The sequence below is a fragment of the Leptinotarsa decemlineata genome, unplaced genomic scaffold (assembly GCF_025532065.1).
Source record: "Leptinotarsa decemlineata unplaced genomic scaffold, Ldec_3_MD MMD2_tig00000035_RagTag_RagTag, whole genome shotgun sequence".
Lineage (NCBI taxonomy): Eukaryota > Metazoa > Arthropoda > Insecta > Coleoptera > Chrysomelidae > Leptinotarsa > Leptinotarsa decemlineata.
Genome location: NW_027412540.1, coordinates 22,297,372 through 22,369,460, shown reverse-complemented (window position 1 = coordinate 22,369,460; position 72,089 = coordinate 22,297,372).

The following is a 72,089-nucleotide window of genomic DNA, read 5'->3' as shown; positions in this document are numbered from 1 at the left end:
TATCTCGTCAGTAGGCTGCAGTTCTACATTATCTATTGAATACGCATAGTGAAGACTATTACTTTTCCTAGTAAATGTCATTGCTTTTCATTTGGATATATTCACTGGGAGTCTATTTTTGATACACCACCTATGAAAAATATTCAACTGGATCTGCAAATAATTGCAATCATTCAAAGAAGTTACGGACGTATATAATTTTAAATCATCGGCGAACATAAGCTTCTTGCAATCGAGAGATGTACACAGGTCATTTATGTACAGCAAGAACAACAGTGGGCCTAAATTAGATCCCTGTGGTACACCGCTGGTTGCCGTATACAGTTCCGGTTTGTAATCATTGTATTGAACAAACTGATATGAATTCACATTGATTGAAAAAAATATTTTCATTAGCACAATACAATCTAACACGAAATATATTCATGATGTTTGATGTTTCGACAAATATTTCAATTTCAAGAAAATATTCATATTACCTTCCTTAAAAATATAATTGAAATGAAGATCATACATACACAAATTTCGAAACCTCCTGATCATCTCATTGCGAACGTATTCGTTCAGCCTCTCTGCAGACGTCCTACAAATACCTACAACTCTCAAAAGTCAAAGCTCCTGTGAGCTAAGGACTACCGAGGACTTACGTTTCAACGTGTGACTCCTAATACGGGTTAGATGATAGGAAGTGCAAATCGATCGTCTGGCCTCGCGACTTGAACCACCGATTCACCCAGCGGTGGAGCAAACCACCCACGTCAACCCACCAGGGTACCATCCCACCAATATGACCGATGACATACCAAGATAACCAGTATTTTGCAATTACAATATTAGCTTCATGTAAGTCTGTTAATGAAAACAATCTCATTCGACAATTACTTTGAAGGTATTACTTATATTGGTGTTTTTAACAGAAATGGTTCATTATCAAATGGTTCTGGAAAGACACATCGTTTTCATTTCCACTCAGCAGCATATCTTTCTGAAGAATGAGTCTGCTATTTCTGTTGATGGCTTCATTAGATGAGGGGTCCCCTTGACGAAACAAAATGTTTCATCTGTGAGCTATCGACCTCAAAATCCCATTCTCTTACGTCACAGAAAACATATCCGTTGAATGCGTCTGTGTATATTTTTAGCCAGTACATTTTAAACTTTAGATCGTTAACCCGTTGTTTTCTAATTCAAATACCAGAAAAAATACCGAACCGATTCGTTATGGATTCCCTTTTAAAATTCCAATATGTTCCATTATTACTTTTTAATCCTTTCGAACGAAATCGATTCTGTTGAGTTGAACATCCACTCCACTTCAATATCATGGTAAGTGGAATGCAGGGAACGATAAATGTTTCAGTGAAATATGGGCGAAAAATATGTTTACTGAAGATACAAAGTTCCACAGTTAAAATTATCGTTATTCATAGTATCGACAGAGCTCATATGCTTTGTCATCATTGAATATATAGAAATGGAAGAAACCATTGAGACTTTTCGGTAGAACATATCTCAATTATAACAGTATACAGGGTAATTCAAATTCGACCCCCACTATTGGAATCTCCTAAACTACAGGAGATACGTCGAAGCTTGAATCGGGGCAAAGTTGCATTTTTGTGCCTGACAAAACATTATTTTGAAACTCGGAAAATTCTGAATATTTCCGGAAATATCCGGAAAAAACTGAAAATCGGAATTTTCCTTTTTATTTTTTCTAACGTTATTTGGCAGCATACCTCAAAACTAAAAACACATTTTCATTAATACTTTTTTCAGGTCCACGTTTTCATGTTCAGATTTACTATCCGACGTTTTGTCTTCTGGCAATCATCATCAACTTTTTTTGTATTATGTGCGGAAACCATCCAAAACAAAATGAAAGTGAATTTGATTAACTGACGACCCATGAATATAACCACGCCAACATAATATATAGTCCTGCAGATTCTAAAAGAGACTGCCATCAAGGAAGGAAGCCAAGAGGAAGATCAGTTTGATCTTCCTCTTGTAGATGATAACTTGGTATCAAAACACCTGTCGAGGAGTTGAAATATCGGCATGTTGTTGGTAAAAAACTCCTGTAATATTCACATCTTTAGGAAAAAACAGACATTCACCACCAGAACGTACGAGTCAGATCTAGACTCACGCCACCAGTCAGGTTCGATCGTCCTTCTCATATAACATTACAAGGCTCTATAATAAAATCCCAAATGATTTGAAAAATCTGTCAGTTCCTTTCTTCAATTTGAAATTGAAAAGATGTTTTCTGTCACTGTGAATTTTTGTTATTTGTAATCCGTAATTTGTTGTTATGCCATGTCGACTTCAGGGATATTTAAAGTTATCTTCAGTCTTCTTTAACATGTGAATTCGCTCGTTTCCTTGCAATAGGTTAGATTGTCACACCCAGTAAGTACTATTTTAGTTCAGTTGGTTGAGTGGAAGAAAGCACTTTCGAACCGGTTCTAACTCTGCCTTTTGATAGATCAGTTTCCTTGGTGCTATTGCTATTTTAGTTTGATTCTACCAATAAAATCGTTCATTATTATTTTTATATCAGTGAGGCTACTAGAATTATGTGAAATATTATCACTGATTTTAATTTAAACCATAATGTTTCATTCAGATTTGGGTGCTTAATATAACCAAAGGAATGCCTTTTCAAGGTCAGAAGTGAACATGTTTCAGATTCATCATTCACAGAAATCATGAACGATTTGTTGATTCATTCTTATAATTCATCATTGTTACATATTTCCTAAACTCCTTGTTAGTATTGTCGCAACTCAGTACTCACTTGGCTTGTTAACGATCGGATTTTATTGGCTGATAGGCCCCTAGAGATTTTGTATTGGTACTAGTTGATACAACATCAATAGTTATGTTATTGTGAATTTCTCGGAATTTGAAATTGATACATATGGTTTTATTCAAGTTTAAGGTGAGATTATCTCTATTACACCAATTTTCTGGTGTCTTCGCTGTAACCACTACTGAGGAGTCGTCTGCAAACATCGTGATAGATCCTGTTGATAAGAACTCAGGCATATCATTTATAAATTTAATATGATGAACAATAGTGGCCCCAGTACGGACCCCTGAGGCACCCCAATATCATTCGTCATATACTCAGAACAGTTTTCAACTTTAACATAGGATTCTTTATCAACTAGGTATGACTGCATAAGTTCAAGCATATTTCCTCTAATTCCATTTGCGCACAGTTTTTGTAAAATAAAATCTAATTGTAGACTATCGAAGGCGCATGAAAGATCGAAGAAGATACCGAATACATCTTTTCCTGGGTCAATACCTTTATAGATATGACCCATGAAATCGCACACGGCATCCTCCGCCGACCTTCCTGCACGAAACCCATATTAGACAGAAGAGAGAACTCTGTTCTTGTCCAAAAAATGAACTATTCTATAGTAAAATGTCCGCTCAAAAATTTTTGGAAGAGCATTTAAGATAGTGACTTGTCTATAGTTTTTTAAGTGGCTGCGATCTGATTTTTTGTATATGGGTACTATCTTTCCTATTTTTAGATACTGCGGAAAAGTACAAGTTTTCAAACTCAGATTAATAAGATGAGCTCAAAAGTTAAAGGAATGTATATACTTATGTTGTCATCATCAACACTTCTTTATTTTTTAAATTTGATGTCTTATCAACCTCTTCCGAAGTTGAAGATTTGTACGTTGGCATTACAACTTTGATCCGGTCACTGTACTGAAGTAAAATGCTTCATATGAATCTGTGCATAGTTTGCGTAGTTGGAGATTGTTTTATATTTCTATATTCTGTGATCGTATCAATTTTGGTGTCTATGAACTTGGAATATCAAAAGATGGAATTCTGAATAGTGTTTTTGTTTTAGAATATTGAAGTTGACGTTGGAACATCTTTCAATTCATGTTTTTGGTCAAATGAATTTGAATTATTTCATGATTATTTTCCATATTTGACAGTTTACGCGTAGAGATTCAAAATTCACATGTTCTATATTAAAACCAAAATAAACCAACATACGGCAATACCCACACATCGATCCGAAACTGGATTGACAAAAGCAGTCATTTTCTATTGTGAACTCTGCGGAAACACAATTCCAATTTATATTCACAGATACTTCCAGAGCAGACCGAGCAGTCGTTCAACCGCCGTTGCGTTCAAATTTATTTCCTCTTGAACCTGAATTATTGTAGCTTCTTCAAAATTGTTTAGGTGTTGACGAGCGCATCCAAGAATAGCATTCTGTTTACGGCAAATGCGTTCAAATTGAGTATAGAAAAGCTGGCGACAATTCACAGGATTCAAGTGGGACGCAATATGCTTTGAATACTTTGTAACTACTTTAACGGAGGCTCACGGTAAATCTAGAATGGGTTTCAAGGCACTTCGGTGGTGTCATTGTCCGTATATGTATCTGAAGAGGTTGCTATAAGCGTATCGATTTCAATATCATCATATTATGGTAGGTATGGAGAAACTCGTATCATTGCGGTCCCTGTCTTCGAAATCTTCAGCAGGTAATGCTTTCCCTAGAAGGTTTGAACGTGTTCTATATGTTAGGAATCACACGTTGAAAGGTGAGACCTTGTTAGTCCTTAGCTCGCACAAGTTTCTCAACTTCTGAGAGTTGTCTTTCGTATTGATGGCGACAGCTGATTAGTGGAAGAACAGATTTTAAAACAGATATCGTTTATTATTCACAATCTGCCAGAGGAGCCTTTGATTGGTTTTCGGAAGTTTGGTCATATAATCAATGTTTCATCAGAATATCGTAATTTTTTTAATAAAGCTCAGCTTTATTAAAAAAGCTTATTAAAAGCTGAGACATCAATCATTATATCCAATACAATATAACGGGAGAATCACTACCAATCAGGATTCAACTACCAGGATTTTGAGAACAATAAATCATCTTGTTCATCAAACCATAATGAAAAGAAAATATCTGATTCCATTCAAAACGAGCCACCTTGAATAACTTTTGGTACAATTATTTGCAGGAAAAATTAAGAAATACGTCAACCATAGTATACAGGGAGACACATTTTGACATATTCACATTTGATGTTACTTCACCTATCGCACCCCAGAACATGTCACCAATTATTTTCAATGTTGTTTCGCATTATCAGATGCTCCATGATGAGCAAATTTCAACAAAGTATAAAACATATGGTCTGAAGCTTATGGTTCGGAAGCTACAATCTATTTGAGTTGCAAACGAGCCATCCTGAATAACTTTTGGAACAATGATTTTCAGGAAAAATTAAAAAACAACTCAACAATAGTATACATGAGGACACATTTTTTGACATATTCATATTTGATCTAACTTTCCCTATCGCACCACCAGAGCACGTCATTTTTTTTCAATGGATCAATTGTTTTGCATAATCAGTTGTTCCATGCTGAACAGATGTCAACGAAGTAGAATACATTATGGTCTGAAGCTCATAGTTTGGAAGCTGAAAATTATTTGAGTTGAAACGATCCACCCTGAATGAAATTATATTCAATCTGTTACCTTGAATTCACAAGTGTTTTTGTGAAGTATACTTCAAAAAACTCAAATTTTGCCTAGTTGAGTTTGAATTCGATATTCTCTTCATTTTGTGTTTTGTCTCATTCTACAATAACGATTACCTACCTACAATTGGTGTTTCTCTTTTTGTAAAATTTTGAGAAGCAATGTTTTATACGCTTCGATAACGGCTAAAAATGGTGAGTTTGTACTATGAGAATGGAAATTGTGCTAGAGCTACTGCTCGTATGTTCAATGATAATCATCCAGGAAGAAATGTACGATACAAATACGTTTCTGAATTATTGAACAAGTTTGTGGAAACTGGATCTGTTAACAATTAAAAGCATAACCGTTCACGAGTTGTCAACGATGAAGCTATTTGTACTGCAGTCCTAGGGCACGTTGGACTAATGGAAAATTCGTAATCTCATACTAAGTTATCTCAAGAATCAGGAATCAGTTGTACAAATGTTTTGAGGATCCTTCATAAGTACAAATTCAATCCATATAAGATTAGACTATCCATAACGTATAAAAAAAACACTTCATTGTGAGATTTTCCCTAAACTCTAAAGACACACCCGAAAAAGCCTTCCTATGGCGAAACACGTATTGCGTTTTTGTGAAACTGTTCAGTAAAAATATCATAATGGAGTGTTACCTGAATATCTTGAACAAATTGGTTACTATTGATTCCTATTCTCGTCCTCCGCTGAAGGGGATTTTATTTAGTACGTCTGCCACTGACGTTGCTCCTAATTCGTATGTTTTCAATAATGATAAATTTGTCAAATGCTGTTGTTATCACACTATGCTTCTCTACTATACCATCAATATGAATGTCAGACTTCCATTGACTTGTTGCCAGTGCAACAAGTCTATGGAACAAGTGAAACATCGCTATCACTCACTGCTCATCTTCTCAATTCAGTACTACTTGTTTCGCAGTTAACCCCCAGAAGTTACTTTTTGGGGTTGAATAAGTAATATACCTACTCATTAGTTGATTACTTCATCAACGTTAACTTGTAACTGGGGCGACCTAAGTAACATGAAAACTTACAGAAGGTGATCTTTATTGTTTCAGGTTTTTATAACGCCATCTATTGGTTTTCTTTTAAACGTTCAACCGGTGCGAGTGGAAGCAAAGGCCAAGAAAACCTAGAGAGCGGGTGACTGGTATCTCCAGAGATCCATGCAATCGATTCCAAGAATGGAGATCAACTGGCACGGGATGGGGATTGGAATCGTTTATTGTTCAGTTTCATTTATTGTATCGTTTGTTCGTTTGTGTGGGTCCCTTTGATACTAATCCGTCCTCTTCAGGGACGGGTTAGTATCACATAGGTTTGATTTTTCATTATCTTAGTTGACAGGTCAGTTGATCTTCTTTTTTTTCTTGAGTTGTACATCCAGACTTCTTCTAACTCATCTTTCAATAAAGATGGTGGTCTTGGTTCCTTCTTCTCTCTTGGGTGTAGTGGTTTTGGCCTTCTTTTTCCTAGGATGGTGTGGTTTCATGTCGTCGTATGTCATGTCGTATCTGGGTACAAACCTGGTTATCGGTTGATGTGGAATCATAAGGATTGATGTAGAATCATATCCGGATTCACTAAGGGTGGTCTGTTATTGGCTAAGGGCTGGTGCTGAATTTTATCCGTGAACACTAGCGGGGTCAGTTGTTGTCTGGGGTTGATGTGGGCTCGCGTGGATGGCCAGCAGGAATTGTCCTGTTTTTCGACTATGGTTTCTAGGAGGTGAAATGCATCTCTATAGCGGTGGTGTTGTTACCGTTCATTGTATTTCCCTCGGGGGTTCCTGTAATCTTATGTAAATAGAAGCGATTCAATTATGGTGTTGTTGAGTTTTCTACCCGTGGGTTTATCAATAATTGACTACACTGAATAATCAAACTCAACTTTATTTCACTTGAAATACAACAAACACTTCAACCAAAAATTCTAATTATTATTTGAATGTCTATCGCCTCACTAGATCACTTCGCGTACCGCACTGTTACGTCCACTTCACTGTGTACTTGACTGACTGAATAGGTTTGCAGCCAGCGTTTGAATATCGCAATGGAAAATCGTAAAATTCCGCCGAAGTTCTATCGACATCGGTAGCATGTTTCTTGCTCCTTCTCGAGCGGCAGGTAACATTGGATATTCCCACGCTCTCAGCTACGTCACGTTCGTTTTATGATTACCAGTGGCGGCCAGCGTAATTTACTTTCGGGCATGATATAATTGCAGTATATAATTGGGCAATATAAAATTGGTTGAAGGGTTTTGGTACTTTTAAGAGATGAGCTTTTTTCCAGACTTTATCCACAGTTTTTCCAAGATCGCAGTTTCAATTAGAGGTACGCGTGTTAGTGAGTCCAGGTTTTGAAGCAGTGAGTTTTGTCCTATGAGAATGAGGTTCATGTTATCAGTCTGGAGTGGATTGTGCTGTTTAATTGTCTGAATGGGATGATTCAGGTTTTGATTGGGTTGAGTGTGATGCACTACTTGCTGCAACAGTGAGCGAAGTGGTTGATCATATTTGGCACGCTAGTAGACGCAGAATACATTCATGGGTGGTCGAAGAGCGGGAGGGCCACTCCTGAATAATGACGTGTGGGTTGTTCGATCGGTTCGAATGAAGGATTTGTCGATAATGGAAAAACTGTTGAAGAAGACCTTGAATATTACGTCAGGTTGCGATATTGATATTAGCATTTTTTATTTTTTTTATTCAAAATCACATCCAACGAGGAAATGTTCATTCACTCCTCATTTTATATTCTGAGTGAATACAAATTTTTAACTTGAAATCCTAATTTTTTCAGTATCGTGGTCAATTCTTAATTCTGTTTAAAAATACCTGTTCACCGAGATCTAATTGATCAATGCTTTATTTACACAATGTAGTCAATTTCGTCAGAAAAAGCAGACCTCCACCGCAGACAGCGTAGCATTGAACTTATTTATCATGAATTATTAAAAGTCTGCTGAATATGGAATCTATTTGAAGGAATATTCGTGTAGGGTGATCTTCCAACATGAAATTATAATGAGCACTTTAGTACAGATACTTTGAAATTCTGACGCTCGTCTCAGTTTTCATTGTTTTACGTAGAAAATGAAGTGTTCGGATGTCGAGTAAACCATACCCTGTAATTGTTATTCATTGCAGATACCAATCTAATCGAACTAATGACTATAGCAGTCGGAAATAAGGAAAAAACATTTCCAGAATAACCCTTCATTACCACTTGAGTGGTTGTTAGGCTGTCATTTCTAAAAGATGGAAAGGCCGTGACATGTAGCCTCAAAAATAATTTTTCATGATGTAGTATTCTGCTATTCCTGGCAGAGACGACAAGTAGAAAAAATTAAAAATTATAATCGGTCCAGTTATGAATGGTGTGACTAGGCTTAAGCGCAGCCAAGGTGTAAGCGCATTTGCGGCGCCGAGGCCAAAAGGAGAAAGAGAGCAAAGGAAGCAGGAGTGGCAGCAACTATAAGTACACCCTCCTCCTCCCCCAATCCACCTCCATAATCAAGGGCACTTCCTGCGGCGGGCGCCAAGAGCTCCGCCTTGAATAAAGGCAAGGAACCCTGCAGGAAAGCTCCCTCACTTGTGCACCTCTACGAAGGGAACCCCAAGAAGGTTGAAGAAGCTGCTGTAGTATCGACAGTAGTATCGCCGCACCATCCAAAACCTTCGTGGAGGTAACCGTGAGACACCTCGAGGTTGCCAAAGTGTGGGTTCGGCGAGTCTTGACCTACACCTGCCAATATACAGGAGTTGTCTCCTAGTGACCTGTCCACCTTCCTGGAAAAGACATGATGCACAACAACTCCTCGGGAAGATGTACAATGGGTCACATGTGGCTTGAGTCTTGTGGGTATACACTCCTCCTTCCTACTCGACAGCTACATATACCGATGGTGTGACTAACACGATTTTACGACTTTGCTTCATTATTTACATTAATTAAAAATTTCCATGTTTGTTGTCACAATATATTCCATTATATCTTCATGTGGACTTTTATGGTTACTGAAATGTTATTCTGCTTTCTATCTTGAATAATCTGAAAACACTCTATCAGAAAGTTTCCAATATTAGTTCAACTTCACATATATTACATTTTGATTTTGGTTGTGTTATAATCAGGCAGGAATGTATCAGTATCACAAGACCAAGTCTTGGACTAATTACCGTTTTTTGTAGTCATGAAAAATGGCAACTTCCCAAAACATTCTGGCATTCTGAAATATAGTAGATGTGATGTTTGGAAAAAATCTGGAACTTTCGATAGGATCCCGGAACAACTCAGATCATCGTGATGTGATGAAGGTGTGGTGGTATTATATCCCATATCCATTTCCTTGTCTAACATTCTCAAATATTGTGGAATGTTTGAGAATAGTCTAGACTAGAAAGTTCGGAAGAATCCAGAAACATTCCAGTTCATTGTGGAACGAAAAAAGAGTTGAATGATGAAGTAGTTATCTATCCCTCATACTTGAAGAAGGCACCCGTTGTTGTTACCTGAAACACATGCTTTGGAAGATATATGAGCTGGAAGTTTCGCCCTCTCGATAGTTTTGAAATCATCCAGAACATTACAGAACATTCAAAAACATTTTTAAACGTTCTTGAATGTTGTAAACATTTCGGGAACATTCCAGAAACTTCCATGTTTGATCTTGTACATTGTGGAATGTTCTGAAAGTTTGTGGAAATTTTTTCAAAGACAAAACAAGTACTTCGTGATTGTTCGAAAGTGATTGACAATGTTTCATGGTGAATTTTACTTGTTTGGACTAATATATCCAATATGATTGTTGAATGATCCAAAATCTATGAAAGAAGGAATAAAATTAGAATAAAAAGAGATTTCAAACCAAATTACTTTTCGACGTTTCGACTGTTCCACAATTGTTTTTGAGTGATGAGTAGGTGTACCTATTTATCATCAGATCTCTGTTTATTTTTAATTTCTTTTTACTCTTTGTGGTTTACTCTCATTTCATTCGTTTTATTGTATTTTCATTTCACGTTTCAATGACTGATTTATTTTATATGTCAGTAATTCATCTTATTTTTATTTGTTCTTTCATAAATTTCGAATCATATTAGACAATGGAAGTCCGATCTAGTGAAAGTCACTCTTCAAGGAGTCTTCAAGAAATAAAAATATGCATTGAAAACATTATGAAGGGAGAATAAAGATTGTGAAGTTCAGACCATTCATTTGAGGAAATTGTAGAACCTTCAGTCATAATATCCATCGGATCCATTTGATGATAACAAACCATAATTTCCAAAATAATATCTTCTCAAATGGATGAAGCTACTCATCATTATGTAAATATCTCTGATTGAAATGTTATAATAATAATTGTACATGAATGAATAAACATAGTTATTATATGTGTGATTGATGACTTGTTTAATTTATGGTAATTCATGATCACTCAAATGAAATGAATAAAAACACTTTAGTATTTAGACAGTGGTATTTAGACGTAGTATTTAGACAGTGGTATTCATTTCATTTAAGTCATAATTATTAGTTTTTATTGAATCTGTTTAAAAAAAATCTGTTTTTCCGTTAACCAGCTGTCGCACCCCTACGAACGACAACCCTCAGAAGTCGAAACTTGTGCGAGCTAAGGATTCGTTATGGTCTTACCTTTTAACGTGTGATTCCTAACACGGGTTGGACGGTAGCAAGTGAAGATCGATCGTTCAGACTAGGGCTTGAACCACCAACTAACACGGCAGTCAATTCGAGTGAGTGATCAAAGCACCCACGCCGAACCGCTTGGCTACCGACTGACCTAAACGCAAGCCACTGCAGGTATGAAACGACCCAAGAGCTCATAGAATCTTTTGGTTGTCAACCGTTTGGGTTACAAAAATAGGGTAGACTGGTGATCTGGTGGAATATTATAGATTCACCAACACTAGCTATGACAAATCATAACGAAATCATAAGATTGTGTTTGAGCACTGTGATAGCGTTTTGCATTCATGATAAGCAATTATTACTGTTCACTATCAGGAAACAGAATATTACCATCATTTCTAACAATAAAATGAGCTATGCTCATAAGATATACACATGCCATCGCAAATATGTAAAAGAAAAATAATATACTGTGTATTCAGAGGAATAAGGAAGCGTTTCTAATGAAAGTTGGCATTGGTTGCACTATCATTTCGACTTCTCATGGTTGACATCGTCATACTTCAGCAAATTCTTATAAACTTCAATGAATCATATATATAGTTTTTCTTTTGAATCACTCCGTTCATCGGTGAACATTGAATGAACATCCGTATTTCTTATTCAAAATTTTGAACTTATCGCATCGCTGATGGAGGCGAGAAATATTGCCGAAATGTTGGCATTGAAAGTTGTGAATTAATAGTAGTTTATTTTGGTTGAAATTGCTCATATGACTACCACTTATTTACACTTAAAATCTGGCAAAACACATCTCAAATGAAACCAGTAATTTTTGTCACCCAATTGTGATCAAAAATGATACATTTCTTTTACATTTCCTATATTTGGAGAAGTACATAGTAAATAGTGAATACTTTTCGTTTGAATGTTCTGTTTAACTTTGTATGAAATGTAATGTGATTCAAACTGTAATTTGGGAACATGAGTAGGTACAGATTGGCTCTAGGCCTTGAAATGTCCAATTTTAGAACTATTCACATCTGTCAATTTGTCTATATTCGAACAGAAATTTATACAAGACAGAATATAAAGTAATTTTAAAGGAATACATATAATGTTCAAAGAAAATTATCGTTATTTGGGATGGAGTAACAAAAAAATACAGATTTCATTAAAGAAAAAGATTATTCGATATAAAAATTCAATAATTTCAATAATAATATTGTGATATATAGCTTGAATCGGATAAAATATAAACCAATTTCGAAAACTATTGATTGAATTATAAATGATAGTTCTTCTGATTGTTACCAATTTTACCAAAACAGTTATTTCATTGCCTGAATGTAATTGTTAAAGGCAATATTTTTGTTTCAAAATTAATGAGTCCTTTTAATTTTTACGGGAGAAATGTCCCGTTTGCTTGACTTCCAAAATCTGAAGTCCATCGTAAGTTGAATTTTTCAATGTTTGCAAAGTTCTCAGAATGCAGTATTGTATAAATAACGACGCTCAGACAAAGTCAACTGGGTTCTATTTTATAGTCGCTATCATGCTTCTTCTGCGACCAAAAGTGGGGAACTTATCGACTTATGGCTTGATAAGGGCCGTCTTAAGTTAGACGTGGCGTAGCAAAGAAGTCTCATAAATTCCGTCTCACATGTCGATACATTTTAATTAAATAGAGCGGCCGATCGATGTAAAAAGAACCTTATTTTAGAAAGAGATTTATCAGTAATCAATTCATAATATGGGTTGATCTAGGTTAGGTATTATCTTATGATAATAAAATAGAGGGAGACCAGTCGGTTTCGGAAACTCGTTGGTTGAATCCTTATATGAATCAAATTTTCATGGAATCAAACTAGTCTGATTTCTGTATCATGTAGATATACATATATAGATACATACATACATACATACATATAAAAAATGTTCCCGCACAGTACGATCTGCTAGGAAATAACTACTTTCTCGGCTAATATCACGATAAGAACCTGGAAAGATATTCGATAGATATTTGTCCTAGTTTCCTCACAGAGAAAATTTTTGTAGTTACGTCATTTCAGCAATGGATTACATTTCAACAGCAGAGAGGGCAGGTCAAAAAATATTGAATTTGTTCGAGAATTAAGAACTTTTTCATAAAAATAAAGAATATTATTGGAAGCATGTGAAGAATTATTTTTTCAATACAAAATCATAGACTCCCATTCAAATTTCATTATCATAATTCAACCATATATAGAGTAACTGCAATTGAACTATTTTGAAATTAACCTCATCTGGAATTGAAGCCTATCGGTAAGATTAACTCAAATTTATTTATGTAATCGCCAACTGCATTATACAGAGATAAAATTACTTATACGTACAGATATATTTTTCATTTATTAACGACACATTTCAAAAAGTATACAATTGATTTTTATTGTTGTTTTTATTTTATATTTGTCGTTGTTTTATTATAAAAAGTTATTTGAATATTGAAGAAAATAATAATAATAATTTTGAAAAACCCTTTGGGAAAAATAAAAAATATCTTCTTTCGAAAACATCTGGGAAAAATTCTAAATTCATATATGACTGTTTCATAATGAATATGCCGGGAGTACATTTGATGCAATAATTGACTATTGTTGTTATATATGTAGGCCAAAAAATTCGAGATTATTATTTTTTTGTTATTCAGCAGATACAATTAAGAAGGTCTTACCTTATGATGTGTGTTTCCTGGCATGAATAGAATGATACGCAATCTCTGCCCTAGAATGGGGATTGAACCCATGTTCACTATAACATTGGAATGTAATGTATTTCATCGCTATTTTCATAGACATAAACATAGACATAAACATAGACATAGTCATAGACTTAGACTTAGACGTAGACTTAGACATAGGCATAGACATAGGCATAGGCATAGGCATAGGCATAGGCATAGGCATAGGCATAGGCATAGACATAGACAAAGATAGAGACACAGACACAGACACAGACACATACACAGACACAGACAAAGACAAAGACAAAGACAAAGACAAAGATATAGACATAGACATAGACATAGACATAGACATAGACATAGACATAGACATAGACATAGACATAGACATATGCATAGACATAGATATAGACATAGACATAGACATAGACATAGACATAGACATAGACATAGACATAGACATAGATATAGACGCAGACATTTTTTTGAGGTGTACAATGCTACAGTGAATGTTTTGTACTATCTTGTAGGGTTCGATCAGTGTTTGCAATATAAGCCCAAAAAAAGTGTTTATTCACGACATCACATTAGAAACCTTCAAAATTATCAGTGATTCTCTACTCCATTATGCATGTTATATACATATGAACCTTGCTCTCGATCCACTCTATCTTTCAAAAAACCGCATCGAAATTCGTTGCGTAGTTTTGAAGATCTAAGCATACATAGGAACACACAGCGGGAAGAGACTACTATGTAGTGATATGTGAAGATATGTTATGTTTGAAGTAAATTTCAATATTGTATTTGTATGGTATTTTTTTCCATAGTATATATGTATATTTCTATAACTTTTTGACTTACGATTCTTATATCACTTTCGTGATCTATAGCTATTGAATAATTTGATTTGAATACACTAATGGATGTAGTCGTTACTACGTGGTAGCCGTTACTCAATGAAAAATGTTTTTATCACTTCTATAAGTGGAGAAAAACATAGTTTTTATTCAAGTTCATTCAAGCATAGCTTTCATCGCATGTTTCTCTCAATATTTGCTTTGACAAACACTTCATATCTTCAATGGCTCCGCTAATAACGCCGTTAGTTTAGCCGCAAGCTATAATTTCAAGAGCGGCCTAACCCAAACGACAACACCCGAGCTATGTAAATTTATTACTTTATTACTTACTTCCTTATAAACACTTCTGTGAACACATGGAAAATATAGCCTCAACGAAATCGTCTTCTGAAATCCATTACATGCAAACAGTCACAAATGTAAACAAATACGAGCTTTATGGTATGCTTTATGATATGAGTTTTGTTATTTGGTTTGCGATCTATTCGAGATTTCTACTCCGGAGAAGTATCGATTTTCCATTAGAAGTTTTATATTTCTGTGGTGAATATGGGAAAATTTGTTTTTCTATGACTATTGAAAAAAACGTTGACACGTAACAAAAAAAAATAAACATGGGCAGAAAAATAAAAATGAATTAGGAAATTGAAGAAGATATAAAACCAAGTTACTTCACGACGTTTCGATTGTTAATATCCACATTTGTCCTCGGGTGATGACGACTATAATTTCAGTCACCAGAATCTGATGGTATAAGACCAGCCCTACTGCAATGGGGATTGGATATTCTTATGCCGCACCTGGTTGGAATATTCAGAACCTCTCTAGCTCTGAGGTATATTCCCAGTAAGTGGAGAGAAGTACGAGTGAAAAGAGAAATGAAAATTTGTCAAGTGCTAAAAAACATAGAAATTTTCATTTCTCTTTTCATTATGATCTCCTACCACGTAGTAACGGCTACATCCATCAATTTATTAGAAGTACGAGTAGTATTCATACCCAAACCAGGTAGGATGGACTACACATTATCAAAAGCATTCCGACCAATTAGTCTCCCATTGTTCTTTTTAAAACTATGGAGAGGCTCTGTGAACGGTACAAAAAAGATGAAGTACTAGTTTACAACCCACTTCATCCAAATCAGCATGCAAATACTCCGAGAAGGTCTATTGATTCGGCCCTTCACCATGTGGTTGGCAGAATCGAAAGATTATTTGACAACAAATAATCCATATTCATAGATATCGAGGGAGCGTGCGATAGAGCGCAGGATGGGCTCAAATTGATAGAAACATGATGTAAGGAACACCCACTGTCGATCAATCCCAAGAAAACTGACATGGTCCTTTTCACCAGGAAAAGAAGTTTATCGGGCTCAAAACCTTCCGAAATCTTCAAAAGCAAACTAAACTTCTCTGAAGAGGTGAAACACCTTGACAGGATGATAGTACCTACAGAGTAGAGCAAAAAGAGCATATGTGGCTTATGAGCACTATCAGAAGACAGTGGGACGCGCATAGAGTCTTTCACCCCGTGTGGTCACGTGGATCTACACTGAAATAATGAGACCTATGTTAACGTACGGAGCCATTGCATGGGGACCGAAAGTTCTACAAGCAACGGCCATCCAAAAAGTATATCAAATTCAGCGATTGGCGTGTTTAAACATCACATGAGCCATGAGAACAACACCTACCGTGGCAATGAAATTAATTACTGGTCTGAACCCCCTGAACCAGTACGTTAAGGAGGTTGTGTTAATGGCCATGTTACGATTGCGCACGGCTGGTGTTAACCTCGAAGTAGGAATGGGTCAATTTAGGCATGTTGATGAGTCCAAACATGCTCTGCTATTCTCGATTTGCTGGTGTCCTTGCCGCGTATTTTTCATGATTGATACTTGATAATTGATCTCGATATTTTAGCTATTCATCATAATTTTATTTGTTCTTTCATAGACTTTCAATGACAGTAGAATCTTATCAGACAATAGAAGTCCGAACTAATAAATATTATCTTGTATATATGTTTTCTTCGAGAAATCCTTGCAAAAACAACTACGTTTATTTTTGCTGCGACGAGGGGACTTTTGTGCATGTATGAAAAAGGACGAATCGAGATGATTGGTTAAACACACTTTGCGTTTAAATAACTAATTTATTTGTCGATAAGTTTTGATTATAAGTCACCTTTATTGGATGGTGTATTTTGCATGAAACGAAATATATATCATTCGTTGGATTGGAGATGTTACCTTTCGGTAAAACGATTTGATTCTGTTTTCTTCAAGCGTCTACAACATTCTCGAGGTGGTTTTCCATAACCCAATTGTTCAGAGAATTCAAAAAATTGAAGTTCTTTTACATTTCGATGAATCGTTTACCATTGGGTACAATACTTTATATTGTACTGAATTTCTCAAGTCGTGTTTGGTTGAGGAAGATAGGAAAAATAAGAGGTATGTTAAAATTCCCAAAATTGTCAAATTTCCAAAAAAATATTCAGGTTTCCATCAATTTGTATTTTGTCCTCTTCGAAGTATTATCCCTTAGATATAAAACACTTGGACCAGCATTTTTTCCAATTCTCGGAACAGTTCTGATATGCACTTTTTGGTATATCCTGAGCTCTTTCAGCTATTCGGTTTTCATCTCCAAAATCATCGCAAAACGCCGTTCTCTCATGTGTATCTTCGGTCTTGGGAACAGGGGGACAAATCTGGTGAATATGGTGGCTGAGTCATGACCACGGTGTTGTTTTTGTCCAAAACAATTATGAACAGGCAATGATATGTGAGCAGGTGCATCATCATGATGCAAAAGCCATGAATTGTATTTCCACAACTTTAGACGTTTTTTGTTTTTTTTCGTATTGCTTCTCGCAAGAGGCTTGTAACTTCAAGATGGTACTCTTCATTGACCGTACGATCATGAGACAGTAACTCCTGATGCACTTCACCTTGATATTCTGAGAAAACAGTGAGCAAAACTTTCACATTGCCTACATTATTATTTATTCTGTAAGCCACGTTTGAGCATTTATTTTTCTAAAAACTAGCAATATGCCAAGTTCACCCAGTTATGACAACGTCATATGGATTTTCATCGAGTAACGGCCGATTCCATCAGATAACTTCAAATAATCTCCCTACACATAATGTGCTTTTCAAGACATCTATAATGAAGTTTTTCAACTCACCGTCAAATCTAGTTCATTCAATTATATTATACATCTCCAAAGTTGTATTTGTTTTTCAATACCTTGATTTCCGCTTTCACAGCTTCCATTTCCATGGTTCAATAGTTAAAGCCTTCCAAAATTCTTCAGTTTTTGTTTTGATCTGAACTCAACTCTGAAATTTGCCTTGCTGGTGAAAGAACGGTCGAACGCAATTTTTTGGTAGGATGTAAGACACGGTCCAGCAAATATCGATAATAGCTTTGAATCTTGTTGGTCTTTCTGTAGGTAAATACCAAGAACCATAGATCGTTAAATCATATGATGAATGCATGAAATTTCGGTAATTTTAATTTATACAGGTCGTTTGGTTTAGCTGATCCAACTATTGCTATGTCGGAAACGGGAAAGATTTAGAAGTTCAGGTCAATTGAACAAAATTGAATTAGGATTATAGCCTTTCAAATCGACAATATAATGGTTGTTTTTGAAATATTCGTCGAAAACTAGAATTGTTGCATTTCGTTTTTTGGCTCTATTCTAATATGAACCAATTTGCAATGCGATGTTCAGTTTATTAGTTTTCATCATAATATTATTTCTTTTATATACTTACTGACCTATTGTTCTATATAGCGAAAGAACACGTCGTGGTTTTTTTGATTGATTCGGCCGTTACTTGATGAAGATCCATAGTAATTTCATAAATAAATCTTACGGTTTGATCTCCACAAACTTCAATTGACAAATATATTACTAATACAGTAGCTTCTTCAACAGTGATTTCAATACTACAAGTTGCTTCTTACGCTAATATTTATATATCATAGGTAACTACAACTGAGACTTCCTACATCAAATTACCTAAACCTCTACAATTTTTATTTACCTGAGGTTCCTCTTCAATTATGATTACCTGAAGCATATTGCCTCACTTCTACAATAATAATACTTCCTTGTTTTTTTCAAAGAAAGCAAGTTCAATAATGGTGATCTATTCAAATCCAGTTGGTCATTCATTAGAATGTTTGAATTTTTCAGTTTAATAATTTCCATTGCTTCTAAATGATTCAATTTCAAACCTTTACTTTTTATGTGTAAAATTTCAAACTCTTCGTTGGAGATATGATTAAGAGGTGATTTGAATATGTGGAACTTGTTTTCTCATTTACATAGCTCATATGGTATTTCTCTATGCGATTCCTCAATGTTCTGTCAATTTGACCAATATAGGTGGGTCGGCAGCCAGGCGGTTCGACATGGGTGCTTTGTTCACTCACTCGAATTGACTGCCGTGTTGGTCGGTGGGTCAAGCCCCAGTCTGAACGATCGATTTTCACTTGCTATTGTCCAACCCGTGTTAGGAATCACACGTTAAAAAGTAAGACCTCGTTAATCCTTGGCTTGCATAAGTTTCAATTTCTGAGGGTTGTCGTTCGTAGGGGTTCGACATTTGGTTAACGGAAAAACATATTTTAAACAGATTTTTACTGATTCTTGAAACAAACATAAAACTGCTAATTACTTAGGAATGGCTAAACCAAATTTCAAAAGCAGAACAGTGTTGGATGGAGATTTGAATTACTTATCATATTAGGTACCACAATATCCCTTTTTTTCATTTGAAAAGAGGTCGTGGAGCTCTCTCGGCGAGGAGAGAAGGAAAAATATATGTATATATATATATATATATATATATATATATATATATATATATATATATATATATATATATATATATATATATATATATATATATGAGGTTGCAGTCAATAGTTGGGCTGTTACAAAGAAAACTCTTTGTTATATGTCAAGCTTTCGGTATATTTCACACCTTCGTCAGGACAACTACAATAATAAGATTATATATCTTGTAAAAAATATATAAATATGGAGAACTTACTAACGTGAGAATAAAATATAAAATGGTTCAAAAACAGATAGAAAAACATTAATAAATGACAGTTGATAAAATTTTTTGGCTGACAATGTCAAGTGGGAAAATTCTGAATGATACTCGAATTACTAGATTTTTTATTTTCTTTATCATATTTCAGTAGGTACGTGTAAATTTTGCTAAGACTATCAATATCAGTTCGTTTATTCATTGAATGTTCTTCGTTATTATTATGTATCATTTCCAAAAATATTCTTTTCGTTGTATTGCTTTCTCTATCTAAAATATTTGGATTTTCAAAATTCATTTTATGATCCTCCGAATTAACATGTTCTGTTAATGCACAAGAATTAACATTTCGTCTACAGTCGCTCTTATGGGAAGTGATGCGACTACTTAGAGGTCTAGATGTTTGTCCTATATATGTTTTAGAACAATCCATACAAGAAATTTTGTATACTAAATTGGATTTTTGTTTATTTGAAATTGGAGCTTTTACTTTACTGTATAATTTAGATATAGAAGTGACATTTGTTTTAGGTATTTTGAGGTTATTATTTCGGAATACATTAATTAATTTTGGTGTCAATTCTTGAATATATGGGAGTGATTTATATATGAATGAAGGTATAACGTTGTTATGTTCAACTTCTTCATTATTATTTTGAAAGTTTGTTCTTTCACAAAATAAAATTCTGTTTACCAAAGATTTAGGATAATAATTCTGTATTAATGTATTCCGAAATAATAACCTCAAAATATCTAAAACAAATGTCACTCCTATATCTAAATTATACAGTAAAGTAAAAGCTCCAATTTCAAATAAACAAAAATCCAATTTAGTATACAAAATTTCTTGTATGGATTGTTCTAAAACATATATAGGACAAACATCTAGACCTCTAAGTAGTCGCATCACTTCCCATAAGAGCGACTGTAGACGAAATGTTAATTCTTGTGCATTAACAGAACATGTTAATTCGAAGGATCATAAAATGAATTTTGAAAATCCAAATATTTTAGATAGAGAAACCAATACAACGAAAAGAATATTTTTGGAAATGATACATAATAATAACGAAGAACATTCAATGAATAAACGAACTGATATTGATAGTCTTAGCAAAATTTACACGTACCTACTGAAATATGATAAAGAAAATAAAAAATCTAGTAATTCGAGTATCATTCAGAATTTTCCCACTTGACATTGTCAGCCAAAAATTTTTATCAACTGTCATTTATTAATGTTTTTCTATCTGTTTTTGAACCATTTTATATTTTATTCTCACGTTAGTAAGTTCTCCATATTTATATATTTTTTACAAGATATATAATCTTATTATTGTAGTTGTCCTGACGAAGGTGTGAAATATACCGAAAGCTTGACATATAACAAAGAGTTTTCTTTGTAACAGCCCAACTATTGACTGCAACCTCACGAATTAAATCGATTTATAGTTAATCCAGTCACTAATTATATATATATATATATATATATATATATATATATATATATATATATATATATATATATATATATATATATATATATATATAAATATAATTAACTTCTGTTTCTCTCTCTCTCTATGTATATATATATATATATATATATATATATATATATATATATATATATCCCATTTTCAACGATATGGATCTTTTAGTTGAAGAAATTCCACATCATTTTCATTCATTAAATCAATTCAAATTCTCTCGAATCTGACCCAACCTGAAACCTGATGAAAAATTCTGTCATCTTGCTGACAGCAAAAAATATTTTGAAATACTTTGAATTTTTAATAGTAACAGCATGAATGAGTAAACTCCATTAAATTGAACTATATGTACAAAGTTGAAATTTCGGGACTGCTCATGGACATTTTCTTGCAGATATGTTGAAAGCTTTCCGTTGTAATTGTCAGCTTTTATGTGTTTTCAGTTTCTAGAGTTTCTTACAGAAGAAATATCAAATCGTGTACCTATAGATTTGGCCTGAAATGTGTGGAAACGTGTTAAAGAGCTGTCGGAACTTTATAAATTGAGTTTGCGAGTTGGAAATACCACCCGAAAAGGTTTTTACTTATCGGTTTTTATTCAAGGCGTTACATGTCTTTCGATTCACAAAAACACTCTGAAATAGCATATGTGTTGCTATATTTCATTCTCTACGTATGATACAGAAGCAAATGGGTTTTCCTTTCACCTTTTGAGAAAGTAGAAACAATTTTTCAATTTCATTTTCAATAAACAATAGTTAAGTTTTACGACTTTGGATGAAAAGAATAAAATGAAAAAACTGTATTGGCAATACCTTTCTGACGTACCCAAAATGAATGAGTACTCTATCGCATAAACAATTATTTTCATTGAAACAAATAATAGTTCAAAAAACACGCTTCAATAGCGAGACAAACTACAAAATGAAAGAAATCCGAAACTAATTCAAGATTGTGTTCAACATCGATAATAAGTGCTATGGCTTGATGTAACTTATGACTTTTGATAAGCAAACAGATACTAACCAAGTAACACACACTTTCGCGGCTGGCGTTTCAGTTGACACGTAAGAAGAATACTTCGATCACGCCACTGAAGATGGCTGCCGCAGTTGCAGTCAAAACGTTTGGAGATTCTAACCAAAGAAGACTACGGAAAAACTAGGAAACTAACCAAAACGAAATTATTTTTTTTTAAATAGATTCATTCTGATTTCAGACTTATTAAAAGGCTTCAGTTACATCAAGCGACAAGACTTGTTGAATATAATTACAATATTACATAAGTTTCGATTTTTTTTTTATTTTTCAAATTGTATTGGTATTAAAGCGTGTTTTTTTTTTAAATTCTTGAACAATTATTTATTCTCTACTTATTAGTTTGGCTTGCCCATTTGTTTCAATATAAAATATACAGTGAGTGCACTTCTGAATATGAATATGAATTGACAGATGAAACTTTCGAAGTGGCGACTGGACGCCATCTGGGAAAAAAATTAAATGGAAAGTGGGGTCTTGTAACACATCATTTTGAAGCTTCTGATGAATAATCCACAACCCTAGAATATGAAGTCAATATCTTCACCTACTACAAAATGGCGAAACATTTAATAATTTCCTGAAGACAAACACAATAATATCGATATTTCTAGAAATATTTTTTTATCTGCCATATGGCAATTCCAACAACCCGATACGGTTTGTTAAGTTAGTTTTTGTCTATCAAAACGAGAAAAAATGTCAGTACGACAATGAACATCATTGCTCAGTTAGAATTTTCTCATTTAGTTTTCAGTTTCACTAGTAGAAAGGTACCACGTCAACAATCTATAAATATTGGAAAACCATATTGTAGGACCCCTACTTATTGATCAAAATTCAACAGAGGAACTGTATTTGAATATGCTGGAAACTACTGTTGACCCTCTCATTACTGAAATCGTTGAAGCGAATCTAAATGAATTCGATATGGATAGTGTATTCCAGCAAGATGGAGCCCCACCACATTACTCCAGAAATTATTTAGATACTTCTTTTCTCGGTCGTCGGATTGTCTGTGGAGGTCTTACAGAATGGCCAGCCCGCCCCAGGTTTGACACCTTTCAACTTTTTTTATGTGGCTATTTGAAGCAAAAGATGTACGAAACTGAACCTGCTTCAATACTGGATATACGGGAAGAAATAATAAATATTTGTAGAGATATTGACGTTCCTTTGTTCGAAAATGTTAGGCGTGAAATATCGGATAGGCTCTTCATATGTCAAGAAGTTCAAAGCAACCATTTCGAGCATCTTCTGAACTGACCTCAAGTTTATTACCTCATATTATGTAGTTAAATATCAATATATGCAGGCAATTATTAAAAGTTCCGCCATTTTGAAGTAGTTTAAGATATTAACATTATATTCTAGGGTTGTGAAGCATTTGTCAGGAGCTTCAAAAAGATGTGTCACAAAACCCCCCTTTCCATTTATTTTTTCCAGATGGCGCCATCTTGAAAGTTTCATCTGTCAATTTCACTTCAAAATAAAATATTCATGTATTAATTTTATTATCCCAAATTTCAGTTTTTTGAATTGACCCTTTCAAAAATTAAAAGGGAGGGGCATTAGAGAAATGCATATATCCATTCGCAGACAGTGTGGTTTTCTCACTTGCTCTCACACAGAGACTGTATGAGAAAATTATTTAATCCTGGCGATCCTGATCAGGATTATGAAATACATTTATGAAATTATTGTATTGTCATCGATTCTTGATGAGTGTGAAAATTTCAAAATAAATCTGTCAAAATCTAGTCTCTAAAGTCTTGGTTACAAACAAGCTGAAAAAGCATTTTATTTATTAAAAATAAAGTTTCTTACGATAATGAAAATGAAGAAAATCATGGGACAGCTGTGTTGTTTCGTCTAGATGTTTACACTGGCCCATTACAATGTTCAATTTCATGTGTACCAATATTTCTCTAAGTGTGCAGATCATCAACCAGAAGCTTGTATCATTAATCCCCTCTACCCCTAGCGAGACATTATAACGCATGTATCTTTGATATTCAAATAAGCATATTATTTTTGACGATATGATCTGTTAGTCTGTGATGCATCTCTCTCTTGTATGGTTTTGGATGTCATTCTTCGTTAGCTACCTATTCTCCCTGTACGCTCTTCTTGAGGACCTTGACTTTTCCTGGTCTCCAGTGTTAGATCCCTAGCTGTTAAGGTCTTCAGGTCCTCAGTGTTAGAATCATGATTTCTGGAAATAAATATTTTTGAGACCTTCAACAGTATCTTGTAGAGTCTGGAACACAGTTGAATTCTTCAACTTTCCTACCAAATAGCTTCCAAGAGTCTTAATAAAACTTCATTCCTTTCGTATCTCCGGCTAACTGTGGTGAATCACTCGTTATAAATGAGGGTGATACCTTAATTCTTTCCTCTGCTTCTCATTTTGCTGTCCGGAGATTTGATAAATACCTGCAAGATATTTGATTTGTTTGTCCCAGTGAAATATTTGAAATCAGAGCCCAAAAATAGAAGCATTCATTATTCAATACCACAAATGCTTTGATTCCGGCCCCCGATTTCCAGAAGTTGCCTTGTAGTAAACGCTGCAGGAAAAGGCAGAAGAGAAATCTCACTTGGAGTTCGATATTGAAGTTTGGCTATGCAATTGGCCGCCTCATTTATCTTGAATATTCTTTCGATCCTGAACACAATTGATGGTGATTTTGTGAGATATCATCACTTCTACCCAAGTTGTAAACCACAGTGCATAGAATACACAGCCAATTATGAGCTCTGATGATCTATCTCTTCGGCATGCTTTTCCATTTCTCCGATTGGTGGTGGTCCACAGTCCTCCCTCATGGTTTATTTGATTTTGACCTCCCTGGTACAAAAGTCAGTAGACTGCCGTATATTTATTTCGTTTGGGGTGATGGGAAATGTTCCTCCTGACGAAAATCAAGTAGTTTTCATGAAAGAGCTCTAAAACAACGCATTTTAAACTTATCATTTAAAGCTTTTTCTTTAAAAAAATATTTAAATACTCAAAAAAGAGGAATGAAATAATGCATTCAACATTTGAAGGGATTCGTTTTTATTTCACCATTTGGCAACATCGGCTATAGCTAATAAAGGACAATGAATCTGTTATCTGTATGTGACAAACAAAGATGACATATTTCAGAGATGTGTTGTTCTGTTACTTATGTTCCGAGTTCCGAGACATTCTGTGACATATTACATTTTGTGCACCTAACCTATCTTCCTCTATATAAATAAATAACAAAACAACTGTTGTTTATGTGGCTTGTGGAGGTGGTATTGAACTATAAATTATAGTTTGCCTTAATTGTTGATTTATAAAAATAATTTTCCTTTTTTCAAAGTAGAATATCTAGGTACGTATAAATTATTTCAACTTGATATAGGCGCTGTTGCCAATATGTGAATTAGAAACAAATCCTTTTAAAAATTAAAACCCAACATTTGAAACATCAATTTGAATACTTTTCGAAGTGAATTTGAAAAACTCATGAATTGAACTCAACTTCATTTTGTTTAAACTTGCATTTGCTGTAATAACCCAAATTGAGGAACATTCCCCATGCCTTTAAGGTCAGAGAAATTCTGTTATTTATTGAATGAGTAAAACTATGGACAGCTCACTAATTACTTGATTATTATTTCCTGCAATGAAGTTTTTTTACATTTATGAGTGATGAAACAACAAAATTTAACAATGATTGAGACGAACCACCATCGTTTATATATCTAAACGATTTCAATGTATACTACAAGGAATTAACTTCAAATGATTACAAATATCCTCTTTTACGCATACCTTGATTAGATTCTCTGATATAAAATTCGGTGAAAATTACCTGTTTCGATGTAGTCTAAAAAACTCGTCAGAAGTAAGTGCATAGAACCACATTAGATAAACAAATCGAAGTATCAGAGTAAATTATGTTATTGTTTGATTTTATTGATATCCGATAGGAATGCAGGCAGAGAAACAGGTGCAGCTGTGTAGATAATGTAAAGAAACGGTGACTTTCAGCTAAATGTTGGAACAAGTTTCTTGAAGAAATAGTGTTATATACACCCACTGAAATGTTACGTGATTGGAAAAGTTATTCTCAATTTTGTTTCTGATAATGTTACAAATTTCATTCGAAGACTTCTGAGATTACTAAGAGATCAGTATAGAGGAATGAATTAATGCTTTTGGAATACTGCGTATTAAGAAATTCCCCAAGGAAGAACTTTCATATTACAAACTTTAATGAAGTGCAGTCGTATAACTTGAAAAAATAATTACCTAATGAATATTTGTGGCGATGATGAGTTTCAGACCTATCAGAATAAAACACACGCCGTGAAGTTTATCTCACAAGGAAGGTCTGAGATAAGTACAGGGACATAATTTCTCTAGACTCGACTAATAAAGTGTCTGAGTTAAAAACAGTGAAGATTAGTTCGATGCTAGACCGCTCTGAACTTTCATAATGACTAGATACGGCTGGTATAATGATATTGTTTAGAAGTATTTAAGGTAGTCATTTTCATCGCCAAGAATCTGGTCATTCATTTGGACGGTTGATTGAGGGGTAATTGAGAATTTTGGATATCATTTTCGGCTAATGGCCACTTATATGCTTCATTTGGAATAGATAGAGATCATATAGATGGATGAAATTGTGGTTAGGTGAGAATTATTTTTCATTTCCATTATCGGACGGAGAAACAGACGTGATAGTCATCTCATCTGAAATCTAATGGTGGAAATCGAATAACTGAAAGTGAAGGTGGATGTTGGAAGACGAGAAAAAATATTTCGAAGTTGATTTTATCATCTGACAAAATTCTTACGAATACCTATACTTAGTGGAAAAGAGGGCAGAAATGATTGAATATTTAGAGCTATAAAATAATGTATAACTACACAAAGCTTAAATATATATCACCTACCTACTGATTGACTGGTACTACTAAACTTGGAATTTTCAAATATGCAGGTAGGTTCTTTGTATGGCATAAATGAGCATTGAGAAAGGGATTCAGGAATTTCCACTCCCAAGGGGGAAAAATAGGTGTTCAAATATAGTATTGAATTTCTTCAGTTTTGAAGTTAGGAACCTGAAGTTTTGGGTTAATAAAAAATATTGTAACTATTTGTTTATAATGGTCTGCCACGAAACTCAATGTGACAAACCGCGGGCGAAGCCACTGCCATCAACTAGTGCATTAACATGAACAGTATACATTCAAAATAGCTATTATATTATTAAAACTGCAAAAGCTGTTGAATTGCATTTTGACATAAAGTTATGTGTACTTTGACGAGTTCATTACGAATCCGAATGAGAAAGAATCTGCGCTTTCTCTCATTTTCAGAGTTCTCTAAGTACCAAAACTTTTCAGCCTTCTTTCTACCCATTATAGACTATACAGGGGTGCGCAAAAGTTCGGAATAAAATTAATGTCTTTTTAACCATTATTTTAGGAAAAAAACGCTGAAACACGTCAGTTGTTTTTACGTTGTACGCATTTTCTGACAATAAAATGAATTTTTTTTTCAATCCCGCAGCTGCAACCCTCCATAACTTTTTTTCAAATGCAAACATATGTCGTGTATGGGCTCATTGAAAAGCTCGTAAAAAATGGATTCTGACCATACCCTTTTGTGGTTACAACGAAATGAGAAAAAACTCTTTTGAACAGTTACAAATACCTAACTTAGTGCTATCTACGGGTGAATTAACGTAACAGATGCTGAAATTGGCCTCTATTTGGCAGGCTCCTAGGCGATGGTAAAACCTGTCTACGGAATTCCGAATGGCCTCAGCCGATATGTTATGTGATTCCACTCTAATTCTGCTTTTTAGATCTTCAATATTATCCGGCCTATTTTGATAAACCTTGTCTTTCATATATCTCCAATAAAAATAATCTAATGGCGTTAAGTCTGGGGATCTTGGCGGCTATTAAATTGTACCACGTCGTCCAATCCAGCGTCCTGCAAATATGTCATCGAGATATTCTCTGACATTAATACCAGGATGTGGGGAGGCGCCGTCCTGTTGGAACCAAAGTGTTTCAGTGGGGATATCTGGATCTGCTTCATTGGAAAACATAACAGCTAAAGCAGAACCTAATTCAAAGCGTTAAAAGTCTAAGTAGCGTGCAGCTGTAAGTATGGCCATAATATTCTGTTGTTGATGATACCTGCCGATACATTGACTTTCTAAGGACGCTGCGTACGAGCTTCGCATATCCAGTGTGGGTTTTCCTGACTCCAGAATCGATAGTTGTGCCTGTTAACTAGGTACTCCATGTAAATAAAAAGTAGCTTCGTCCGAAAAGAGTATGTTGAGTGGGAACCCATTATTCTCGTCACATCGCCTTATTATTTCCTCACAAAATTGCGAACGCTTGTCATACTCATCTTCCAAGAGCTCTTGGACAAGACATACCTTATATAGGTTTTCAAAAACCTCCCAATCGTACGTCTAGAGGCAGGATTGTTTTGGGCTAATGAAACAGTTGACAAATGTTGATCTTCCTGCAGAGATACGGCAATGACCAATTTTTTATCTTCGTCTAAAACATGTCGCCGGCCACTTCTGGGCAAGTCCTTCACTGTACCATGTTCTTCAAATTTGTGTCACAGTAGCCTTATAAATTTCATCCGTACAAAATTAAATTAGTACAGGAACTCAATGAAGATGATCCTGATAGACGGCTGCAATTTTGTGAACAACTGAGCCAGCTACTAATTGATGATCCGCACCTATCATTCAACACGTGCATTTCCGATGAGAGTTCTTTTCTTTTAATGGAGCTGTGAATAGGCATAACTGCCGTTACTGGGATGACAGTAACCCACACTCATTCCGAGAGGTCCATACCCAGTACCCTCAAAAAATCAATGTCTGGTGTGGCATATTAGGTATTCATATCGTAGGGCCACTTTTTATTCCTGGGAATTTAACTGGTGAGGTCTACCTGAACATGTTCGAAGATACAATTGATCCTCTCATAACAGAAATAATTGAAAATGACCAAAATCATAATGATGATCGGCTTCATTTCCAGCAAGATGGAGCACCTCCTCACTATGTTGCTCCGGTAAGAGAGTTTTTAGATGACCGGTTTCCTGGACGGTGGATTGGAAGGAGAGGCCCCATCGAATGGCCTGCCAGGTCACCTGATTTATCGCCTTTAGACTTTTTCCTTTGGGGACACTTGAAAAATAAATTTTTTGCTACGCAGCCCGAGTCAACGAATTACAGCAGAGTGCAGAAGTATAGCACCTGATATGCTGCAGAATGTTAGGAATAGATTTGAACAAAATCTGTATTATTGTATGGAAGCATAGGTTCCTAGGCAGAACACGTGACTGAAGTAGTGGTGTCTTTTATAAAGAAGCTCAAATAATGGACATCAGACAACTTTTCTGCATGAAAATATTATTACTCATTGAAAATAAAAAAATCATATCACAAGTTTATGAACATGCTCATAATACACGATTACCTGTTTATGTCAATTACCGAAGTATGATGTAGATGTGTCATTATATCACATGCAAGCAGTTTGAACTGCTTCTGTAATTTTTCTGTTTATTTGTTTTTTAAATGTGTGCAAATAAACATTATTATTATATTATGCATGAAAACTATCTATGATGCATTTATATAATTTTAAATGAAAAGTATTGTATTGATGATTACTACATCACATACTTAAACAACACAATTCCAATCCAATTGCCTACATCATTATATTTATGATTTTGGTATATTTTTTGTTCAAACAAACTCATTTAGGTTTTTATTTTCATCCACTTTGTATCAATTTGAATTCAATTTTCATATTATTCTGTCGTTTCAGCACCAAAATGAACAAGAGAAAGCATCAGTTCACCATCTCGAAACCAGTTCGGTTTCAAAAGATTGAAATGGGTCGCACCTGCTGTCTAAGAATTTAAAGCATATGATTTTGTCCTTCATTCTCTTCGAGATTTCATGTGTTTACTGCATCCTGTTGTTGAGCAGAGCCAGTAATGATTGTAATTTGAAAACAAAAAATGTTCAATGGTCGCATTGAGGCGTCATCAAGATTAATGAAAAATAATGGTAGAGAATATTGTTGTCAAAAATAAGTTACGTTACAATACATATCATATGAGACTGTTGAACAATTAAGTATGTTAATTGTAAACATATGTTAATTGTTGTTAATTACCTCCTACATAATCTCAAATCAATCATTATTTTTTGAATGTATTACTTTTGTAGTAATATTATCGTTTTGATTTCAATTTGGATAGTTGTATGTGATAGTTTCAACTAGTTTCCTAGCAGTAAAGGATGAAGTGTAAGATGTATAATGGTGATTCACCCCCTACAAGTTGATATTTTTGACAGGTATACAAAAAGTATCGGTATCAAGACCTTACGTTTCATTCACAGAAAAATACTTTCTAGTTTAAGGTACAAAATAAAATTCTGAGCCTGAGAAATGTTGATGAAAAACAACATTGCACCGCAAGTGAACATTTAATTACAATTATCCATTCCTGGGATATCAATTATTCATCTCCTAATGCTATTCGTCGCTGTATTATGTCGAACATCATACATTAATATACATTTTTTTATAACCAACAGAAAACTTTCAATTAATGGGCATTTTCTGTAATTAGTAACTGTCCCTGTTTGAATTGAATTCATTATTATTATTTTTTTCATTATTATTATGCACAGCATGAATCAGGTGCAACGAAAGTGTTTTTGTTCTGCCCAAGAAATATGACATTATTTTTCTGGACGTACCTACATCATCAGAAGGTGAATGATTCGTTAAAAAATAATCTAATATATTCATTTTCAACAATGTTGATTTTCACTTTCATTATGATAATGATTTGAGTAAATCATTCAGAATTTCATTTACATTTACATAAAGTCTTCTCAAGGACGCAAGCCTCTTATTCAACTGTATTGATATGATTGTGGAAAGGAAAAATGCAAATATTGAACAAAATTAATTTTTTGTGGAGAAAATAATCAGTTTTCATCGACTTTTTTGAATTTGTCCACTTTCCAGAATGAAAATTCTTATGGAGATCTTTATATAGGTGTAAAATGGACAAACATTCATTTCAGTCATTACTTAAATTATTTATATTTTTTACACTAAGAAAAATACATACTTATACTTGTCTTCTTTGAAAATTTGACATCTATCGAGGACGTTTGGAAATAAAATGAACCAAAGAGAAAGCTGCAAGATTTATTAATTTGTTTCATTCTAAGTTTTGAAGCAGATTTTAGCTATCGAAGCATTGTGATCTGTGTAGTTTCTGAACTCTTTTTCTCATGATAAGCAAAATTAGTAAGTACGGTAAGCTACTGATGAATAGAACATTTTTCTGTGTGAAAAATATTAGGATGTTTCAAAAGTGTAGTCCGTTTCTGTGTCATGTGTATTTGTACGGCTTTCGTCGATTTCATCGGATCCCGATTATACAATTTCAATGCTCAAGAGGTTGAACGACTTGTGTTACGATGGCAAAAGTGCATTGATTCGAATGGCGCTTATTTCAATTGAATTGAATGATTATTCACTGAGATATTACAGTTTGAAATAGACTCCTAAAGAAGGAAAAAAATTGAAACAACCTAATACTTTGAGTTTACGCAGTAAATCGAAATTTCGAGTTTGAAGTCCTAAATTCGAGATTGAATTCGGAATTTCCAAAAAAAGAAATCATTTATTTTTTTATTCATTCATTTCATACACTATTCTACAGGATGAATTAAATTACAGGATAGGGAGTAACAGTGGCATTTACAAATATGTACTTACACTATATAATTTGTGAATCAATATATGAAAAAAAAAAAAAACAGACCTATCAGTTAGCTAAGAAATGTCTTTTGATTTGTATAATCTGGCAGTTGAATATATCTAGGACATGACTAACAGAATTAGAGGTATCACACATTGTATAAGTTGGAGATGTTTGATGTGTTGATGTAAAATGTGACACTATTCCTAGATGACCGTCTAGGAACCCAAAAATTCAACATATGTAACAGTTGAGAGCAGGTGATGATATTGTTTATGACCTTCAATAAAAAAAGAAATGAATAATATTTACGTCTTATCTCAAGACTACAAAAATTGTGAGTTACATGCAATTCATAATAGGGTATTCCTACAGTAGGATACGTGCCTTCAAGTTAAAAAGACATATATTTCAGGAAGCGCCTCTGTAGGGCTTCTAGCTGATTTATATGAACCTGATAGTAGGGACTCCACACGACAGATGCATATTCCAGCCTAGATCGAACAAAAGTCAAACAAAGTAATTTCAATGTTGAAGTTTTTGTATTTCTAACTAAGAATCCATACATGCGATAAGCTACTGTTAGAGTAGTGACAATATGTTTACTGAAAGAGAGGGATGAATCAAAAGTAACACCTAGATCAGTGATTGTGTCAGGACGCTCCAGAACTTGATTGTTTATGACGTAATTGTTTAAATTCAAGTTCGTTTTCAGTGAGTAAGACATTACATTACATTTGGATATGTTGAGAGATAGATTATTCTTTCGACAAAATGTAGCAAGGCGATTTAAATTCAGGGCGAGACGTTCGCAATCATTAAAACATGTTATATTGTGATAGGGTTTCAAGTCATCTGCGTATAAAAGGAAATTGACATCAATCTCAGCTCCGATATCATTACTGAACATATTGAACAGTCCTAGAATTGATCCTTGTGGTACACCAGGTGTGGCTATATATTCGATAGACTTGAGGCCATTGAGTTGGACGTACTGCTTACGGTTGTAATAATACGATTAGATATTGGATAATTGATTCATTGGATAACCCAAAAGTCGAAAACTTGTTGAGCAGCAACTTGGTCAAGTCTGTCGAACGCTTTTGAAAAATTCTTGTAGATGACATCAGTCTGAGACTGACAGGCAATACCCTCTGCAATACATCGAGTGATTGTTACAAGATTGGTGGTAGTTGAACGTCCTTTCATGAAACCGTGTTGATTAGGGCTAATAATGTTGCTGACATGACAATAGATTGTCTTCTCAAGATGCATCTCAAACACTTTACATAAGTTGCATATGATAGAAATTGGTCTGTAATTTTTCATCTCACTTTTATCTTCTTTATTGCAAATTGGGCATAAAAATATGTGGAACTTTTACGATTTCGGACATTTTTATCCCGAACTTCGTTAATCTATACTGATCTATACTATAATTATGAATGTCAAAGTTTGAAAGGATGTATGTATGTATGTTTTTGCCTCTTTCGCGCCTAAACGACTGAACGGATTTAGATGAAACTTTACATAGATACAGCTCATACATCAGAAAAACATATAGCTTACAATTGACAAAGGTTTGTGTAGTTTGGGTCATAATATGACGATAAGTAATTTTTGCTCCCCGAGAGCTATCTTGGGGTGGGCTACTACTTTTTATGTCGTAGCCACTATATGCAAAATACTGAGACATGAATACAATTGAATCGGATACTTTCTTTACAATGCACATGTAAGAATATCCGTCAAATTATTATGAAAAATGATACAATTGTCGTTTCAAGTATTCAATATAGATAACTTTGTCTTTAACACTAAGTTATTTGAACGAATCGTTTGAAAGTTATCACGATAAGATTAACTTGACGCAACGCAGTAAACCATTACCATTATAGGTAACATAATTCGATTTTTGAAGCTATCCATTACTTGATGCAGTTGGCATATTCTTTCAGTTACTGAATTTTTGAAGTAAAAATATGAATTACCCCACACAGCACCAGATATTCATGGAATATTCTCTCTATGTCATAAAACGAATGTATATATTCCAAATATTCATAGAATATTCTTGGAATATATACATGCCTTTAGAATATTCATAGAATATGCTTGAATGAATATGTCAGGATTGTTCCCGAAAGAATGTGCATAGATTGTCTATAAATGGATTATTCTCCCGTGAATATTCTAAGAATATTGTCGATCGAATATACCATATGGTATATTCTTAGAATATATCCCCACGGTATATTTTGGAATATTGTATTATATGTACCTATTACTGGAATTTTGAATTATCTTACGATAACGTGTTCAAATAATTCAATATTATTAAAAACAAAAATATTTGAAGATTTGAATCGAATGCATAACCTAACTTTTTGAACTTAACGCAAAGATTCTGACTGTTGGAAATGAAAAAAAAAATTCGAATGGGCCAATAAATGAACCAATGCATACTATTTGTCTTTTTGTAATTCAATTATTCAATTACAAAGCGACAAATCCTGGCAACAGAGAAATTGGTAAGTGAACTATTGGACGTTTCTTATTGGTCAATTGAAGTGTTAACATGGCAGGTTTGCGTGTGTAATGTATTGGTGTCATTATCAAAGTATAATTCTCTCATGTTCAATGTACCATTTATAGTTTGAGGCTGTCCAATTTGCAGCACAGCGAATAGTTTGCTTTTGGATCTTCAAATAGTAGAGTTACATATTCAGTCTTTAAGAAAATTAAGTAAAGGACATAATGAAGCCACGATGCTCAACCTACAATACCTCATTTCAGGCCCGAGGAGAGTTCGTGTGTGGAATTTGTTGGTTTGACATGTAACTAGAGTGATTTTAGTTGTGTATCTTCAGTAGGGAAAAGTAAGTGAATGACACATTCTTTTGTATCATTTGTATCATTTGTTGCTCTCCAAGTCATAAAAAGTTATAAATGTTCATGAGGAACCTATGAGAAAAATATCTATTTGATTTTTATTCCAATTTTATTGTGCCACTTTCAGATAGTGATAATGAACGTTAATGTTGGATAAATAGCAGGAAATCTCTTCTGGTGAGCAAAGTTTGGATAACTTTGAGTAAGTGAAATTCATTGAAGAACTCATCATACCACTCATTTAAAATACTTTATTTGTGGGTGTATTTTTTGAAGTGAGAAACCTATATCTCGTTCATTTCTTGATGTTATACATTTTTCCTTTTTGAATGAAATGATATATTTATTATTTTTCAATTACCGCTGATGAATTCAGAGAGTTGATATTTTAGTATATTTTTCAGTATACATTTTTTAACGTACAGCTAAAGCTACTGAACCTAGAATCTTGAAATATGCAGGTAGGTTCTTTCTATAGCGTAAGTAACCATCAAGAAAGGGAATCAGGAATTTCCACCCTCAAGGGGGAAGAATGGGGAGTTCGAAGATTGTATTCAATTTCAGTTTTGAAGTTAAAAACCTAAAGTTTTGGGTTGATAAAAAAATATTGTAACTTAATGTGACAAATCAAATTCTACGCGGGTGAATCCACGGGCAACAACTGGTATCATAATAATCCTATCTCACTTAGATGCACTTCAGCTACTGTCTCTGTAAATCCAACACTCGAATACGATCTTCCCATTTTAAAAACTTACATAATAATATATCTCCTAATGGGCATATCGTAACACCACAAAGCAATTAGAGAATTGTGATAATTATCCTTTTAATGTCTTCCGGAAAATTTATTGGAACGCATTATCAAAACACGTTCGTTTGGCACGCACTTGAGAGGCGTTATTTTTAGGTGGGGGTAGCTAAATGTTTGTCGTTAATTGAGATTTTACGTGTGTTGCGGTGTGACTTTTCTTTGTTGCGATCCAAATTAATTGGTTTCGAGTTAATTGAGAAAAGTTATGGGTGAGTTATGCAGAATGATGAAGGCTCGAATAGCAAATGATTAAATATCGTGTTATATAAGAATGAACTGTGAACATATCAATTTTCTAAAATTGAGGAAGGTACATAAATGTCATATTGTGGCAAGACTTCATGAAAGTCGGTAAAGAAAGGGATATAATTTCCATACAAATTCCCTGCTACCCAGTTTTGCTATACCGGATGTCCTAAAAGTCAATGTTCCAAGGTTGACTAGTCACTTGATGATTTTCTGAAAAAGGTTCTTAGTAAAATGTCGATAGTTCTACAGTCTGTCCAGAAATGAGAGAAACTGCAGCATGGATCAATAAGTCCCGAGACTAACAATGAAAACAACATTTTTTTTACAAATTTTTTTTTTATTCATCAACATAATCTCCTTTTAGGGTGATACAATGGTTCCAACGCTTTTCCAATTTTTCAATACCATGTTTATAAAAAAATGTATCTTTCGCTTCAAAATAAGTTTCAGTTTCAGCGATGACCTCCTCATTTGAGCCAAATCTTTTTCCCTGGAGCATTTTTTTAAGATCAGCAAAGAGCCAGTAGTCACTGGGGGCTAAATCTGGTGAGTATGGGGGGTGGGGAAGCAGATCAAAGCCCAATTCGTTTAATTTTGCCATTGTTTTCATCGACCTGTGGCAAGGTGCATTGTCTTGGTGAAAAAGGATTTTTTTTCTCTGCATGTGCGGTCGTTTTTTTGCGATTTCCTCCTTCAAACGTACCAGTAAGTCAATATAATAATCACTGTTGATCGATTTACCTTTTTCGAGGTAGTCAATGGAAATCACGCCATGCGCATCCCAAAAAACTGACGCCATCACTTTGCCAGCTGACTGCTGCGTTTTCGGACGTTTCGGACGGCTTTCGCCAGCTGTGCGCCACTCAGATGACTGCCGCTTTGACTCTGGAGTGTAGTGATGTATCCATGTTTCGTCCATGGTCACGTAACGACGCAAGAAATCTTTTTTGTTGCGAGTAAATAGCGATAAACAGCTTTCTGAATCATCGACTCGTTGCTGTTTTTGTTCCATCGAAAGCAATCGCGGCACCCACTTAGAAAAAACCTTTTTCATGCTCAATTTTTCATGAAGGATAGTAAGTACACTTCCATATGATATCTGTGTCATCTCAGCAATCTCACGGAGCTTCACTTTACGATCTTTCATTACAATTTTTGTCACTTCACTCACATTTTCCGGTGTAACAGCTTCCACAGGTCTACCCGAGCGTTCTGCGTCATTTGTGTCGGTACGACCACGTTTTAACTCGGCAAACCACCGACAAATCGTTGCTTTTGATGGACAAGAGTCCGGGTAACATTTTTCAATCCATTCTTTCGCTTGCACGGTGTTTTTACCCATTAAATAACAATGTTCTATCAGAACACGAAACTCGGTTTTTTCTACAAACTAAAAAACGACTTTACTCTAACCTCGATAACTCAGCTGTTTCTGGTCCGATCGACTTAAAATTTCGAAACGTTTCAAGCAAAGGTTAGTACACGAAAGACGTGGTTACTGGTTTACTAAGAGCGCCATCTCTGGGTTAGTCTCGGGACTTATTGATCCATGTAGTATATCTATATATATATATATATATATATATATATATATATATATATATATATATATATATATATATATATATATATATATATATATATATATTAGTGCCATAGGCGTACTGCATTCAAATCATTTATTCTTAACGAATTTAATGAAAGAGTATACATTTTTTTTTTGAAAAATGTCATCCATAAAAAACAAAATAACATATCAAGTACGACATATATGAAAATATGCCCAATAGTAGATTAGATTAGATTAGATCAATATGGGGCTTCTGTGCTGAACAGCCACTATACTGCGACCTTGTGTGTGCCCTCATGTATGCTAGAGTTTCTTGTCTAGGCCCGTCCTTGTAACTAGACTCCATAGGCCAGACCTCAAGTTCCCCATATATTGAGAGGGTTGTGGTTTTTCATTCCTTAATGTTGCAAACCTTATCCTTGACATGTCCAGTAGTAACCAAGACATTCTCCAAAAAAATAAGTATTTAGTTGAAGGGGATTCAGAAAACATTGCTTTTTTGAAGGCCTTATAAATACATATTCCTTTGAATTATACCGTCAACAGATACACTGCACCCATCAAAAAGACAGACTTGTATTTTTCCATAGGAAGAAGATATTACATTATTTTATATTAGGAGTTTGAAGGTCATGGTAGAGGGGTTAGTCTTAGTCTTAATTTCAGTCTTAGTTTACTTCGAGAGCGCGTTGAATACAAAGCTATACAATATGGAAGCTGGTTCTTCGGGAACCGTGAAGCGTCCGAAACTATCAGCATCAATCAACTGTTACGAATGTTTTTAATTCTTTAAGAATACAATATCTGCCCGAAATAAAAATTAGAAAGAAAGTAGTGCCAAAAAGCGCGAGTGTCAATAGATCGACGAATTTTAGAATTCTTGAAGAACTCAAGGAAAACAACAGCTATTCGAAGCTGAAATTAACCACTGCCAGAAAGTATTTGTTTATCGACGAAGAAGTCAAGGGTAACAGTACACTCTTTTTACATAAAAACGAAATACCCACACCACATGAAGTTTTGTCAACTATTCGTGAAAACAGTTTTTTCCTGATATAAGAAGAACTACATAATGGAAGATGTTACAGGAGTTAGATAGAAAGAGCATTTTAACAGAAAAATAAGAGATTGTAAATGGAGCAGCAACTATTTAGGAGAAATGAAAAAAGCCAGGGTTAATTTATTCTTTATCTGGATGAAACATGGGTTAATGAGGGTCATACTGTGTTGAACGTTTGGCAAGACCAGAACTACAAAGTCACAAATGGTAAAGGGTGCGTGATGTGTTTGCTTGACAAAAACACGTGGTACTCTACATATATGCCCTGAACTAGCTGTGATTGGATCAGAATGATCAGCATATCGCTGAATACTGCGCGTTTAGAGGTCATCTGACCAAATTTGTGCTGAATGACGGAAGTGATGGAAAGTAATTCACCACAGTCTGTTTATGAAATGAGTACTATGAGAACATGGAAGAAAAAAAACAATAAGCTTTTGAGGCTACAGCATTTTACAGAGACTTTGAAGAAACGGGCAAATCAGATAGTACCCAAACATCAGGATAAAGAAACAAGAAAATAATCTTAATCGTGGCATTTGATGCAAATTAGTTGAAATTTGATGAAAATTCATAACGTATTCAAGTAAAACTACCTTGAAATTTTCACTGAATCATTCACAAAAGAGCAATGCGTGTTTAATTTTGTGTGTCAATAATATCGTAGTATATTATCTTTCCCTATCGAATTGTCAAGAAATGTCATAATCAGAATTTCAAAAAAAAACACCCGATACCTTTTCTTTGCTGATGGAACCAGACAAACGAAGTGATATTCTTTTCACATTTTTGTCGAATTTGGTACATACAGTGAGTATTTCCGCATCAAAGAAAAATAAATCTGAGCGCCGAATGTATCGAATATCGCATTAGACTCGTCTGACCACATTTGCCGTCATGGCTTTTGGAAATCTTTAACGCCGCCTTTGGAAAACGCGTCACAGAATCTTCTCGAAGGATTATTACATTCCTCTGGTTTACTTTCGACTTTGTCAACAGCGTTTATCTTATAAAGGAAAATCGTTAGTCAGGGGTTTCGGCCTAGGAATTTTCATGGGTCTTGTAGGGACTGCTGCGGGAACTCGCCGGCAATAAAGAAGAAAAGTTATGCGATTTTCAGTTACTTTTATTAAGTGGGTACCCGGAAAATGAGTTCGAATTCAAGAGGATTTTAGGTTTCATTTATTATTGATCCATGATTCCTTGATGAAGTTTGATGTTGAAAAAATAACATAAGAAAATGATATCATTATGGTTGGTGGAAAAAGACAATTGTATGAAAGGCGAAGTGGATGAGGATTGTCAAACTCAACTGGTCAAAAATTCAGAAAAGATATTGAAAACAGAAATTAGAATGAAAAAGAAATGCAACGAAATATTGGAAATGATGCTAAATGATATCAAAAGAAACGCAATAATAATAATAGACACAGTAATGACAGATAACATACATTCGAATGCAGAAATTTTGAGAGTCATATCTACTCGTTCAGAATAAAAGAAGGGGGTACGTAATGACTATGTCAATTTCTATGAACAGATACAAATATTCATAAAATGAATTCCAAAGTGACAGCACAAATTACAGTGACGATTATATGTTTACCCGGATAAACTCAGGAAGCTCACAGAAGTAGTATTACCAAAAATATAATACTTGTTTATGAAAGCAATTTGAGCATGTTTCGAGAAATAAAGTTATTACAAATCAATAGTAACTAAAAGTTCTTGCAAATGAGTCTGTTCCAAAATCTGTTTAAAATCCATTAACCAGCTGTCACACCCCTACGAACGACAACCCTCAGAAGGCGAAACTTGTGCCAGCTGAGGATTAACGAGGACTTACCTTTTAACATGTGATTTCTAACATGCGTTGGGCGATAGCAAGTGAAAATCAATCGTTCAGACTGGGGCTTGAACCACCGACCAACAAGGCGATCAATTCGAGTGAGTGAACAAAGCACCCACGTCGAACCGCCTGGCTACTGACCGACCGAATGGAACATAATATTGCTCGATGAACGCTACTTTGGCGTCAAGAATTTCGAACAGAATATTCCAGATAATTTCTGAAATTCCAGTTGTGTTTAACACAATACTCTATCATGAACATGTAATATTGCTTCAGAATAAAGCATCAGTACTTACGTAACTCAACTCTAGGCAACTACTGATCTGACTATTGATGAGATCTACTGAGATGGCAACCAAATAATTCTAATTTGAACCGATCATGCTATCAGTTGATAAAAATGAACGCAGAGATATCTAGTAACAACTACAAATGGAGGATTAGAATTAGAATTAGAATTTATTTATCCATCACTGAAGAATTTACATTTACATACATATATACATATATACATACATTACATTTCTCTACAATGTAGCATCTGAAAGCTCTTCAATGTATGAGAAATACACATACGATTGGATTGAAATTATCTACAATGTAGCGTCTAAAAACTCTTCAATGGAGCAAAATGATTGATTTATCAGATAACGAGTCAGACTATCCTTCAACACATTTACACTCCCTGAGCTTAAGTGCGGGAATATATACATAAGTCGGTTATAGCACCTGATTCCTTGGTATATGTGAGAATCCTGACCAATGCTCAATCTTGAGTATGGCTGGTAGATGCTCTCACTATTTCTCGTATTGTATTTTGGTGTGTACTAATTATTCCACTAGGTAGATGGAAATTGTATCGTTATCATAATTCATAGTAACTTAATTATTTATCCCTTCTTTCTCCCAAATGATTTCGAATTATAATCTTTCGTACACCAACCTTTATGAAGTAAATAATGATAATGATAATGGCTCACTGCGCTTCCTCAGGGCACATGCTTTTCGAACCCAATAATCACCTATGGTGTGGGGAGTGGTCGTTGTTGATATTGCTGACGCGGGGTTCCCGAATGTATCGAGGCTTTCGGGGATAGCGCAAACTGCGGTAAAAAATAATAATATGAAGGTATATTTCTTTCATTTTTCTGAATGCAATTTAAATAAATGTTGAAGTATGTTTTTTAAATTTGAATCAATCATCGTTAAAAACTTTCAGATTTCCAACCTGATTTACGACAGGTCAAACAGTTGCATCAATTTTCATGATCAGGTCGCTGAGTTCCGACCTTAGTAATTTTCCTTTCAAATACAATTACAGAGCATTATTGCAATTATTTTTTTCTTCGATACATTAACAAATTGATTCGAATCCTCATTAACGATATGTTCGCTATGCTATACAATGTCAGCGGTAAATGAATAATACAACTGTTTCATCGGCATGCATATGATACGTGAGTTTTTCGAAACTGGTTGTCAAATGGGCGATATAAATCATGAAGAGTGTAGGTCCAAGGATTGAACCCTGTGGAATCCTGTGAAACAATTTTCCTTAAATGTGATATGTGGTTCTTCACTTCAGAGTGGATTGTTAGCAATTTGTTGTCTACGTGAAAAATATAGATGGAAAAATTTCAAATTGCTATGAGAAAGTCGATTATGATGTAATATAGATCGAATTAGTTGATGATTCAAGGAATCAAAAGTTTTACTGAAGTCGATCAATACTAGAACAGTAATTTTGTCTTCATGCTGTAACGATATCATTCAATGAAGCTGTAGCACATATTTGATAACTGGAAGTACAGCTCAAGATGTGCAGTAGATGTGTAGAAATCTGTTATCAGTCTGATTATTCGAGCCGTAAACGTAAAATTGCAAACAAAAGTTTCTATTTTTTTTTTCTAATCTTTATTTGTTATACACCGACTCAAACTTTACGCAGATACAATTTCTCCCATCGGTAGCTGTACATTATTGTTGCTAAGGTAGTTTTTCAATTGTTGAGCAGAAGCCTTTTGCAAAATTCCAGAAAGAAGTGGAAGCAGACTTATAGGACGCAAGTCTTCGAATTTTTTTTGAGGACAAAACACAAGCACAACAGGAAAATTCTTAGGCGTTCTCAGAGGAGTTCCGCTCTTGGTGGAAGCAAATGTGTCAAGTCACTGAGAGTATCTATAGATATATTATCTATAGAAGAGAGACAAATCTCGGAATAGGGTAAACGCGGGAAATATTTGAAGAAGAAGAAAAAGCTTCTTTCTTGTAAGACAGGTTGAACAGTCTGAAAAATACTGGTGCGAGTACATTTGCGCACTTTTTAAATACGATGACGGGCACTTCATCAGAGCCATCGAGATCATATATTCCTTTTGAATAATGACATGAAATAGTTTCAATATTATTATTCATCAAGGTAAATATTTTTGTTTTAAAGGACGTTTCTTCTCTCACTGATTGACCCATAATCACTTATTACATTATATCTTCAGATGATAGTATCTCTGAAGAACTTTATATTTTCAGTACAATGTTTTGAATCTGTCGATGATACAACGGGTTTTTCTACCTAGTACCTACCAGAGCATTCGATTCTCTGTAATGTTACTTAGTATATGCTTTTGAAATATCTGAATTTTATTTATTTTGAGTACAACATGAGGAATTTTGAAATATTGGAAATTGTTTGTCTTGTAGTTAATGCCGATTTATCATTACACAATGGACATTCTACAAACAAATTTAGACGAACTCTTGCTGAATGCTGAAAATACTGAACTTCAAATTTTCACTTTTGCAAATCATCAGACAATAATATTTTCTCACACTGCTTCAGTCGAGAACAAACATCTGGAGAATGTGACGAAGGTTTTTATCTCCAGCATATTCTAGAAGACCACAATAGAAGGTGAGTAAATAACAATAACCAGTGTTATTAATGTCGTATGAATTTTTATGGGTCCATAAACATCCATTGAGTGCCGCAGTGGTTGGGGAAATGTGCAGGATTTTATGAGACGTTTATGCCAAGTACCACAATGAGGAATATGTTTCTTAAATAATCTCAAGTGTGAAAATGAATATTACAGTAGCTTAAGTAAGTTGCAGATTTTAAAAAAAATTAAGAGAACAATAGAGACACCGATGGATGATACGTTACTGGTGCAACAATATTATTAATTTTTTTGAAGTTTCTATGATAACACAGTATATTGTATATGTGAATATGGAGCAGTAATGAAAATTTTTCTTTTCACTCTCTGGTTTGTCAAAACAATTTTTAAATCATTTCATATCACAAGAAAGTGAAGTCGAATGTGCGTGATAATAGCAAATTGCTGTGTTCACTTCAATATATGACTTCGATTTTGTACCTTAGAAAAATGTTTCACTTAGTGAAATGTTACATTTTCTTCTGTTTGAACTTTCTTAACTTCACTGGCTCTAAATCAGGAAGTCTATAGCGAGAAATACGATTCACTGCCAACATATCGACAAGTTACATGTGGAAATTACGATAAAATACGATTGAAAGTTACAAACCAGCAATTATTCAATTTTTTTTAAATTACTTGACGAAACGAAGATATGAAATTCTTTTATTTTCTTAACAAACATAATATTTTATTTGTCATACACTATTTGAAACCTTTGGTATAGTAATGAATATTACTGGAGTTTTTTCCCAACATCAAACCGTTATTTTCAATACCTCGATACGTGTTTCGATCACCAAGTGATCATCTTCAAGAGAAATATCAAAATAATCTTGATGTTCCTCTTGAAGATGATCACTTGGTGATCGAAACACATGTCGAGATGTTGAACTAATCTTGATCTTCCTTCTGAAGATGATCACTTGGTGATCGAAACAAGTGTCGAGATGTTGAAATAACGGTTTGGCATTGTAAAGAAAATCCAGTAATACTCAACATAATACATCGTAGAAGATTCTCAACATACTGAAAATGAAGGACTATATTTGGGATGCACAATATTTTCTTTTTTGCCAAGAACTACTGATCTGGAGATTTTCTCCGACCTCGATATTAATTTATGTGCGAAAGTTAGGAGGGAGAGGAATTTTTGTATAACGTATTTTTCGTTGAATTTTGACATTTCTCCCAAAGGCACAAAATATTACATAGTGTATGACTGAAAGAAAATTCAATTCCAATTTTACCGCTTTCAGTAAAAAATAATAATGGATTTTTTTAAAGTTTTATGTTTTTATCACCTCCCCTATATAGGTCTAGGGGAGGTACTCATTTCGTTTTTATCACCCCTTTGCACCAAATAATTTTTACGGTTTCACATTGTTGATACAAATAAAAACGAATAAAAGCCGTACGGAAATTTATGATTTTTGAATATAGAGAGCATTTTTGTAAAAATGAAAATGTTTTCCATTTTCCAGTCTCAGTTTTTTATGGGGCGTTTAGGTAGAAAATATTCTTCATGAAAGCTGTAGAAGACCTTTCGATGAAATCATTTTTTCCCTCCCAAGTTTGCAAATATTTCATTAAAACTTTGACTTGTTTCAATATAAATAATATATCGCAATTTCGAAAACTGGAGAAAGTTCATAATACGTTATGCAGGAATTTGCTAGATACAGAAGGATATCATTCTTGACTCACTGCTCTTGCTCGGGGCATATGATCGTCCAACTCAATGATCATTTACCGCAAGGTGTAGGGAGTGGTCGTTTGTTGATAATGCTGGTATGCCCTCCCGAATGTATTGGGGTTTGGAGGGATATAAAAAAAACTGTTCAAGATATGTTTTTCCATTAACCAGCTATCGCACCCTATGAACGGCAACCCTCAGAAGTCGAAACTTGTGCGAGCTAGGGATTAACGAGGTCGTACCTTTCAACGTGTGATTCCTAACACGGGTTGGACGATAGCAAGTGAAAATCGATCGTTCAGCCTGAGGCTTGAACCACCGACAAACACTGCGGTCTATTCGAGTGAGTGAACGAACCACCTCCGTTGAACCGATCGGCTATCGACCGACCAGTGCATACTACAGTAAAAAAATAATAATAGTAATAACTATAGGTCTTTATTTCTTAGATTCCGGTATAAGCGAAACATTTTATAGTGGACATGTTTTTGATAGTTGAATTGATGAGATTGAAATTGAATATGAATTGAAATGAATAGAAAATAAATGACGCATGCAACAAGTTGTAACGAATAAACATTTAATGGTATTTTTTGTGCCAAACTCAGATTGGAATCATTATAAATGATCATCTTTGTTGTGTAGAAAAGCGATAAAGCAAGGAAATTAATCTAGTGGTTGAACAATATTTTGAATTCATTGAGTGTTTGAGATATTTGAAAAAAAAAATTAAGATATATTGAATCGTATAAATTAAAAGTTATTTTGTTCTGTGCTAAAGTACCTAATAATGTGAGGAAGACGTCTCATTGTGTACGAAAAGGAGAAAAATATAATAAACAATCACAAACAATTTATTAAAAAATGTATCGTAGTTTCCATCACGAATTAAAATTTCACAAAAATAACTGATTTTATTCAACATTCTAGAATTCAACAAGCTACAAATCACCTCGAAATGTTCCGCATCAGAAGATTATCTTCTCTGTCCTGAAAAAACTGAAAGGTTTTATGAGGCACCCATATTTCTAGTGGAAACTTTATTATCGACCTCATTTGTATCATAAAAATTTTATTTTCGAACATTAAAATGCACTCCACGCTGAAATGAAAAATTATGTGTTTTTGTTACCAAGTATAATACGAGTATGAGGAACTGTACAGGTGAATAAATCCTTTTATCACAAAATCTGTAAACGATTTGGGTCGAATAATTAGTGGATTTTTATGATATTTAATAAACGCAAGTAGAGGATATAATGATTTATTTCTAGACAAGTTACTTGTAGGTCAGCTCTGATATATTTCAGACAAGTACTTTCTATGATTTATTGGTGAAGAAAGGAAAACTAAATATTGAACATAGTTGTAGTTTGTTTGCTGAAGTAATTTTCTAATATGGAATTGATTCGCGATCTAGATTTCAGAAATACTGCTTCTCAGTTATTGAAGACCAACCTTAGTAATCGCGAACAATGTATCACGAGAATTATTAATTGAATTAGGTGTTTCACAAAGCACCGACTTAGGATCTATATTCTTCAACATAAATTTGAGCAAACTATTCAAATTTAATGTTGAAGGGAATGAGCTTTGCTGATGATGCATTGAAAAGTGTAGTAGAACGCGACTTCGGAACTATCCTCGAATGGTTTGACGTGCAGCTATCAACAGTAATACAGACAAAATATACTTCATTCCCTCTAGTTCTCACTCCAAAATTTTGCCTTATTTTGACATGACAAAACAAATGAAGTTGTGATTATAAAAAGGGCGAATGATTTCGGAAAGTAGTAGTAGTAATTCATTGATACAACAGACACTACAGTGTATAGGTTAGGTCAGGTCCAAAGTGAGTGGAACTATTTGACCCTCCACAGCAACCCGCAAGGGCATATTGTGGCTCACATCCATTTACACTCGACCAGCTTCGACCAGCTTCTTAATGGTAAGAGTGCGGCTCTGGCGAACTCTGAAAACCCGATTCAGGCACCAACGGGGCAGGCACAAAGTATGAGCTCTGCTGTGTCATCATTTTCCAAACAGGCGGCATACACTGTTCTCCAAAGTCCGAGTCACTGCATATGATGATTCAAATGACAGTGAACTGTAAGAAGGCCTGTTAGACGTCGTAGCTCATCCCTACTGTACTCCAATATCTGTTTGGTATTCTTCGAAGGGTGAATAAACGCTGTAGTGAGCCAATTCTGGAAGATTCTGACGGAAGTACATAAATCTTCTTGCCATCCAGGTGTTCAAAGTTTGTTTGGCAAAGCCCAAAGCGATGCCAATGACATGTTCTTGTCTGACAAAACTGCTTGCAGCACACTCATTTGCAAGAGAGTCAGCAGCTTCCTTGCCTTCCAGGCCATTATGGCCAGGAATCCAGACCAGAGACAATCTGTTAAACCTTCCTATTGAGGACAGTCGGTTTTGGCAATTTGCTACCAATTCAGACGTTGCTCGGTAGGAGCCAAGAATACCAGCGCCGCTTGACTGTTCGAGAATATTTTTATTAACCTGTGTGTGAGGTTGGATTTATCCAATCTCTCCACACACAAATCAATAGCGTGAAATATAAACGCATAAGTTCCTAGGCAGTTAGATATCTCTGTTCCGGACCTGCGACTGAAAACACCTGCACTAGAACCGGTGTTTTTGATCCATTTGTGAACTAACAACTATCTGCTCCTAATATTTCCTTCTCCCGGAGGATCAAGTCCTCTTCACTCGGGAATAGTACTTAATGAGGCAGATCGTGGTTGACAGTTGGAGGCATAATGTCAGAGGTCATATCCAGAATGCTGTGACTTCCAGTGTCAACCAACAGTCTGTTGCACTTTGCATTAAATTAATTTGTGCAATAGGCAATGTGCACAAGTCTGTATGCAGTATATCTAGCCTCACCCTCCAGAAGAATATGTAGAGGAGGTAGATCTAGAAGGATCCCCATGGCCGCTGGCGGTGTGGTACTGATGGCACCACTGATAGCCAGACAAGCCTGTCTTTGTAAGCCAAAGAGCTTCGCTTAAGCCGTTTTCTGTAAAGCCTTCGGCCACCAGGCAATTGCACCATAAGTGATCATTGGTCTAACAATCATCACATAAATCCAGTGGATTCATTTGGAACCTGAACCCCAAGTTTCACCTCAAATCCTTCTACCATAGAGACAGTCTGGCGTTGTGTGAAACGTTTTCCAAGTGAGCGTTCCAGGTGAGTCTTTTATCAAGGATGATGCCAAGATATTCCACCTCCGTTCCAAATGAAATGACATCACCATTGAGGGAAAGTGGCGTTAGATCGTCTAATATTTTTCTCTCGGTGAAGGGGAATGAGACAGTTTTGTTGGGGTTGACAGACATCTGTTCCCTCAGGCACCAACTGTGAACAACGTCCAACGCGCTTTGGAGGATATTACAAGCTACCCTTTTCGACGTGGACCTTGCCAGGATGACGAGGTCATCTGCATAAGCTTGCAGATCAACTTTTCTTTCGTCGAGGACATCAAGCAGACTATTCATCAGGAGCGACCACAGAAGGGGAGATAGTATCCCACCTTGAGGGCAGCTCCTGGTGACGCCGGACCTAATGGCCTCGCCTTGAAGAGTTGTTGTTGCAGCATGGCATAGATCCAGCCAGTTATGGTCGATTCTATTCCCTTCCTAGCCAGAGACGATCCTATAGAGTTAGGTAGTGCATTGTCAAATGCTCCTTCAATATCGAGAAATACAGCAACCGCAATCTCCTTGTTATAAAGAGATTGAGAGATTTTCTCAACGAGGTTGTTTGATGCTGAATCTGTCGATTTGTCGACAGATTCAGCATTATTACAATTTTGTAATAATTTAATATTATATTCTGGTTGATTCCCAAATAACTTCAATTTTATATCTCCAACGTATTATACCGTTATTCTTTTTACATCACGAATTGAGAACAGTCGATCACACAATACAAGCATTATTAATTCACACTGAAATTTGCCGGTGGCTATTTACTCTAGTAAAAAACGCTGAAAACAATCAGTCACGGAATAGAGAATAACTGGCCATGTTTTTATGATGTTTCTTTTAGTCATTATGAATTCTTCACGAGGCTGTTTCGTAGTCACGTATGTCGAATCAGAAAGACAGTTGTATATTCTGGAAGTACAGGAAATTATTATAATAACACTTCACGGATTGTCAAACAGGAATTGGGACATTTCACTATATTTATGAGAACACATGATTGATGGTAGCGACAAGATGATTGATTTATATTTGTATGTGAGTGATATTTTGAAATACCGAATTACCCCACATGAATATCAGTACGAATAGTTTTTGCTTCGCTCCAGTTTTATTGTTATCAGCTTTCATTCACTACACTTCCAACATTTCTCAACAGTGAGATGTGGCAAATGCCTGCCAGACAATAACTATTTTCTTGATTAATAGCGTAATGGACACTGAATTGTATTAGACAGATATTGATACAAGTTTCTTCCAGATCTTGCTGCAATCAAGACATAACTGGATCCAGTTCTGCATGAATATCTGTTGGATATAGTTCAATGGCTATCGTGATATCAACAGGGCAAGTAGCCAGATCCTACACTGTAGGAATGAAGGAAGAGTTGAAGTCATCCTAGTTCCAGGTACACAGCTGTTTGAGTCGGACTTTATCTACACTGTAAGTGGTCTAACCGATTGACTTCTCAGCTAGGTTCTGCTGTTAGGCCAATAAGAAGAATCTGAAGAAATTCCCCAATGAGGAAACTTTCGTAAATGCCTGTTGCATTGTTAATTTGTTTATTTATTTTCAGTGGAATACAAAACGGGACCAACCGAAAAAGAGTATTCGTAAATGATGAGGTGAAAATAACAATAAAGGATACGATTGTTATAAATAATATGCAATATCGTGTTATGAACAGTGCAGTGCAGTGCAAATTATAATAGTAAGATACGAAAATGGTGATATGGTGATATGATCATGCAAAGAAGTAACTTTCATGCATGATCTACACATCCATGTATACCTTCCTTTGGAAGATTCTCTCATCCCTATTTTTGTATCAGATGGAGTAGTAGAAAGCCAAAAACTTTCTTTCCCAAAAATTAATCACTCCTAAAAATATAACCCCTTCAATTCAAATAAGATTCCTCTTGCCTGAGATTAAATCAAATAGGTGAATGAATGTCATTACGATGTCATCGATGACATAAGCAGATCAAGCTTATTCCGTGACATTAAAAAATCGTAATTCATGAATGAAGTGTGTGAATTTTCTATAATGTTATCCAATTTGGTACTGAAGAGCCTTAGGGCAAGTGTCTTAAGGCGAAACATCGGTGTATACCAGTGAGGGTGACAGTGTTCCATGTGAGTACAATTTATCACCATTAATTCAAAGTAGAACTCATGTGAATGATATCTGATTCTTATTCCACAACAAATGTTTGAAATACAAACTGAGTAGAGAAAAGTATCTTCTGTAGAATTCAGTGTTCATATAGAAGTATTTGTTTCGAAAGAATTTTTTTCTTTCGTGTATTTCAATGTTTATATGAAAGTAGCTGTTTCAGGAGGACTTTCTTTCAGTTTGTGTCTGGAAGTTACTTCTTTGCATGATCTACACATCCATGTATAGAGTTACTTATTTTCAAATTGATTACTTCCTTTCTTTCTTTGGAAGATTCTCTCATCCCTTTTTTTGTATCAGATGGAGTAGTAGAAAGCCAAAAACTTTCTTTCCCAAAAATTAATCACTTCTAAAAATATAACCCCTTCAATTTAATTATTCATTATTTTATATAGGAAATTAATATCAGCTATTTAGCGTCTATCCGAAAAAGATATCAGATTGAGTTGTATTTTAATTTGTAATGGATCTTTGAGATTATTAATAAATTTTCTATTGATATAGGTGACGAATTTGCTTTGTATAGATTCAAGTCTTCCAATATACGAGATATACAGGGAGATCCAAATAACTGAAGCAAAACTGAAACCAAATGCAATTCCTGAGAATGATAAAACATTGGAAACCACTTCCAGCAATGAAAATGATAATATCAGTGTTGCGTTTTTCAATTCCATTGGAAAAGTGTTGTACATTTTGTTATTCATGAGGTCTTTAGAATTGGAGTTTAGAGAAACTTGAGAAAAATATTACCGTTTCGTATTCCAGTAATCGATTTGGCAAATATAAATCATGTGTGAACTATCTTTCCTCTGTGATCGGCGTAGTATCTTTTACATGCATTGAAAATTATATATATATGGAGTCAGTTGATAGAGAGGTTCGAGAAGTTGTACGATATGTTGCCTCTTATGTTTCAGGATTGCCAACCTTATTTTTGCAATCTGGCAACTGACAGCTCTATCGTAAAGTTGAACATTTTTGAGCTCAAACGTACTCTGAACGTTTTGACATACGCACGCTATTTGTGTTGTTTACAGTAACTTAAAAAATGATCCATCTCGGCCCAAAAATGAAATTGAATCATGAACATTTTCGTGCGATTATTTTTCACAACTTTCGACGTGTATTAACTCAGCAACAGTGCATAGATGAACTTAATTCAATTTTTGGCGATGAAGCTCCATCAAAGACCAGTGTATATCGATGTTGAAGGTCGTCTGAAATCAGTTGTTGTTACGAAAACCATTGATGCTGTGCGCGAACTAATATTGCAAGATCGTCATGTGATCTATCGTGAGATTGAGACAACCTTAGGTATTAGTGGAACAAGCATATATTCAATATTGCATAAACATTTAGGTGTCAAAAAAATTTGTTCTCGTTGGATCGCATATCATTTGTCAATCGCTCAAAAAACGGCTTGTGTCGATTGGTCGGAGGAAATGCTCAAAAAAGACAGGCGCGGTGCTTCGAAACATGTCTACGACATCGTGACAGGTGATGAATCGTGGATTTATGCTTATGAGCCCGAAAGTAAACAGCAGTCGACTGTATGGGTATTTTAAGATGAGCAAAATCCAACAAAAATTGTTCGCGCACGAAGCACTTCCAAGCAAATGGCCGCATGTTTTTTGAGGAAAAACTGGTTATGTCGCAATCATACCACTAAAACAACGCGAAACAATCGAATGTGAGTGGTACAAAACCATTTTTTTGCCAGTTGTCTTCCAAGAAATCAGGAAAATCAACCGCCGAAGATGAATCACTCTTCACCACGACAATGCGAGCTCTCACACATTGGCTCAAACAACTGCATTTTTGAGCAAAAGTGTATAGATCTTCATGGGGAATATTTTGAAATACAATAAAGTGATTTTCGATGAATAATATATGTTTTTGTTCTCAAGAAATATAAAAGGCAACCTTCGGTAGAGAGAAATTGTGTTGAAACTTAATAACATCAATGTAATTTCTTTGATGTGCCGAAGAATTTCCACACATCTACACGCATATGCGCTATTCGACTCTTCCTGTTTTGATGTGCCTTTGCCGTATTCATTGGCGAATTTATGACGTTTACTTCTTGGCGTTTCATTCAATTTCGAAAAGTATATCTTTCCCTTCGAGGGGTTTTCTTATAACTTTGTCTAAAGGCAGACCGGCTTGTTTTGCTCCTACATGCTATGGAATGGAATTGTCGCATTACTTGTTATGTCTTCGTGTTGAGCTTATACATGTAGGAGTGTTGCATAAAAACATACATATTTTAGTAGAGGGTGTCTTTATTTGAAACAGTAGGGGTATCAGATATAGGAGCGTTTTTAAACGAAGTTTAAATCAAAGAAAATCATTTGTATGTGAAAAAATAACTTTATAGGAATTTTACATAATTATTTTATTGAATCGCAGATGAAAGTCTCACAAAATTTTCACTAGTACATGCATTTTCGTGAAGGAATCAATAATTTCTGCAAGTTTTCGAAGGAATACCGTCATTCAGCGTGCACATCTTAATATTTTTTCTGAGGATTTTACTATCTCTTTATTTGTCCCTTGTAAGATTTCATCTCGATCACTGTTTCACAGTTTGTTCCCCCCATTACGTTACGTTTCCTGAGATATATTGCCTTCAAGATGTATGTTCACTGTGAGTATGTTGCATTAGAACGTATATTGAACATATCTTCTATAGATGCACGCAGAAAACATAGAGACCTAATTCTATTATTTAAAATTATCACCGGACTGAGTAGCAGCCCCGAGGTTCTTCAAATTATACAACCGCTTTATCCTCAGAACTCTTCGATCAGCTAATCCCTTGTAAAACCTTCAAATCTTCAATATATCAGTTTCTCGTTTCGAAATCCATATTCTTGACCTAGCTTTTGAACATTTTCAGCTTGGGCTGTTGTATTGTGTTGAGTGCTTCTTGCCTGCAAAAACAGATTATTTCATATTGTTATATATTGTGAATTTTTTCCTAACTGATCTATATTTTATCTTACTAGTTTGTAACTCTTATTCATATAATTTACTTTTAATCCACTATATTGCATCGACTTCTGTGGAGCACTGTAATACTTGTATTTGAATTGGGCCTGATCGTGTATAAATAAAAATAAAAAAAATTAAATATTTATGATTCACTCAACAACGTGGTTTGTTTTTCAGTTCGTGTGATACTAATATTTAGTGGAATAATTTTTGAATCCAGTAGCGACATTAACCGAGAACTGTTGATTGTCCATAAATCTATCCGTTTGAAATATCATATGTACGGAATTATTTTGATAAAATGTTGGTTAATAACCAAAAAAAATTGTTTGAAAGTTATTTGAACTACTCAAATGACGAATTGAGTTTGACATGATTGCGAACTATCAATTCCTCCGCCCCCATACAATGAATGTTACTAGTGTGGACTTTCATCATCTAATATGATTTAAAATCTATGAAAGAACAAATGAAATTAATAATAATAATAATTTATTCACAGCAATATAGGGTTCAGAGTGTGAATAAAGTAATATCACGGAAGCAGTGCTGCTTGTGTGTGGATATAAATACATATATGAGGCTAATATAAAGTAATATAACAATATAAACATTCAGGGTAATATTAGAGGACAGAATATAATTAATAGAATGAATAGTTTGAATATCAAATATATTAAGCTATAAAATGTGAAATTATAATACAGACTAGAAAGGTGTAGAAAAGAATGAAACTAAAAAAAATCGACGTTTCGATTGTTAGTATCCACAATCGTCTCCGGGTGATGACGAGACTATTTCTCCAAAAGATGACTATTTATAGATCATTCGACTGCTTTCACTTATCTCCTCTTCCCTCTCCACTTCACCGCTTGGTTACGGGTTTTTCCGCTGGATACGGGTTACCATATGTTACGTATCTCTACGCTAATTCGGTTGAATGCGGCGTTGAACAACATATATGCAGCTTCTTTGAACTTCATATGAAACCAATGTTCATCTCTGTGGATGATCTCAGCTTGGGACTATTTGCTGATATGTTGATGAGTCCAAACATGCTCGGCTTTTCCCGTTTTGCTGGTTTCTCCTCACTATGTGTTTCTCTTGTTCTCGGCAATGCGGATTTTCAGTGACCTCTTAGTTTCACCGATATTTTCGTCAAGCTGCTACGGATGGTATTTCCGGATCTCAAGCAGATTCTGATGTTGTACTTGGACTCAATTCTTATCATCCTTTCCAACAATCCTCTGATGTAGGGAAGGGCAAGCACTAGTTGTGACTGCTTCTCTTTCTTGCGAGGCTCTTGCTGCCTTCTAGCCAAAGTCTGTTCCAACATCACTTTGGAATAACCATTCCATTGAAGATATTTTCTGATGATGTCTAGTGTTTTCTCGAAATCTTCCTTCGTAATACAAAGCCCGAAAGCACGCTCCACTAGGGTCTTGACGATTCCTCTTTTGATGGATCGATAGTGGTTAGAATCGTGATTCAGTTGCCATCTCCTGTGAGGAGTCTTTGATATACAGATGTTTCTCACTCAGTGTCAATCCTATACATCAAAACGTTTAAGAATGACGATTCCTTGTGGTCTATTTTCTCCATTGTGGAGGTGATGCAAGGTTTCACGCTGTTGATGTGCTTTAGAAAGATATCTAGTTCTGTATTCCTATGGTTCCATACTATGAATGTTGAGATACATCAATGCATCTCAATCAGACTCGGGGCTTCTTGTCGGCTCCTTCAATAGCCAGAATTTCGAACCACTCCATATAAATATTGGCTATAACTGGTGAAAGTGGCGATTCAATTGGCATTTCTTTATCTTTCGTAAAAAATTCGTCCTTCAGTTGGAAATAGCAATTCCGTATACGGCATCCAAGTAGTTCTATAATTACTTCCATGGGTGTGTTCATTCTCTCTTCCAGGTCCTTGTTTTCGGTTCGCTTCCTTTGTAGGATTTGAAGTGCTTTTCCGACAGTAAAGGCTCTCCACGTCGAAACTCATCATTTGATCTTACTCTGTGACTTCGATTTCGACAGAATGCCTTGAATTCTTCACAAAAAAAAAGGTTTTTGTTCATAGTGGTAGTATAACTGGAAATAAAAATCCGGACAAGTTTCGAGTAGCTGAATCTCTGGAACTGATGATCGATCTGACCATGCAGGGGGGTCTTACTGTGGCGCGGTATTAGTGATGATCTCTTTCTTTCCAAAAAATAGACTTGGTGATTTTCCAAAGTCTGATACAAGTTCCTTTCAATTGATGTAGTAGAGCCATACAATCTTCGTATATTATCTCTTCTGAAGAACATCTTCGATCTTCTGTTCGTAGTATCCATCACAACAATAGCGTTTTCCTTATCTGTAGGAAGAATTTTGATGGTGTCATCTCTTCGTAGGCCATTCAGAGTTCTTCGTTCTTCATCGCTGATGTTAAATATCGGAAATGGTTCTCAATCCATCTAAATTCCTTTGCCACGGTCTGATCAATACAGCAACTACTGTAATTATTTGTTCTTTCATGGATTTCGAATTATATTAGAATCGCATTAGACAACGGAAGCACGAACAAGTAATATTCAATGCCTTATGGTGTTTTGAAAATATCATTCATTTTCTATCCCAATAATTTGAATTTTCTTTACAATCGTATACGTTTCAATATGAATTCAAATAAAAAACATACAATGGTGGTCAAAGTTGTAGTGATACACACTGTATATTATAAATTGAATAATTCAACGAAAAAAAATCTAGATTTCATCATGTGTTCGGAAGTCTAGAGAATCAGATATTTGAATACCTCACGACAAACTAGAAGCAAAAGTCGTACATGTAGAACTGTCAAGTTGCATAGAAACCATTTCCTATAAACCAATATTTCATGTAGGTATAGCTTCAAGGCTTGTTCTGCATTTTAATGGACTAGTACAGTTGTTTCCGAAGTAAATCAAAATGAGACGTGAATAAGGCCATTTATATTTCAATGAGAGAGCGTTCGGAATTCCAGATGTTAAGGAATGCTTTATTTGCTATTATCAACCTGCTGACATTTTTGTTGTAAACTTGCTATTTATTTCTATAATAAATATCGTAATACAATATGAACATGTAGGTGTGCTATAGGATTGCCAGAAATAAATTATTATTTACATTTCTATATGTAGATGATTCCGTAGATGTAGATATTCAGACCAACCTGAATAATTACCTAAAATGTATTTTATATCACTAATTATTGACTAATGTTCAAGACAGTTGAACCTAACTTTAGGTGGTATTTTTGATATTTTGTCCAACAAACAAGTGCAAGCGCTGAGAAACATTCGTTTGCAAGAACCCAAGGACCTCATTCGGTTTGAAGAAAGACTTAAGTAAAGATACTGTGAAGGTTGCCGAACGGATTTATGGTGGAGTTTTTGTTTCGGCCATATACTAGGAGTTTTCGATTCCATTGCTGTAGCTGAGAAAAAATAAACATTGTTCTGGACTATTAAAAGGTTGTTTGGGTAAGGTATGAAATGAAAAACAGCATTATCAAAATACAATGCAAATTTAATAACAAAATTTTGCTCATTCAGGTAAGTTTTGACAATTATTGCCGTGCAACTGCAAACGAAGATAATTTCGCTGTTTTGCAAATGCAGCAATCAGCATTACATTTGCATTGTCTAATTGAAGCATTTTTCCACAAATATGTTTGGGTTGCAGCCGTTAAGCAACGGAAATACAAAGCATCAAAAGAGCGATTAACTTTAGAAACATTGAAATTGAACCCGAGTAATTAGCTTGAAATGCAGTTCATCTGCTGTAGATTTTTATCCATTCCGCTATGCTGTTGGTGGTTCTTCTTACCTTTTAACGTGTGATACCCAATAAGGATATAATAAAAGTATGCTGTGGATATAGATCGATAAGTGTAGGTTAAAGTACTCATTGATAAAATAAAATGGATATTTGAGTAACGACAACTTTGCCTCATTTTTGAATAAATTTAGACTTGTGAGGTTTCTAATGTTGATAGGAAGATTATCATATGATTTTATTGGCATAATGTGAGGACCTCTTGAAAGAATAGATAAGTGATGAAGTGGAATCGAGATCATCTGATTTTCGTGAAGATTAATCCTGTAGCTCAACTCAAGTTTTTTCTGCTTGTGAAGTTTTTATCGTGTGACTTAACATAAGATACACAGTTAGGTATATAGTTATAATAAGATGACTGTTAGAATTTTGAGATTTGAGAATAAATCCCTACATGAGTCTCTGAGACCCTTGAAAGTCATGATTCTTAGGATTTTCTTTTGGAGAACTAATACTTCAATAATTCTGGTTTAATTTCCATAACAGATGGTGCAATAATTGAGGGTGGAGTGAACATATGCACAGTAGTAATTGAGGAGGATACTCAAAGGAACACAGTGTTTAGATAGCTTGTTAGTTATATATATAGTCTACGTGATGCCCCGAGTGGGGTGTGAGTCGATTTGTACCCCAAGAAATTCATTGACTTCTTTTTGTTCTCTTGAAGTATGGTCGTATCTTACTAGAACACTATAATCGATATTTTTTAGAGTGAATAAAAATGCTATACGTTTATGAGCTATTTGATACGAGGCCATTTCTGTAGCAGTAACTTTTCATATTACTAACCGAATTTTTGTCTTTTCTGAGAGTACAATGAAATCATCAGCGTGCACACCAAAAGGGGTGTCATCAGCGAACTGGGCAGTGAAATCATTTTCGTTTATAGTGCAGAGATCATTGACGAATAAGATAAATAATGTTAGTCCCAGACCACTTCCCTGGGGGACACCGATGGTGACAACAATGCACATTTGCATTTACATACAATTTAACACATTGTGTTCTGTTTTGGAGATATGTTTTCATCCAACTATGTGCGGAGCCTCGCACACCATGGTTACTGCTTACTGAGAAGAAAATCATGATCAACCGTGTTGAAGGCCCTAGTGAGATCAAAGCATATATTCAAGGTTTCATTACCAGTGTCAATATTGTTGAGAATATAATTAAACGAGGAGAGAACTGCGTCCTCATTAGCTAATCCTTGTTGAAAACCGAATTGATATGTCTCTGTAATTATTGACGGTTTCTTCGTTACCTTTTTTATGAATTGGGACCAGAGCAGCATATTTCAGCGCGAAGGGAAAAATACCCTCAACGAAATACGAGTTGATCAGATTTGTGAGAGGTGTTAAGATGTCGTCTGCAACTTCATATAAGAGGGAGCATGGGACTCCATCGAGACCCCAAGAGTGTTTTTGGGCAATTGATTTTAGTATATCACGCAGCTCTGTTTCATCAATAGGACTTCAAAAAATATCATTTATTTTGATATATTTGTGAGACTCTCCAATTGGATGGTCATGTTTCACCAGATCTTTTACAGAGTTTACAAAAAAATCATTAAAGGTTTGAGCTATTTCCTCAGGTTCTATTATGAGTTGATTATCATCATCAATAATTTCATTATTTTTTGCAGCTTTGTGTGTTTTGCCAGTGTTCTCATTAATTATTGACCACGCAGCTTTTGATTTATTTTGAGCTGATGCGAGCCTGTTTCCGTAATGCTCTTTCTTTGCTTGGCTAATTTTTTTATGGTGGCAATTGAGTGACAGTTTATATCGTTGAAGAATTTCATCATTGTCTCGATTATTTTTGCAAATAGAATAATCCTTTCTCAAGAGTCGGAGTCCTTATAACCCTTTTCAAGCCTTTGCTTCGCTTGAACCGTATTTTTTCTCATCAAGAAGCAGTGTGATATTCAAACACGAAATTATTTTTGATCCACTGGAAATAACAAAAGTAGTGACACTCTTAGCAACATAACTCACAAACTTATGACTGTAAAATCATGAAATTTCAACTGAAAAAGCGGCGAATGCACATCTTTGTGTTAGGCCCGAGACTTTCCAGCCCATGTAGTATGTCAAACACATCGAATAAAATATATCTTCACATACAGAACAATAATCTTGCCGAACAGAAGTCCTTTCTTTTACTAATGTTCTGATCAACCGATATCGAGACAACTACTCAGCTGAGTTCCTTGGACTGTGCATACCTATTCATTACTTATTTATCACTGTACATATTTTCCAAATATAAAAAATGCTACTTTATTAGCAAACGGCTAATTGCACTGTGAGGTCTGTCATTAGAAATGATAAATAGTGACATTTCAACAATATGAAATTGATACATGGGAGTGAACTAAATATTTTAATTACTAATTCCGATGACGTTGGTGAAATTGATTTGATAAAATCCATAAATATAACGGTTGATTAATGCCGTGTGATGAAATGTCTTGATATTAATTGCTATTACCGTGAGATTTATAGAGTGATGAGAATGATCGTATTCACTGAAGAATGAAAGTGAGAAAATCTTATTTAGTGAACAATAATAAAGCCCCATATCGAACAGGTACCTAGCTGTAAATATGTAAATTTTTTGTAATATGTTTGATATTTAGTGATTTTTAATGATTGAATGGTTTTATTCAACTTGCCCTGTTTGTTTAGGTTAAATTTAGTATTTGAAGTTTGACCCCATCCTGTCAACAGATTGATCTGGAATTTGGTACACACATTTAGTTTTGATGACCATATAATTCAACAGTTTCTGTATCATTGTAAACCCATCTTGATGGAGTAGTAGAAAGCCAAAATCTTCCTTTCCCAAAAATTAGTCACTCCTAAAAATATAACCATTTCAAATAATCATTAATATCTTTTTCCTTTCGGTGCAGCTTCTTTGAACTTTATCTAAAGCCATCGTTGCTCCCTGAGGATGATCTCAGCTTGGGACCACTTGATGTCATGTTGATGAGTCCAAACATGCTCTGCTATTCCCGATTTCCTGCTCATTTTCATTCTTTTGTATTTATTGCTCATTATAATTGTAATTTTCAGCTAATCATTTTAATTCTTTCATTTCATTTGTTCTTTCAGAGATTTCAGATCATATTATATCATATCAGACCATCAAAGTTTGCGTATCTCTACGATAGCTTATCTCTACGCAGCTTCTTTGAACTTTATCTGAAGCCATCGTTGCTCCCTGAGGATGATCTCAGCTTGGGACCACTTGATGTCATGTTGATGAGTCCAAACATGCTCTGCTATTCCTGATTTCCTGCTCATTTTCATTCTTTTGTATTTATTGCTCAATATAATTGTAATTTTCAGCTAATCATTTCTTTCATTTCATCTGTTCTTTCAGAGATTTCAGATCATATTATATCATATCAGACCATTGACGTTTGCGTATCTCTACGCTAGCTTATCTCACGCAGCTTCTTTGAACTTTATCTGAAGCCGTTGTTGCTCCCTGAGGATGATCTCAGCTTGGGACCACTTGATGTCATGTTGATGAGTCCAAACATGCTCTGCCATTCCCGATTTCCTGCTAATTTTCATTTTTTTGTATTTATTGCTCAATATAATTGTAATTTTCAGCTAATCATTTCATTTCTTTCATTTCATCTGTTCTTTCAGAGATTTCAGATCATATTATATCATATCAGACCATTGAAATTTGCGTATCTCTACGCTAGCTTATCTCTACGCAGCTTCTTTGAACTTTATCTGAAGCCGGTGTTGCTCCCTGAGGATGATCTCAGCTTGGGACCACTTGATGTCATAATGATGAGTTCAAACATGCTCTGCTATTCCCGATTTCCTGCTCATTTTCATTCTTTTGTATTTATTGCTCAATATAATTGTAATTTTCAGCTGATCATTTCATTTCTTTCATTTCATCTGTTCTTTCAGAGATTTCAGATAATATTATATCATATCAGACCATTAAAGTTTGCGTATCTCTACGCTAGCTTATCTCTACGCAGCTTCTTTGAACTTTATCTGAAGCCGTTGTTGCTCCCTGAGGATGATCTCAGCTTGGGACCCCTTGATGTCATGTTGATGAGTTCAAACATGCTCTGCTATTCCCGACTTCCTGCTCATTTTCATTCTTTTGTATTTATTGCTCAATATAATTGTAATTTTCAGCTTTTTTTTAAACAGATTTAAACAGATTATTTATATCGTTGCCCCAAATCATGCAATATCATTGGTTTTCTTATCAGGCGTTAATTTTAAATTATTTTCATCACTTAAATTTCACACTCTTTTCACCATCGTTGGAACAAAGGCGATGTTGACATTATACTCAGATACCCAGTATTTTTTGCCACTATATCGCATTTCTCGAGAACCAGTAGCTACTCTCTTTTCAATATCTACTAACCTAACCTATAATCAAAAGTAATTACTCGCTCTGGAGCCAGAATTACTTTCTGTAATTGATACTACTTCAATTTATATCATTTATAACTTTAAGCAATTGAAAATCGTACCTCTATAATAGATTTTTTCATTCAGTCAATAGTATATCATATACAGACATATATACGCCTATCATCTAACGTTCCCACAGTACGCAATGTCTCAAAAGCTGCCAGCTGTATTAATAATAGCACATAATTGCTTGCTACATCGAGATTCAAGCTCCTTCCTGTTCTTATGTTACTGATGCTTGTGTAGGAAAGAAATAGAGAGAATTAGTTGGTGTTGGCTCCAGCACAATATATTTCGAAACAAGTCGTGTATTGTCATGAAAATGCGTTGCTTTCTTTTAAAAATCGGTAACAGTATTACTTTCTCCCAATTCTTGATATCTGAACTAATACTATTATAATAAATACAAACACTGAATTCAACGTCAATTCCACATACATAAAAATTCGATTTTAAGAAATATTCATTCACGTTTGAGCGCATAAGAAAGATACCGAGGACACTTGAAAAATTATATTTATGACCGTGCCATCACTACCACTTAGCAGCGATCATAAGGCTCTTAATAGACCGATTTTTTTATGTAGTTAATAGAGGGACTGTTTTTGTTATATGTATGATGCTACATCCGTTGTGAGATTATTTGTATCAGATTCACCTACACTATTCTGTACGACACCCTTTCGAGAAGAATAATCTGATACAGAAGGTGAGCGATCAGTTTTTCAACTATAATTTCGTTCGGATTAGGTGGAAAATCAACAAAATTTCATACTATTCCACTGAAAGATCATAAAAAGAGCGTTGTTTCAAGTTATTTAATTTACGCAACTCAATATGATAGGTATTCGATAAAAATCTCACACAGACTTGAATAAAGAGAAAATTCTTCCAATGGGGGGATATTCTGATGCAATCTTGACATACAACTCAACTTGTATCTGAATATTACTGGAGTTTTTTCCCAACACACAACCGTTATTTTAACACCTCGACACGTGTTTCGACTATCAAGTGATCATCTTCAAAAGGAGTTTTAATCTTATTTCATTTTTTTCTGGAGATATTGAATTTACTATTTAAAAGTAAATAGGTCTTGTTATATATAGAATACACCCATAACACCTATCCGAGAAGACGATTACTGTCACTGAATAATCGAATAGTACTTTGGAGAATTTAACTTTCATACATATTCTCCTTTGTACATTCTTCTGATTTTAATTGATATATTACTTCAAATATACAAACTCATGAAAAGTGGTCACAAAGTTGTGATCTAGTGAAGCAGTTGGCTCCGAAACGAACTTCTTACTGAATCACCATCACCTAAGCCGGATGAGCATGATTCACAATCAACTATCAATGAAGGACAGAAGGTCCGAAGGAATTGGATCTACAGTGCAACCCACGACAGTGGGTTTCAACTAAATGAAATCAGATTGTCAAAGAAGTGAAATACTTCATTTATTGGGTAATCATTCAGATTAGCTAGCAAAAGTATGACTTTGTTGAACGCTAAAACCCTTATACGATTCATGACCGGGGATGCATAGATTATACTACCAGGGCCTGAATTCAGTTGTGAAACATAATCCACTCTATGTTGTATAGACAATGATACATTTTCCTGTATCTATTGGGTATTTAACCCAACAGAATCAACAGTCGGAAAACTGAGAAGCTCTTGGTTTTGATGCGATGTTATAGAAATAACAGTTGGGGTCGTTTAGTCAACATCCATCTCCTCTGTAGACTCTAGGTTGAATTCCGTGGTTACTTTATGGTCCATAAACCTTTTCAAGAGTAGCTAAGTAAAAAAGGTTCATCTCGCCAAAGCCTTACATTGTTGAGTCATAATTCCTCAACTCATAGTCACATATTTTTTCGGCACGGATACATACATCTTGGCCTGAGGCCGTCAGGACTCTCACGGATGACACCTCACCTACCAACTGTCAATGCATATAATAATAATAATAATAATTCGTCTTTATTATTTTCAATATTAGGTAGTTAACAGTTTTTATACAATGAAATTTTTTATTACAGGAAAATAAAAGGCGAAGTTCAGTTTATTTTCATCGCAATAAAAATAACCTGAATATCGATGAATATTTTTGAAATCATTAAATCATATATGATATCAACAAAAAAGTATTTTGCAAAAAAGTTTTCAATCACGTTTTATTAATAGTTGAGAAAGCAACAGGGAAAAACATTGATTGTCTGGCGAATAACACGAATAATAATAATAATAATTGCATTTATTGCCCAACAAAAACCATTTACAAGGCAATTTTTGAAGGATAGCAAATACAATTTGATTAGAAGTATAGTAACAGTGTAACAACATACAAAAGATGACATGGATACAAAAAAAAAATTAAAAGGAAAAAAGAAATAGATTACATCCATGATTGATTCGTAAATTGCTTATAGAAGTTCTCGAGATTTTTGTCTTAATTCACACATATTTGATGATCAGTTAGCATTTGAAGACATCACATTGATTACTTATAATAATATAATAATAATATGTTTATTATCGCATACACTGATATACATTACATAGAGTGCTATAGAAAATAAACAAGATACTCACAGAAGCCATAGAAATCTATGGCTTCTGTGAGTATGTATCCTTATTCGTGATAAGGATACATTTTAATTAACTGTATAAATACTTAATCTAACATTGAAAGATAATGAATTAATCAATAACCTTATAAACAGAGACAGTAGTTTCAGACAGAATATATAGTTATTTTCGTCTGCTCAACAAATGCTTAAATGTGGGTGCCATCAAAAATGTCTATCTGAATGAATACCTAGATATTTCATTGACTCGCCTTCAGATATGTGATTATTGTTTTCTATATTTAGGGGTCCCATATTGGGTAATATACTGCAGTATGATGTGAAAGGCAAATATTTGGTTTTTTCGAAATTGATCGTGAGTTTATTGTGACAGACCATTTTTCGATCTCAATGAAATCTTTTTCTGCAGACATTTTCAATTGGTTCCATGAAGAGTCGGTATACAAGACAGCCGTATCGTCAGCAAAGCTCAAAATTTTACCTTTTGTTGGTATCTGCAATAGTTCATTCAAATATACTGTAAACAGGATTGGTTCTAGAACCGTTCCTTGCTGAACACCATAAGTAACAATTTTGGAATGACTCATAAATCCACCGATACTAACTCTCTGTTCTCGGTCACATAGATGGCTTTCGAAAATCATGTAGGAATACTAGGGATGCTTGATTTCTACGCTTTTCTTGAGATACGAAATCGAATCAGCGTAGTATATTCATATAATCATATCCTCTTGAAGGACTCTATCAACTTTGAAGCATAGAAATTTTTAATTTAATTTTTTTTGGACTTTCTCGATGGTAATAGAGAATTTAATATGAAACGGATTCCATAATTTTGAGCCATATTCTAGTTAAGACCTTACTAGACTGAAGAAAAGAAGAATGAACCAAATATTTCTAGTATTTCATAAATGGTAAGGTTGTAATATATGAATTTGTTAATGAAGTGGTTCATCGCATGCAACGAAGTGAGCAAAGATAGTAGATAAGCGAAAAAACTAATTTATTTCAAGGTAATTGGAAAGTGGTTTTTGAGTTGTTTTGTGAAAAATTCAACAGTAGTGTTAAATTTGATTGAGTAGAGTCCACACATAAATTATTAATTTAATAAAGCGTCCATGAAACGTGTTTCGCCATAAAATAACTTTTTCAGGTTTGAATAATGTTATTGACTAACAATTTTGTTGTTCAGTAGAGTACTGAAAAAAAAGGAGATCTTGTAGATTGTCGCATTGCTCCCTGTGTAGCGAAATTCACAATTCTGAGAAGGCACTTGATCCTCACCCTAAACCCGTCTGGAGGTTATTTTTATCTGGGATGGCTTCTTTTTTCTGTACGACCGCTACCCCGATGTTATGTTTCGGTTTATTTATATCTCTGGAAGGCCGACGTCTCTACCAGACGATAAACACATTGAGATGTTTAAATAGATATGTCAGTTAACTAATGGTCCAAAGCATTAAATATTGAAATCATGGGCTAGATTCTCGTCCCCTATTGTTCGTCTGAGGTGTACAATACTAACGTAATGAAAAGTCCGGTGACTTTTCATTGTAGTTCAATTCAAATAGAATTAAAAAATCATGAAAATGTGTGAAAGCAATATCTTACTGTCCTAATCAATTTAGATGAGAATCAAATTAAACTCTTCGTCTTGGAGAAAATATATTCTAACAAACACTATAAACAATAAACTTATACAGTTCAATTCAGTTCATGATTTTACTAGCGACTTGAGTCAGATAGATTCTACACTTTATTGGTTTATATTTCGGAATAGTTGAGAGAAATACCTTCAAGCACGAATGAATGGTGTTAATAATATCAATGTCAATAAAATTCAAATTTGAGACGTTTCTGGACTCAAAAAATGTTTCTGGACTGTATACTTGACGATTGAATCTATCGATGGAGGACCATTAAAGTTAAATGTTAATACAATACAGCTACCGTTATAGTCCGTTCATTATACAATATTGTTGACAGATTGATCTGGAATTTGGTACACACATTTAGTTTTGATGGCAATATGATTCAATAGTTTCTGTATCATTGTAAATCCAAGATAGCCGCAGCAACAAGATGGCTATTCTTTCACAACTACCTCAATATGGGTATCAAATGACAGGTCTTGACTAGTAGAATAGCACGATTTTATTGAAAGAAGATCATGAAGATGAAGATAATGTACCAGAAACTGAAAACTAATTCGGAAGGTCATAGGTAGCAGTCATCACACCATTTCCCTCAGCATATTTACTCAGGTTATGCTACGCCCAGCGATCTCATTTTTTTTTAACCGTAGATTGCTGAGGAGAGTGATGTGATCACTACTACCAAGGACCTAATGAATTATTCTTTAGTTCTTAGTACATTATGCACATTATTATTTTTTTTTTCTGTCACACCACCTCAAATTATAATATAAAATGAGTAAAAAAAATATTTTAAAAGGTTATATCATAAGAAAAAATGTTTGGTTAACCTTGAATAGACAGAGAGACTGAAATTTTTTCCTAATTTCTAATCGTGTTTTGACAAACTATCTACACCTTACGATTACTGGACGACACAAAATATATTGGTCTGTATACTTGCTGGTTGAATCTATCGATGTAAGACCATTGAAGTTAAATGTTAAAACGATACAGCTACCGTTATAGTCCGGTCATTATACAATAATAAATTAACGAAAATTGCGACACAGCTAAATATTGGTGGAGACCTTTATTTTACTATAAAAAATGAAATTTCGAAAGTCCAAATCTGTCCCATGAGCGCCTCAGGAGTAATTAGGGGTCAAAAGTCAAAATTGTAGGTTTTTGAGTTTTTCTCGAAAACCATAAGTTTTATCCAGAAAATACCTCAGACCAAAGTTGTAGACTATAGCCATCAAATACTACCGTCACTGAATGACCGTAATGTCTACGCAAATACTGAACATATTTTTCAAAAATATCGTTTAAGGTTTCTTCTCACACAACGTGCTTGCTTAAGTACCTGAATGTGTATATACGTGTCTAATGTGTGCATATTACATAGAACGTGACTTTTACAATTGCGATATATCAGGAATGGTGATACTTACAGAAAAAATCATAAGGACCATTTTTGTAGAGAATCTACAACTGGAGATCTACAACTTTGGCCTGAGGTATTTTTAAAAAAAACTTACGATTTTCAAAAAAAACCTGTAATTTTGACTTTTGACCCCGAATAACTTTTGAAGCTCTCATGGAACAGTTTGGGACCTTTAAATTTTTATTTCTTGTGGTGAAATGAAGGTCTTTACCAAAATTTAGCTCTGTCGCAATTTTCGTTATTTCATTACTGTTTTCAAGTCTAAAGTGACCGGACTATTACCCCAACATCTTGAATATTTCAAATAGATTCTGTCGATACCTTGAGGAGGTTCCAATGTTGTATTCAGATCCAATTCTTCTATCTATGATAATGATGAATTCACCTACCAAGAAAAAGTATACGATAGGTATGAGATAATGCAGATATATCCTTACTATACTAAATATAAACATAAATGCAATAAATTACTTCACATACAAAGCAGGGGATAAGGACAGTTCACTCCTCTACAATCGATTTATCTTTCTCACTTCGAAGAAGTATCAAAAATGTAAGAAAGAATATGATATGAATAAAACGACAACCTATCATTGTGGATACAAGCAAATGAAACGCTGTGGGACTGTGACTAGTGTTTAAAAATATTATTGATATTTTGTTTTGGTAAGTACCACCTCAGATAATAAAAATTTTGTTTCATTCACAAATGAGCAGTCATATATTTTTACATTTCACATTCTTTTTTGTATTCATTTTCAGTTTTTTGATCAACATCTCCGAAAAATATAATATTGCTACGAATTTATATTGAAATATTTTTCAGAAAAAATAGTTCAAATTTCGTATATTCACTACTTTTCTCTGAGATTTTGTATGTTGCAGAAAATGGTATGAGAATGTCATTCAACGTAACGATAAGGTCATTTGACATCAAATGTGACAGTAATATGCTTGGAGTAAGTAAGTTACTTCACCATTGTTCAAGGTCTTCTGATATCCAAATTGGATTTTTATGGAATGTTGCGCCCATATATGAAGTTTTATCAGTGAGGCTTATAACTCCTACAAAAAATATACCATTCACTTGAATGGAAGCCATAACATCACGAAAATATTTTCGATCAATTGAGACATGCAATTTCTCCGTATATACTTTCACGTAGATTCTGATAGACCTACTTGATCCCTAAGAGAAGAGGGATTCAACTTATCAACTATTCAACTTACATTGCCTTCAACTTACACTACACTCAAAATAATAATTCATCAAGAGCTGTCACATTTGCATTTTTATTATTTTGTATATAAAGAGAAAATCAGTGAATCCTTTCCAATATCTGCTCCCTTTTCATTTATTATTGTCACTTTATATAACAAATCTCTGATACTATTTTCAACTTTGAGCTAAGAATATGAGGACCTACGACTTTTGTTCCATAATAAGTGAAAAGTATATTCCTAACTAATTCGAATTCATTCCAGAGAAATTGAAAGTGTACCTCAAAATTATTATTCAATGTTTTATTCATAACGGATGCATTAGACAGGTACGTAGTCTAGTTTGAGTTACTTTTTAGCGGTGATTACCCTGATGAATATTCATGTGACGCCAGTCTAGCACATCTTAGATACTCTTCAGCTTCTTCACGTTTGAACACACTAATATTAATGTATTTTTCTGTGATCTTATGCTTAAAAAGAGGTAATTGAATGTTTCACAAAACATCGTCACATTAGTTTCTAGTGCATACATGTAACGAATGTGTAACTGATCACTGTCTGTTTGTCTGTGCGCGTTAATCTCAACAACGACTTAATCGATTTGGGCGCAGTTTTCACTCAGAGTTTTTACCATTATATTCACTAAAATTCAGCGTTTGATTCATTTCTCTCAGTAATTTTTATGAAAAGGTTATCAATTCAAATAATCACGCGAAACCCAATAGATTCAAATGAATCTATTTTTTCACCACATCAGAACAAAAGAGCCTCTCAAAGCTCGTTTCGCTACTAGTCAAATCAATTTTTAGTCAACTGATGAAGCTAACTTGCATCTGACGGGAAACATTAAAATACAAATTGCTGACTAAGTAGAAGTTCATACCATGTAATAACCCTTTAAGAAAAATATATAGTTTGGCCATCAATACATATCAGCAGATTATTTGCTGATTTTAGGAGTATTCGAATCGTCTACTTCTTTTTGAAATGATAACTCCTCTTTCTGATCATCGAATCAATATAATTATTGGAAAGAATTATAGTAATAACAGGGATATGACATTTCCACAATGGAACTGGAAACTCCTTGAATCAAAAATATGTGAATGAGTAGATTCCGAGAGACTAGAAAAAACATTTCACGACTCTCAACGACTCAATACTTGAAAAGGAAAAATATTCACACTTGAATGTATTTTGAAATTCTTATTGAATTAGGCTTTAGGAATGTATGCTGATTTCAGTAAATCCATCAGATATCATTGATTCAAAGTGTAAAATTTAATAAATGGAAGTAACTCCATTATAAATACTCATATCGATATAACGTTTAGGCCCTATTTGCGGAAAGCCTCCAATCTGTCTGATAATATTATGGAAACAACATAGGCGAAAAACTTTTCAAGTTACTTTGACTCTGCTACTCCCACAAATATGCCAAAATTAAAAACACTTTAGCAGTTTTTCAAAATGCTTAAAAACTTTTGTCAACTTCTGGTGTTCAGAAGTTTTCAATAGTAGTCCATAGTTTCAGCAAGTAGGGGAAGGTAGGGTAAAATCGGGTATATAACATTTGATGGCTTTTGGAAACTTCAATTTGTGGATAAAAAAACTGAACATTTGTTCACAAAGCCTTTAATTATGTGCCCATCCATATATAAAATCAAAATGTCATAAGTGTTAAAATTTTTCTTTCAATAAAAAGATTTGGAAAAGCTGAATACATTTATTTGAATTATTGAATCAAAGAGGTTTTTTTTATTAAAGTGTATAATTTTTAAAATTCTTGCCAAGCGCTTTCGACTTTCATCATCATCAGTGCTCACCTGAAAGTAAGCGATCTAAATGAGAAGGAAGTTTAGTGAGAATTGAAGTTGTGAAATTTTTTTAAGGTTAAGAAATTTGGAAAAATTTTTTGAGATTACTTGCTTGTCAGGCAGCAGGAAGTATCAAATTAAGTACATTGTACATTTGTAATATTTGACTTATATAAAACAAAATAGGCTTATAGCCAAAAAAATACATCATATGAAGAAGGACAAATTGAGACATATAATGTATCAAGTGTCACGTTAAAATAATGGTACCAACTTGAGAAGTGATCCATTATGGATTTGATTGAGTATGTAGAGGAAAAATTGAATAAATTGTATTGAATTATTAATACAATTTATTCAATTTTTCCTGTATTGAATTATTAATACAATTTATTCAATTGTTCCTCTACATACTCAATCAAATCCATAATGGATCACTCCTCAAGTTGGTACTATTATTTTAACATGACACTTGACACATTCTGTCTCAATTTGTCCTTCTTCATATGATGCTTTGACTGAACCACATTGCCTCAATCCAAAAATGTATTTTCTTGGCTGTAAGCCTATTTTGTTTTATATAAGTCAAATATTACAAATGTACAATGTACTTAATTTGATACTTCCTGTTGCCTGACAACAGTATCAACAAACAATTTTTCCAAATTTCCTTAACCTTAAAAAAATTTTACAACTTCAATTCTCACTAAACTTTTCAATTAGATCACTTACTTTCAGGTGAGCACTGATGATGACGAAAGTCGAAAGCGCTTGGCAAGAATTTTAAAAATTATACACTTCAATACAAAAACCTCTTCGATTCATTGATTTTCTTTTAATGATTTTCAAAGAAAAAACTCAGATCACCTGGTTCTACCCTACCGGTAAGGCAAAACCGGGTACATATATAAATCCTATGGGGAAGTGAAAGTGATTGAACTTTCCTGAAAAACAATCATTTTATTTCAGTATGTGGCTATTGAACCCCTCTGCTTCACGGTAAGCACCATGGACCATCCTTTTCATTCACCTTTAGCTCTGCCACCCGGTCCGTCCCTACTGTTGATATCCCATATGATCCCGGGTGGAACCGTTATTGAAAACAATATGAACAATAGCGAACAATATGAATGCTAGATGCAACAACTCTGTATCAAAATAACGCCAATTAAGTGCTGAAATTCACTGTTCAAGAAATTCAGTACTATAACCTAACAAACTTCGTAAGCTAAGCTATTGGAATTTATAAAAATTCACTGTCGTTAAACAACTGTCAGTATAGAACTGTTGTAGAGGCAACTC